This window comes from the organism of the source record quoted next, unplaced genomic scaffold, assembly GCF_019419815.1.
Source record: "Pyrus x bretschneideri cultivar Hongxiangsu unplaced genomic scaffold, Pyrus_bretschneideri_v1 Contig59, whole genome shotgun sequence".
Classification (NCBI taxonomy): Eukaryota; Viridiplantae; Streptophyta; class Magnoliopsida; order Rosales; family Rosaceae; genus Pyrus; species Pyrus x bretschneideri.
This window is the reverse complement of record NW_025999797.1, coordinates 2,192,068-2,264,156: the sequence shown is the minus strand read 5'-3', so window position 1 is coordinate 2,264,156 and position 72,089 is coordinate 2,192,068. Positions and strand designations below refer to the sequence as shown.

Below are 72,089 nucleotides of genomic sequence, written 5' to 3'. Positions count from 1 at the left end.
GCGATGGCCTGCTTTGGCACATGGACCTCAAGCAACACTCTTCTGGGGACTATTCGATTGCAGTGGTTCAAGCAAATTCGGCGCTGGAAGATCAGGGACAGGTGTTCTCATCTCCTTTCGCAACGTACGTTGGAGTCTATGACGGCCATGGCGGCCCTGAAGCTTCCCGCTTCATTACCAACCGACTCTTCCCCTTCCTTCACAGTGAGTAGTACGCCCATCTGCAGAAATGCACACGTTCTTGTTTTTCTTTCATTTCAATTAGGAGATATATGTATTGAGACCAGGAAGATTCCCAGTTGACTTATTGATCTCACAGATTTTTTTAGTTTTATTGGCTAAGCAATTTGAAAGAAAAATAGATGCTACTTTTATTTCTTTTCCTTTTAACATTTATTTCAACAAAAAAGAACAAAGGAATTGTGTTTTTCTTCGAAATTAAGGTTGTTTGTTGTTCCCTCAGAGTTTGCAACCGAACAAGGTGGACTGTCGGAGAATGTGATAAGGCAGGCATTTGATGCAACAGAGGAGGAGTTCTTGGAGTTGGTTAAGCGATCATGGATGGTGCGGCCGCAGATTGCTTCAGTAGGATCGTGTTGCCTGGTTGGTGCAATTGCGGATGGTCTTTTATATGTGGCTAATCTCGGAGATTCGAGGGCAGTTCTTGGCAGGAGATCATCGGATGGGCAGGCGGTGGTGGCAGAGCGGTTGTCTACGGATCACAATGTTGCAGTGGAGGAAGTGAGGAAGGAGGTTAAGGATCTTCACCCTGATGATGCGCACATTGTGGTGTTTACGCGTGGAGTTTGGCGAATTAAGGGCATTATTCAGGTACTAAATGTGGGTTTTTTTTTTCTTTCAGTTCGTGAATCATCTTGCTGATCATTATTTCAGATACTAGTGGAATACTAGAGTTTCATTCAAGTTACCTTCATTGTAGTGTAGTGTAGTGTTAATTTATGATGGTTCTATTGGTTAACGTATTTAGGGGTTGTTCGAAAAACTTAGTTCAAATGGTAAAGTTATTTGGAATCTGAACCCGAGGTTTGATTTCAGTGATGCATAAGAATCTGGGGAAACTTGTCCCCTACTGCAACTAAAAGAATCTTATGAAACTTTGTGGTACGAGCGTAATGAAATTGTGTGCTTGTACTTTAGGATGTCCGAGATTATTAGCTCTAGTCCTATGAAGAGGAGATTCCCTGTAATATGTTGTTTTGTCCTGCGGTAATACAAACGGCTAATCGTCTCATGCCTTTCATTATTGCCATCTTACAGCATATTGTTCGAGGGCATGAACCTCGTCCTAGAAAGTCCTGCTCTGATTAGGTGCATTGCATGAACCGTATCTTACAGCTTTTCTTTCTTGATGAGTACGAAGGAAAAGTCCACTTTTTTGTGGATATGGTATTCTCTCATTGTTTTTCCAGATCCATCTACTTTCACAGGTTTTCCTCTTTACTCTTTAGCCGCTTTCTAGGCAGCTAAGAATTTAAGTATCTGAAGCAAATGGGATGGTGGTTCATGAAATGCTCATTAAAGCCTAAAATGTATTGTATTGTGTGACTAGCAAATCATGGTCGAGTGGATTCTTTGTATCTCATTTGTTGAAGTCCGCTCTCATATGCAATTAAGAGATATTACAAGTTTCAGGCTCATTACGGAAACACACATATAGCAAACATGCTCCAGCGGCCTTATGACGAAAGTTCAGTTTGGTGGTAGTCAACTTTATAAATCCTAAATACCTTGTGAAAGTGAATGTAATATTCTTGTGAGTTGTTGCTTTAGCTCGTTGGTACTTTCCTGTGCTTATTGTCTGATGAAACCTCCCCTTGGTAGGTCTCAAGGTCAATTGGTGATGTCTACTTGAAGAAACCTGAGTTTAACAGGGATCCTCTCTTTCACCACTTTGGCATGCCCGTTCCTTTAAAGAAGCCTGTAATGACAGCAGAACCCTCTATAGTAGTTCGAAAGTTACAGCCACAGGACATGTTTTTGATATTTGCAACAGACGGTCTCTGGGAGCATTTGAATGATGAAACAGCCGTGAAAATCGTCTCCAAAAATCCAAGAGCTGTAAGGCCCCGACAAAGTTCAGTTCTGTGTTAGTTTTCTGTTTTGTAAAAGTTTAAGATGTTGAGAACTTAAGAGTTGCTCATAATTTAATTACAGGGAATAGCAAAGCGATTGGTAAGAGCTGCCATCGGTGAGGCTGCAAGGAAAAGACAATTGAGATATGACGATATAAGAAGAATTGAAAGGGGGGTAAGGCGCCATTTCCACGACGATATCACTGTAATAGTGATATTCCTAGATCATTCACAAGTTTCCTCAAATGCTAGTCTCAAGGATGAGAGCCTCTTTAACTGCACTAACGTCCCTGTCGATATATTTTCAATGAACGAAGAAGCAGCAGACGGATCACTCCACACCTTCCCATGAAAGAAATCGGTGGCATAAAATTTGCATCTGTTGTGTAAATAGAATGAGAAAATTTAAACGTAGGTGCAGCAGACTGCGAGATTTTACAGGAAAGGTGGTGGCTTGTACATAGTTGATGGCAAGATTGAAGGTGCTGTTGAATTCTCGGCGTTGAGCTTCGACTTCATTTGCAGCTCTCTCTCTCTCTCGTCAGTGTATAATTTGTTGTGATTTCCCACATTGTGTATATTACTGGGATTTATTTATAGAAGCTTAAATTTATCTTGAACTGCAATTCACAGTCATGATAGTTTGATAAACTGGACGAGAGTGATGCCGCTGTGATGGTATTCGGAAAATGATTTTTGCACTCATGTTTACTTTTGTATATTGATTCTCTTTTGATTTGTTGAATCTAATATATGAATTTTTATGCACTCTTTTAAAATCCTAATTGAATATTCATGGATTTTCACTCTTCTAAAATTCCTCCAAATTCCGATTGAATACCACGTCTAAATTTAGGAATAAACATTTTGGTGTGCATGCAAGGCTAATTCCGCACGGTCTTGTGTTCTAACTTTTCACGTTGCAATGAGCAATCGGTTTTCCAAGCTAAACACAAAATGTGTCGTGTTTGAATATTTTCTATAATGATCAATACGACTAAATGATCACAAAAGAAATCTTGACTGTCAGTGTAATCAAACACTCATAAACTTATCGTGTCCCGTTTATAGTGTTTCCCTTTTTTCGGCGGCCTAAGCACATAGACTCATCATTTCACTCTTATAAAATTCATCAATTTTTCGAGATGAATTAATTCGACACTTGAATGTTGTAGTTCGTTAAAAAGAACCAACGTAAGATTAAGTGCATGGACATGGAAGTTGTTTTGTTTCAAGATTGACATACCAAACTGATACTAATAGTCACGTGGTTTCTTCAACTTTTGTATGTGGTGCCAATGTGGTAGGTATTCCATGTGAACCACCGGCCCACCGCCTTCAAAGTTTTCAGGAAAATACAAGACACTGTCACACCACCAACCCCAACAAAACAAACAAGTAGTTGATACTAATTTGACGGGTATTAATTCCACTGATTTATTTCTCGACACATGTTACAAGTGGCACCATGCCCACTGTTTATTTCTTTTCCTCTAAAAACATAGAATGAGGATCCTTTGCAGATCTTCTTTGTGAAGATATTGGGATCTTGGGGATTTTCAAATTGTATCCGTTTATCGTATATCGTGCGGTTATAAATTATTTTAAATTAAATATGAATCCTATATGACAAAAATTGGCCGCACGATATACGATGAGTGGAGATGATTTGAGAATCTCCAAGATCCTCATGAAAAGGGTCCGGAGAGGATCCTCCTGGAAAAACATAAACCTTCTCACAAATTAAAGAATTAGATTGTTTTATATTATCAATTGATCTTCTGGTGGAATTTTTATTTTTTTTATTGTATCAAAATATATTGTCTTGCGTGTAAAGTTCAATGACTATACGTGTTACACATCACTTAGTATGTGTTGTTCACATATTAGGCTTAAAAATTTGTCATACGTGAGGAGACGTATGAACAGTATCATTCTCACACATCACACCAGGAAAATAAAGAACCTTGCAAGTTACATGGGCTTATAAGAGTTAGATTACTACCTATGTTGCTAGACTATTTCTCATATTATTAATTAATTTTATATTAGAACCTCAACTTTTTAAAATTAATTAATGGATCGAATGATTGTTATTGGAATGTATAACTTAAGTTATACCGTTATAGTCTAACAACGCAAGTCTCACATGGCAATTATTTAAAAAATACAAGCATATAACATTTAGGAAGGACTAAAACGAAAATGATGTTAAGTTTTATGTACTAAACATGTTAGTAAAGAAAAATGTATTTGACTTGGGCCTTATAGTGGTGCGGTGAAGGTGTGGGTGGTGGCACTGGCAATGGTGGTAGAGAGCGGTGGTATGGAAATGGTGGTGCCCGTGGAGGTGATGGTGGCTCAGACGGTGAAGTTGGTTGTGTCTAAGGTGGTAGTAGGCTAAGCAAGTCATCACATATGATACAATGAGCGGGGTTTGGTGGTGCGAGTCTAAATGCTACAATGTTGGTGGGGGTGGCGTTGGTGGTGGTGGTGGTGAGGGTAGTGATTAATATGAATGAATTTGATTATAAGCACAAAGTTTTGTGAATCTGTCATAAACTATTTTGAGGAGTACCAAGTATTATTATTTCTTAATGTGGTTTGATTTAAATTAGGTTATCTATTTTCATTTATGACAAAAAACTCCAACTTTGCTCAACATTAATGCTAATCCAAATACTTGTTTGGATGTAAGTGGTAAATTGCTCAGATAGTTAGAGCGTTCCTTTTCAACCCATGGCGTCTCAGGTTCAGACTATTCCCTTAATATAAGTTAAAGTAGTTATATCATTTGTATTAAAAAAAATTATTTGAATTATCCGAAGTATTTTGAGAGAGGAGATACTGGAAACTTAGGGAAACCAACAACTTGAGAAACGGAGAAAACTCGAAGACGACAAGGGAGAAAGTAGATGCGTGTTTATGTTTTCAGCAAGTTTTAGAGCTCCGGTCTAAAAAATATCGGCCTTTTGGAGTGGATAGACTAGCGGTGTTGATTGTGTAAAATAGACTGGACTATTTAATTAATTTGGCGACCTATTTTTTATATAAGTACCAAACACTCATGTTTGTATTAATTAATCATATCCCATCCTTTATATGAGTATATCTTTGCACGGGAACTTATAACTCAAGTGATAAGGATGTTTTTTTTTTTCTTAGTACAACGATATATTTTACATTAAGGGGAAATAGTTCGGCTAAGCCACACAATTGACAACATAATTTGATGTTGAATTTTTCATCAACGAGATTTGAACCTAATGTCTCTCACTTACAAGTGAAGAGGAATACCACTAGACTGTAGTAGTGACTGACAAGTGATAAAGATGCCGCTTGCAACGTGTTCCTAAATGGGCCTGAATAGCACATTCCAAAGAACAAACGAACCCAATTCAAAGTCCGGCCCAGCCGACATGGAGAGGTTTGGTTTTGGATTGTTGCCGTACAAAATGTCAAACAAAGTGCTAAAGCTCAACCAATCACGTCAAATTTCGAAACACGTGCGAATCGGACGTGTAGGCACGCAAGCCCATCTAGTTATGATTCGCCCCATTCTCAGTTTTCGACTCTCAGCTTTTTCCTATTACCAACTTTACCCCTATCCCTCTTTAACCCCCACCTCACCACTTTCCTCTTGCTTGAGCCGTTGAAGCGAAGAAAGGAACACACATCAAACACACACAGAAAACGCGAGACTTCCCGCGACATCCCGATCCCTCACTCCGGCGACTCAGAATGGCTGCCGCCGTCGCCGAGAGGGCGGAGCTCGCCAAGCTCTGCACCTCACGTGACTGGTCCAAGGCCATCCGAGTCATCGACTCCCTCCTCTCCCAGTCTTCTTCCATCCAAGACATCTGGTCCGCCGCGCTCTCCATCTCTCTCACTTGCTTGTTCGATTCTTGCTGATCTTCCATTTGTTAAATGAATTGTGTTCTGATCGATTTTGCGTGGCTCTGAATGTTGGTGTATTGCAGCAACAGAGCATTCTGTTACAGCCAATTGGAGCTCCACAAGCACGTGGTTAAGGACTGTGATAGGGCGCTTCAGCTGGACCCTGCGCTTCTTCAAGCTTACATCCTCAAAGGTTTTTCTCCGATCATTTTCGTCGAATTCCTGCTCTTATTTGACTTGGAATGTTAATTTCGTTTTCTTTAAATTTGATATAATTGGAGTAATTAGCTGATAATTATAGCTTCCATTATGAAACTGTTAAGCTACTCGTAATTAGAGGTCTTGGATTAGATTTTAGGTCATCTTAATTTGAATTTTAGGTGTTACCAGAATATGTGATTGAGTGGTTAGTTGATGCCGAGTTAAAAGTGCCAAAAATTTGTGAGCATGATATTAAGGAATCACAAGTGCATTATTTAGATGACTTGCGGTGGTGTTGATTGTATCGGTCCTTGTTTTACCAGATTTTTTTTGGTATGATCTAGAAGTTCCTTAACGATGATTTAATGAAGGTTCTGTGTGAGAATTATAAATTAAATTTTATGTATTTTTAATAGTTGGTTATTCCAATAAGTAGGAGCTTACTCCCCGACATTATATACGAAAGTACATTTAAGAGAATGTACACTTTTTCGCATAATTAATATACACGCATACACACTGAAACAGGACAGTTAATTTTGTTACAATTATGTTGCTCTTTGTGATGCATGCATAATGGTGCACTCTTGGTGTGCACTTAGTCGATTGTTTTATGATTCGACATGAAGTACTCTTGGGGCTCAGGCATCTTTGCGATCTTAGAATTGGTTTTTGTCCTATAGGCCGTGCATTTTCTGCTTTGGGAAGGAAAGAGGATGCTTTTTTGGTTTGGGAGCAAGGCTATGAACATGCCTTGCGTCAGTGTGCAGATCTGAAGCAGTTGCTAGAACTGGGAGAGCTTTTAACAATTGCAAAGACGGACAAAAGTAATGGAGATGATAACCAAGCAAAAGAGTCAGCATCATCTAAACTTGTGTCCGAAGCAAGCCCGCATATTAATGGTAAATCTGGTGATACTTATAAGAATCACAATAAATTGAGTGGTGAATCAAAATTATGCTGTGAATCAACAGTTACCTCCGCGGTCCATAGCAAGGTTAATGGAAATGGAAATTTTGTCGCATCCAATGGAATTGGTGATAAAGCCCGAGGGAGTAAGAAGTTTGATAGCCAAATGAATGGGAATCATGATATTAATGATAAATTACATTCTGAATCATGCAATGATTTAAGTGATACATACAGTAAGTTACCTATGATTTGTAGCAAATCAAGTGATTTAACAGAAACTCCTCCCACACCCCCTAAACTAAGTACTAAATCTGATATACGCCATGAAATTGGTGAGGAGTCCAAGAGAAGTAAAAAGTTCTCTGTTGCTAGACTTTCAAAGACCAAGTCAATAAGTGTGGATTTTCGACTATCAAGAGGTATAGCAGAGGTATGTTATAATCCTTTATTTGGTAACAGTTTGTCTGTTTGAGCACAGTTATTGTTTGTGTTGAACTTCCAGCGTTTTAAACCTTATATTCTGTTTAACATATAATGCAACTTTTTAAAGGTTAATGAAGGGAAGTATGCTCATGCCATATCTATGTTTGACAAGGTAAAGCTTCACTCCATGCCAGTCATCCTGAACAGTTTCTGGCAATTTCAGTTTGTCTTCCCATCTATACTTTTCCTTGATTGTCTTCCGCTTCCATTTGTGTTCTTTTCCCTTCTTTGTTTCTTGTTTGTGGATAGGGAACAAGTCTAGAGGGTCATTGTTCTATGGGGCCATTAGCAAGTTTTATGAGCAGTTGCATTTTTGTATAATTATATGCACAGATATTGAAAGAGGATCCTAACTATCCAGAGGCACTAATAGGGAGAGGGACAGCCTATGCATTCCAACGAGAGCTTGATGCTGCAATAGCTGATTTTACAAAGGTATTTGACTAAATAATATCTGACAAAAGAATAAAAATATTTTGGCTTCACCTTCACCTGCAAGTAGTCGATCTGATTATGTTGTTCAGGCCATGGAATCAAATCCATCAGCTTGTGAGGCATGGAAACGGAGAGGACAAGCACGAGCTGCCATGGGAGAATTTGTTGAGGTGTTTATGCTATCTCAGTCTTTCCATGTAGCTGTATCATCTCTGAATTTAACTAATGAATATTTTTTATTGTGGTTGTACACTGTTCCTCCGACTTAATTATTGGTAAAATAATAAGAAAAATTCTTTTGTTATGACACAAGGACTGCCTTGCATATTTGTTTCCTCATGATTCCAGGCTATTGAAGATTTGTCCAAGGCATTAGAGTTTGAACCAAATTCAGCCGACATTTTGCACGAAAGGGGTAACTAGCTCAAACCCCATATCTTTTCATTAATCATCATATCTCAGGACTCAGTTTCAAAGGCTATAACATAATGCTTTCATCTTTTATATGAACAAAATGAAATTGTATTACAGGAATTTCAGTATTTCGTTTTGTCTTTCCTGATGCAATAAGTGCTGTTAGGATGTTAAGAATGACGCAGGCAAACAATTTTCTAGAGAGATTGATAGTCTAATAGCTGTACAAGCTTGATATTGAAGTTTGTGAGGTCTTTAATTATATTAAATGAAAATTTATATGCAAGTGACAGAGACTATTGCATGATAACCTCAGTACTATGAGTAACAAATGAAACTTATATGATAACCTAAACTTATATGATAATTTCAATACTATAACACAATAGCTGATAGAACTACACATATTGGGAAATCTATTCACTGTATTTTTATTAGTAGCCAAAAGAACGAGTTTTTTTTTTTTTTTTAATTTTTTTTATAGACAGATAATGACAGTAGCATTTTACTTTTTGTAGGAATTGCCAACTTCAAGTTCAAGGAATTCTACACTGCCGTTGAAGACCTAACTGCATGCGTGAAACTTGACAAGGATAATGCATCTGCGTACACATATTTGGTGAGTCTTCAAGATTCGGTTTCCTGTTGATTCTTTAGTCTAGTGATTGGTCACACTGGTTTCCCTGTATTATATCTTGTCCTATTGAGTCTTGACTGAACTGAAATTGACTTCCCTAGGGTTTAGCATTGTCCTCTATCGGTGAATATAAAAAAGCTGAGGAGGCACATTTGAAAGCAATTCAACTGGATCCGAAATTTCTTGAAGCATGGTTGCAGCTAACCCAGGTATCCATGGCAAATTATTTTGTTTACCAAGGCTAAATGCATTTCCATTAATGTTTGAGAAAGCTTTGTGTGCGTCTGGTTCATTTCATTGCATATCCTCATTCCAATGGCATCATTCATAGTGAAAGGCAGGGTCCCATGGAATCAATATGGGACAATGTCTCTGTTAGTCAACATGGTACTCATATAATACACTAGAATCTAAGGATAGGCTCATAAGTCATAACTGATGCTTGGTAGCAGTTTATTAGTTCACTCCTATAGAGCCAATAGGACTTGCCATTTCGGATGATACAAATCAAGCAGTTAGAACTTATTACAAATACTGTTCTTCTGGGCATGTTGGTTATTTCAGTTCTATCAAGATACGGCAAACCCAACCAAGGCTTTGGAATGTCTGCAGAAAGCTCTACAAATTGATGGGAGGTGAGCATTTTCTGTCTGAACTAAGCCATTTGTGTTTGTAATGTTCATGTTGACCTTCAGGTGCCTGGTGTTAACACTGGAGATTTTTTCTTTGTCTAAATCTGAAAGGTTTGCCAAAGCATATCATTTGCGTGGACTACTGCTCCATGGGATGGGAGAACACAGGTGCGTTCTACCAAATCATATATTTGGTTTCAATGATTGACATGTAGTCCATTAACCATATTACTACTAATATGTTTGCATGACCTTCTGAAGCATAAATGATTTATGGATATGGATATTACCGTTGTCTTTGATCATATGTAGATGATTTAATAAATTGTGATCATCACTTGCAAGGACGATATGTTTTTTGTGATACAACAATCCACTTAGGCACTACAATAGTCCACAGGCACAATAGCTTTTTCTTGTATAATTATTTATTTGTTTTATTTTATTATTATTTCTTTTTTGTGGTGGGGCACTATACTTTTGGTCTTCTAGTTTCCATACATATTGGGTGTATTAAGTATTATGTTAAGGATGATGACATTTGACCATATTGATAGATGACAAAGTTGCCAGTGTTGCTTGGAGACGCCTGACTAAATTTGTGGTATCTTGTTAGTGAAATCATACCCCTTGAAATAGTCTGTAATTTATTGCTGGATTCTATTGTGCAGCAAGGCTATTAAGGATTTGTCAACTGGTTTGAGCATTGAGAGTGCCAATATTGAGTGCTTGTATTTGCGGGCATCCTGCTACCATGCCCTTGGAGAATATGGACATGCGGTATTAGAAGTTATTTCTTTGATTGGTTAGGAATATCAGCTGCATATTTATTCATGTTTCAGTTATGTACTGGTCACAGGTCAAGGACTACGACGCTGTGCTCGATTTGGAGCTAGACTCAATGGAGAAGTTTGTGTTGCAATGCCTTGCTTTTTATCAGGTTTAATTGATCTGGAATAATATGGCTTATTTGATGTTGATGTTCTTGCACTTGCATTGATATTTTTCTGCTTGTAAGAACTATGCAAGTGCTGATGTGAAAGGAGCCAGACTCATAGCGTGCACTCTGTAACTTTTGGCGTGCGGTTCCATGTTCTAGCATATACCTTGGATGAACCTTTGACACTTTGCTCCATTGCATTTTATTTAGTTATTTCAAATACATTGAATGAAAGTAGTATGAAACAGTAGTATCCCTTTCATGAGTGAAAACGTATACATGATAAATTGCAATACCACACAAGGGGAACTGATGATTGACGATGGCCTTACTTGAACTCAAACTATTCATTGCTTACATGTTAAAACTATAACTTTGTTATTTTGTTTTGTTTCCAGAAAGAGATTGCTCTATACACAGCATCAAGAATCAACAGTGAATTTTGCTGGTTTGATATTGATGGAGATATTGATTCACTTTTCAAGGTATTATCTCTTGAGAATTATATTTGGTCTTGATTCTCAGTTCATTGTGTTAATTTTGCATCTACTTTTTGTCATACCATTTCAGCAGGTGAATGCGTCAATTCTCAAATCAGAAACTTTACAATGTGTGGCACAGTTATACTTCAAATAACATGCATTATTGGCATACTGTAAACAATAACACAAAAGGCATCAAGTATACAATGTCATCGGAGATATATAAAATATACAAAGGAGCTATTCCCTTATCCTAGTCCTTTAAACAACTAATTGTGAAATTGAAGCTGAAATATGAAACTCTCAAGATCGTCTATTTTCCACTGCAAAGAGGCTATAAAGCCAACCATGTTAAAAGTTATTAATTCAAAAAGAACTCAAACTATAACTTTAATGGCATGTTTGGATTAGGGTCTTTAAAGTAACATGGAACTTGGGCTATATTTGGTAGGATGACCTGCAGCAATTAGATAGAGGAAGAAAATAACTAGATCCAGTACATTTGAGAAAACTTCGAGTTTTGAAATGACAACTTTCTAGGTGTCATTTGTAAGTCCTTTTTTTGGTCTCTTTGTGGTGTGCTAGAAGAAGCTTTGTAATGTGCTTGAGTAGGTCATTGGTAGTCTTCTTTTCTTGCATTTTTAACATTTGAGTCTTATGTTGCTTGGAACTTTAAAGTCCTTAATCCAAATGCACTTTAATAGTCATGGTTTTCAAAGAGGACACTAAAAACTTCTTTTTCTTTTGGCTATAAAGTTCAACCATCTTTTCCCAAATAGAGGGTAAAACACAGCCTCTTATAAATCAATATGCAAAAGGAACATTAACCAATTGCTCCAAATTCTCCTACATTATGTTTATTGTTTGTTCAATATCAAATATTCAGGAGTACTGGTGCAAGAGATTGCACCCCAAGAATGTATGCGAAAAGGTCTTTCGACAACCTCCCCTGCGTGAATCTTTGAAGAAGGGAAAGGTTAGAAAGCAAGATTTTCCAGTTACAAAGCAGAAGGCTGCTCTTCTGCAAGCTGCTGATTCAATTGGAAGGAAAATCCAATATGACTGTCCTGGTTTCTTACCAAATCGACGTCAGGTGATTTGATTAACTTTGAAGTTTGTCTACAATTATTGATGAGGCTTCTTAATTGTATTTTTTTTTTCTTTCCATTTTTTCGAGTTTCAACTTTTTATCATTTTAAGTAAACATATTACCTGAGGAATAGTTGCACCTCTAGTTTTTCCCCTAAAATTGAACAACCTGGATCAATTAGATTCATTTGAAGCTGCAGATGTTGCAATGCATTCAAGCCCCATGATATTTCTCCTCTCTCATACCTAGATGCTAAATGGTATATCATCTGTTAAATGTTCAGCTGAAATATTTGCCAAACATTTCACCAGAGGTGCACATCAAGAATTGTTTCACTATTACCTGAAACATCTTGTACGTGACCCATTTTATCCGCCTCATTGTCCCAAACACAAATTGATGAATAGAAGTGACCATGCTTGTGTTGGGTAATTTGAGAATTAACTTTTATATTTGAGCCAGTTTAAAGACAAGAATTAACTTTTCATGTTCCAAATAAGTTTTGAAAAGGGAGCTAAAATCTGTACTTGACTGTGAGAACTGTTAATTTTGACCTATTGTGTTGGTGTAGCCAAGTTAAACTTAACTTGTGCACTTTCCATATTTTTGTAAAGAAGAAAACAAGTAAACTTTTTCTGCATTTTTTTTTATACTTTTTTCAAATGGGTTGTTATTTTACGTTGGGGCTTTTGGCATTCTTCTTTTGACTCATTTTGCGCTTTCAACTCTACATGCATAGGATATAATATATTTCATTGTTTCTTCTAGTTTTCCTTGCCATGAAGTGCTTTGAATTAATCAACCAAAAATTTTATTAAGTTTCTCATATCCTATGTCTACCAGCATCGTATGGCAGGATTGGCTGTTATTGAGGTTGCACAAAAGGTTTCAAAAGCATGGCGTTCCTTCCAAGCGGAGTGGAAATATTCCAATAATAAAAGCACCTTGAAGTTTGGTAAGAGAGGCCGGAGAAGGGAAAGAGTTAATTTGCCCAGCCAGAATAGAGGCGGTGCTGGTTGCAGTACAAGTAGCTCTTCAGAGACATCAACTTCATATGGAATTACAGAAGCTAATTCATCTGCACGGTCTATGATGTCATGGCATGAGGTTTATTCGATAGCTGTCAAATGGCGGCAGATTTCTGAACCGTGTGACCCTGTTGTGTGGATTAACAAGCTAAGGTATTCCATGTGATTGTTATATGTGAATCATTTCCATGCTCAATAGCCACTGGAGATCATTTGTGGATTGAATTTCATTCTGATTTCCATTTGAATGGTTAAATAAGATAGTAAAATATTCTTCTATGTTGTCATCTAATGTGAACCTGGATTTCTTCTACCCAACTCAGTGAAGAGTTTAATGCTGGATTTGGGTCTCATACACCATTGATCCTTGGACAAGCAAAAGTTGTTCGCTACTTCCCAAATTTTGAAAGGTGAAGGTCTATAATGGTTCCATTTTGTATTGAACTGTTCAAACAATTGCCCTCCTCGAATGCTCATCACTTGTCAATGTGGCAGAACATTAGAAGTCGCCAAGGCTATAATGAAGGAAAGGTCATTTGTGTATAATAAGGTCGATAACCTTATTGATTTATCCAGGGATGGGAAATTGCAAGATGTGAGTTCACCAATGCGTTTTTTATACTCTTGTAAATCTTATATTTTGATATGAAGGCTACTCTATCCTTTTCCTAAATGATATTATCACTTTTAATTCATATTTTGTTTGCTTTCTTCTCCATGTATAACCCTCATTGAACAGTCTTTTCTTTCATATGTAAATAGTTGTTCACTAGTATATTTATATTTGTGCAGATTATGCAAGCAAAATCTTGCACTGATTTATACAGAGTGGTTGGTGAGGACTTCTGGTTGTCTACTTGGTGCGATAGTACTGCCTTTGAGGGGTAAGATTGCATATTGTTAAAATTGACGTCCTTACATTTTAATTCCATTTCACACCTAATTTCTGACTGGTTGCTTGTTTCAGGAGGCATCTTGAAGGGACAAGGATTACCCTAGTAAAAATGTAGCTCCTTGTCTTACAACTTTCTGTTTTTCCTTTCTATTTTATTTTTTTTCCATCTTATTTATTTCTTTCCGTTTTTCAATTTCTGGATGCATCAACTGACTATTCCAGGGGGGAGAACAAATATGACTTTGCAATCAGAACACCTTGTACGCCTTCAAGGTGGGATGAATTTGATGCAGAAATGGCGAAGGCATGGGAAGTAAGTTACCCTACACCCTTCTATGCGAGCCAATAAATTTTATTGTATTTCTATCCATACATTTATATATTTGTTTCTGGGGATCCTTGATATGAGCAATACATTTGTATATTTGTATGGAAGAACAGATGCGCAATATGAGACATGAGAAGTATGTCTTACCATCCCCTAGTTTGTATGTATAGCATCTCCGAAGCATTGTGTTGGCCAGTGAAATGCTTGTACCAGATCTTGCATAGAGTATATCTGAATTTGATTTTGCTAATCCTACATCCAATGGATTCCAACCTGAAACCTAGCCTGAGCCATGAAACAAAACATGCTCTGAAGTGTTATTCCTCTCTTACATGTCTGCAAACCTTGTGAACTCTCATTTTTCATATTGTTCAAAACTGATGCCTTCTCAGAATTACCGCAAATCCTTCTTGGATTATGCAGGACTCTAAATCCGAGTAATCCCACATTCCTGATATACTTTTTTCTCATTTCAGACTGCTAACGCTAGGTTAATTAAATATGTAAGCAGAAATATGTGCTCGAGATATACCTTACATTTAGCCACCATATATCATGCTTAAGCAGAACCTTAAGATGCAGTCCCACATTTTACTATTTCTTTCATGGTGAGTCCTGTGGATAGAATGGACTTTATGCTGGTTCCATTGGGCAGATTCTTTTAGCTGGAGGTGCTAAAAAAACGATTTGTTTATACTAATGTTTGTCCTTCACTTGGAGTATCAACAATCCCTGTTGGCATATTTTATTTTTATTTCAAATCGTTTGATTGAACAAATTACTAATGTTTACTCAAAAAAACGATTTGTTTATACTAATGTTTGTCAATCACTTGGAGTATCAACAATCCCTGTTGGCATATTTTATTTTTATTTCAAATCGTTTGATTGAACAAATTACTAATGTTTGCAAGTATTGACTATGTATTGGCAGGCTATATGCAATGCTTATTGCGGTGAAAATTATGGATCTAATGAATTCACCGTGCTTGAAAATGTGAGAGATGCGATTTTAAGGATGACATATTATTGGTATATCATTTAACCTTGTTGCATATATATGGCATGTTTGTCTTTCCAAAAATATATAGATCTAAATAAAGACTACATCCATACGTAATTGTCTTTCAGGTACAATTTTATGCCTCTTTCAAGAGGCTCTGCAGCTGTTGGGTTTGTTGTTATGCTCGGATTATTTCTTGCTGCTAATATGGAGTTCATAGGAAATATCCCACAAGGTTTACAGGTAGATTGGGAAGCCATTCTGAACTCTGATCCGGACTCGTTTGTTAATTCGATGAAGACTTGGTTGTATCCGTGTCTGAAGTCAACGACATCCTGGAAAGATCATCCTGATGTGCAATCAACTCTGGCTACAACCGGTTCAGTTGTTGCTGCTCTGAGCACTTACAATGACTGAGCTTCTAAAAGTCCTGAAGAGGTGAGTTCACTGCATCAGTAGGTCTAATGAGAATATAGTATAGCTCTCTGATTGCTCAAAACTAGGGCTCATTTGGTTTCTAGGATTGAACTGGATTGGACAACCGTTGCAACGTCCACTAGATTTCAAGATAAGCTGAAGGAAGAAATGAAACAAATTGTGGCCAATTTGAAGGTTGGAAATTGATTGCATATTACGGAAATTCATCCCTTCCAATCCCTCCGAAAATGGCGGGATTGTAATATCATTCACTTATAACCTTCAATAATCAATACACCTTAAGAGTTTATGAGTTACCCAATCTAATTCAGTCCAAGGAACCAAACGAGGCCTAATTTATTGTACAGTCTTTAGATATTGGATATCCAAGTATTCAAATGAAGCTCCGACATATAAAATACGCATCATGTGATACGATGTTGTGACTTCCTGAATCTGACTTGGTTGCAGCCGAATATTGTAAGCGGGAAGATTGTTTGTGGTATTCGTCGGAGGGAAACTGAGTCAATTTGAGGCAAGATTTCTGCAAATCTTACACCTGCTTGTATCATTGTAAACATGTGTTGCATGCTGTATGTTTATTTGTTGTACTTGTACAGGCTCCCTTGGATAATAAATTTGTGATTGTTATTCTGTGCTTCTGCATTTGTTATTGTTCATCACAATAAATTTGACCTGCAATTTTAATTCACAATACATACTTGTTATATTATACATTTTCAATATTTCACTATCTTTTCCCCTTTTGGGACATTATTGTTTGCCACCGTAGTTTTTCCCTTGTTTCCTTTGAGCTAACAACATCTCACACCATCGAGGTTTGGAGTCGGTGTCAAGACGGGTCTGAGGTTCCAATTCTTTTTAACTGTAACGGCAGATGATTTTGTTGTTTGTTAAAAATGGAGGTCTCATGAAAATGTGAGACCGAATGTGAATGAACGAAACACACACATATACATATATCAAATTGATTTGGGAAATACTCTCAAATACCACTATTACTGTAGCAATGTTCTCAAAGAGTGCTGTACTATATCAGTTAGCAATTAGTCCTATTATAACTCTATTGTATTGGTATATCATCTATCATAGTCATAGATAGTCTTTAATATCAATCGATTTAGTACTGCAAAAAATTGGGCAAATTTAAAGTTGTTAAAAACAGTTATTTGTAGTGAATAAAGTTGATGAGTATAGTTTTGCATGTAAACATTAAAGTAACTATCTTTAATTCAATTGTCATATGATTTCCGATTTAGGTAATTTTTATGGACATAATTTTTAGAGCAGTTCTAAAAGATGAATGGTTCGGATCTTTGAAAAAAGTTATGGGGTGGGATATACAAAATGTGTCAAAAAATGGGTGTTATCATAAGCCATTAAAAATTCACTAATCTAATGTGGAGCAACGGAGGACATGGAGCAACATTTGTTTTTTGAATGCGAGTTCAGCCGTGTGTTGTGGTACTGATGCTCTTTGTAGCTAGACATGAAGTCTATCATGGGGAAGGATTTTCGTGAGTCTTGGCAAGGGTTATGTGCTCGATTTCGTGATGAAGATAGACAAGTGGAGCTTTTGCAAGAGTGTGTTTATGTTTGCATGAGTGTGTTTTTGTTATGTGGAGAATTTGGAAGAGTCGAAATGAGATGGTGTTTAAAGGAGTGTTGACTAATCCCATGGAGGGGATTAATTTGGTGAGGCAGCAAATTATTGAATTCAGAGCATGCCATAATTCTAAGAAGTAAGTTGCTGTCCTTTGTGAGGATGAGGATGGAGCTATCTTTGCTGGACAATCAGTTCGATGGAGGCGGCCAAATTATGGTGTGCTTAAGATTAACTGTGACCGTGCATGGTGTGGGAAGACACTCAAAGGAGGATATGGGTGGGTAATGACGGACTTTGGTGGATTGCTACAAGCGATAGGTGGGAAAGGAGGCCTATTTTTCAATTATGCGGAGATGGCAGAAGCTGCTGTGATTTGTGCGGCGTTAATGGTATGCATTGAGATGGGTTGTGATGAAGTGGAGATTGAGTCTGACTCTTAGGTGATAATTAGTATGCTTAATGGGGAGTATGTGGTAGATGCTACTTTGGAGTGTTTTATCCATGATATTGGTCATTTGGCGTCTCAGTTAGGAGGGGTGAGGTTTGTGTTTGTCAAGCGAAATGGAAATGCCACTGCTCATGCTGTAGCCTTATATGTTGCCTCGCATAGAAGTGCTTTCCGTTGGAATGCTCTTGGTTCAGAATTTTTATTTAATATTCTTGCTGAAGATGTAAATGTTTCTATTAAAATTTAATAAAAGTTATTATTTGACCAAAAAACAAAAAAAAAAAAAAAACAAATAATTGTCATCCATAAAATTATTTATCTTTTGCTAACGTAAGAGTGCAATTAGTTTTAGGTGTGATACTTTAAAAGAAAAACTAATGAAAAGTGCTTGAAAACTTTGAATTTTAATGATAAGAACAAAATAAAGGGTAAAGTGAATAGTACCAGGATTGACTTTTTAGTGTAAAAATGTGGTTTTTCGTTAAAGTGAACAGTACCTCGGATTTTTCGTTAAAATTCCCTACTTTAAAACGACATCTGATTGGGTTTTGAAGGACTTTATGTTACTAGAAGGTTTTATAATGGTTAATTACAATATCAAGTGTAAGAAAGTACACCTTATTAAAAAAAGCTGGCAGATCTGTAAGAGCAACTCTAGCGTTGGAGCCCTTCCCCCAGGCTATGCATTATTCAATCCACCTTATGAACAGTAATTGCCTTAATGAACAGTAATAGCCCTGGCAATAGCATTTGCATCTCCACCGTTACACTTCAATAGTCCTGGCAAAAGGCAATAAAATATTATTATTTTTTTATTTATAAAATAATACAAAATAATTTTAATTGTAATATCGGATAAGATTTTTAATCGTTCTTGTTGCGCCACGTGTCATTATCCGAAGTATTATTAAATAATACAAAATAATTTTATTTGTAATTTTGGATAAGATTTTTAATCGTTGTCGTTGCGCCACTTGTCATAAAATCCGAAAAGACAATTATTGGGGATGGATTTCCGATAAATTTTTTAATCGTACTCGTTATGCCACGTGTCATTATCCGAAAATACAATTATTGGTGATGGATTTCTGATAAGATTATTAACCAATCACGTCGCACCATGTGTCATAATCTGTTTACAATCTTTGAGGATAGATTTCCATCAGATTGTTAACGAATGACGGCATGCCACGTGGCATTATGTACAACCTAATCCTTTCTGAATCCTCCATATAATCCACCATCCATCCTCACAAATCTCACACCAATTTTCTTAAGATCTCTATCATTATTCATAGTTTCTGCTTCCTTCTTCACAAAAATCTGTATCATTATTCATAATTTCTCTATCATTATTCATGGATTGAAACTTTGAGACAAAGAAAGGAATGTGATTGAAAGTAGTTGAGAAAATATGAAATTGTTGTGTAAGGTATATGATAATGAGAAGGTATTTATAGAAAAGTAAGAACCAATTTTTTTTAAAAAAATTTCAGATTTTTTTTTGAATATTTTACAATTTTTATTCAATTAATTAATCTCTGCCGTTGGATATAAAAAAATTTGAATTCCAACACTCCAGATTGTGCCACGTGTCACAACGGTAACTTTTCTTAATTTTAAAACTATTTTTTCTTTTATTTTTTTTATTTATAAAGCATATTAATATCCACCGTTGATCTCAGATCGAACGGTGAATATTAAATAAGACTTTTTTTTTTTACCGTTGAGATCGAACGGTCCAAATTAAATATCCGTTGAGATCGAACGGACCGTGGGAAGCCACATGGCTTCCCAACGGTAACTGAAAAAGCAAATTTTTTTTCTGATTTTGTGTCGGCGACGCGCCCCCACGCGCGAGTGGGGTGCACGCGCCTGACAGAAAAAAAATTAAATAAGGCCTGACGCCAGGCTGACGTCAGCGCTGGCGTCACAGGGCCTCAGGCTCTCGGGCTGGCAATTCTCCACCGGCCTGGAGCTTGGGCCTCCACCTTCACTCGGGCTCTCCAACGCTGGAGCCGATCCATAGGGCCTCGGGCCCCTTTTCTCTCCCCCGTCCCCCGAGCAACCAGCAACGCTGGGCTTGCTCTAAGAAAGTGGAGGATAAAAAGAAAAGTTGGTATTTTCTTACGAATGGACTGATGTGAAAATTCATAACCATGAAAATTTAATAAGTGTGATTGTAACATTACGCGTGGCATGAGGAGATGATTGTAATTGCACAAATTGATACAAATTACAACATTTATAATTGATGAGCAGATTATGCAACTCAAATCCCCGTGGAAACTCTAAATATTTATCAAAATAATATGCCAAAGAAATTAATTCATATGATTAGTACCATGCCAATGAAACATCTGTATTTGTAACGAAGTCAAGGAAACCAAGATCTATGATATGCATATCAAAATGCAAAATTTTATATAATGCTCTAGAGTATCGATAATTGGGTCTCTTTAATTGTTGAATTTTTTGATAAAAAAATAAAAAAGAAATAAAAAATATATCGGTTAAAAAATTTAAACCATCCTTCACTCCGAAACACCACAAAACTTTTTATGAGAATGATTGAAATTGAAAGTTTGTAATTGTCAGTCTTTGAAGCACGAAAATGTTGCTAAAAAAAAAAGCAAAAAAAAAAAAAAAAAAAAAAAAAAAGAGGGAAAAAGAATAGCACAAAATGATTCATGGTTTCTCTGAAAAACCAAATTGTCATACCGACAATCCCCATCCCAAAATTTGAAATAATAAGGGCATTATGGTCAATACGCATAACACACTACCGGTGGACTGTAGACATAAAGACAAAACTGTCCTTAAATCCTGATGGAGAGGAAGCCAGAGAATGTCTGTTCTTTTTTCGAGTTGCAGAAGTTTATTGATTTTGTCTTCTTCCCCTTACCCTATTTTCAATCTTCCCACTCTATCACTAAGATTTATATCCTTTTTTCTTCTTTCCCTTTCTACCTTTCTCCATCTTTGTTCATCAAATGTTTCTTCTACAATGGTAGGTCTGCCTGTAAGACAAATGAATGTGATTAAGCACAAGGGGGAGCACAATGTGATGGAAAGTGAAACATTACCAGTGGGTTTATGAAAAGAGTAGTATTGCATTTACAATGTATTAGGTATTGTAAAGTGATATAGTGTCGGTATTATCGAATATCAAAATCAAGCAATTACTATAAATTGTTACATGGCTTTCCCAAACAAGAAAAGAGTAATTGTGCATTGACCATGTATTAGATAATGTAAATTAATAAAATGTTATTACTAGATCTCAACAACCTATAGATTGGTATCGACTTTCTCATATAAGCAAACGGTAATGTTGCATCAACAATGTGCTATATTGTAAAGTGATACAATGTCGTATTACTACATATCGACAACCTAGCTAATATTGTAGATTGGTGTCAGGATTTTCCTAGTAAGAATAAGAGTAATGTTATAAAGACAATGTACTAGATACTGTAAAGTAATACATTGTTGGTATTACCACATATCAACAACCTTGTCGTTACTGTAGATTGGTGTCAAGATTTTCTTAGTAAGAATCAGAGTAATGTTGCAACGGCAACGTACTAGATACTGAAAATTGATGCAAGTGTCAAAATTACTAGATATTGACAACCTAGCAGTTAATGTTAATTGGTACTTGACTATCCCAAATAAGAAAATAATAATGCTTTCTTTGATAATGTAATAGATATTGTAAAGTAAATAATATTACCCACCACTCTAGCAATACTTTACCAAATAAGAAGAGAAGAATGCTTAATCGACAATGTGTTAGATACTACTCTAAACTCTAAAGTGATACATTATTGGTATTACACTATTACTTAATATAAAAATGTAGCAATTACCAAAATAAGAAAAGAGCAACGTTGCAAATCGAGATTAATAGACTGTGCTTAGTTAAGAGGACTCACAGCGCTCATGGAGTTCTAATAAATCTTCATGCATGTTAAACGTCCTGGACGTGGCAGGAGCAAACAACCAGGTTCTTTTCATCTGCTTGATATACATATGTGCCGCGTAGCTCGAGATTTTTTCAGTTTTGGGTTCCTCAGACTTCAATCGGTCATTAACAAACGCTAAGCAGTCTATCAAGCTCTCTTTGGCCAACCCTTTCATGTCATAAGCCTGTGATCTTCTCCACAGGCTCTTACCATGAGGACTCATTGAGCTAGATAAGCACAGAGCTCGGGTTGTGTCGCTAATGACAGCATCAGGCTTCTTCAACAGCAAGAAACACTGAGCTCTATTGCTATGCAGCACAATCCTCTCGTTTCGTATCTTCAGCGGGCACAAATCCATGGCCTCTGAGTACTCCAGCACAGCTTTTTCAAGGTTCCCAGACCGAAAGCTTTCATTCCCTCGTTGCTTCAGCTCCTTCACCATTGATTTTTTCTTTCTAACTTCTTGTTCAAACATTAGTCTCTCTCTCCTCTTTCTGTCAACCTTCAAATCCCATATCTCTTCCAATGCTATCTCAGCGTTTTTGCTCTCCACTTTTAAATTTCCATACTTTATTTTATGATAATCTATTAAGAGCGTCTGCGCAATTGTGTCTCCTACTTTCGGTCTTCCTCCACAGCTTCTAAGCTCAACCAGATCAACAAGAAACACAACTGATTTCTCCATGACTTTGTATCTTGTTTCGGGGTCTTTGAGAAGAAGCAAGAGGGAATCAATGGCCATGATCTGCCAATCATCTGATGACCTCGACAGATTGCAGAGTGCCTCCACAACTTCTTCCGAATTTGCTACACTTTGTCTACCAAATTTGGTTTGACAAAGTGTTCTCAACAACCCAATTCCAGCAGGTGAGGTTTGATTTTCCAAACTACCCCACATTACACACAATTTAATCAAGAATTCCTTCTTGCAGATTAAATTTAGAGACTTTTCTCTGCATGCAAAGGAGTGGAGAAGGCTGAGAGACCAGCACTGAAGCTGGCTCGCCCACTCTTCCGCCTTTCGGTTCTCAGTCTCCAACCCTCCATCAACCCCACTTGTAACCAAATTGCAATGGTACTTCAATCTTTCTGTACGTTCCAACCCAGCAAACTTATCGTAAACCTCTTTTGGGCCAGTCGAGGCTATCTCCATGGCTAATTCTACAATCTCAAACTCATTTGCAGAAAAGGCTTCTTCAAACACCTTGTCATGTCCAGCTATATGAACAAGAGCATGAACCGCTACCCGCTGCTCCACCCATGTGATCTCACCTCTCATCAGCTCTAATAAAGGCAAAACCACCCCGTATTTTACAGCCTCCTCAGCAAATTCAACTATGTTCATGGCGTATGACCCGATGATATGAGCAGCATAGTAAGGAATATAAATGTTCTGATCAGTCAGCAGCCACTCCTTGTCATTGACTCCTTTGTGAATAAGCTTTGCCATGCATTCAAATATTCCAAGAGATGGAAATTCAGGGTCATTAGGGTTTTCCATGGCTATGTTCCACAGGCTGCTTAGTACAAGGACATGTTCTTGGTCATGGCTGAAAGGCAAATCTAACAAGGCTCTGATGATTTTCACGTTTCGGATAGACGGGTCTGGCTCATTCATGCTGCAGAAGAAACAAGAGGGTTTTGTGCACTCTGGATCACAGGTTTTGGTGGTGGTGTTTTGAGATTGTGAGTTCATGGTTTTGTGAAGAGAAGTTGGAGTTTTATTGGGGTTTTGGGGCTTATAAAAAATTAATAATTTATGCTTAGTTTGGTAGAGAGTTTTGGTTGCAAAAGAATGAACTTAGATGAATATGACACCACCAAGAGCAAAAAGTGCAAAAATAGTCATGTAAATGAAGAAGCTCAACTTACTCTATAAGAATTGGTTCACATGATTGCCTCTAACATCAAATCCAAGCACCATGAGTTTGAGAAACATATGAGATTTCATCCTATACTCTTTTTCTGAGCGTTTTAAATATTGATTTTTGAGTGTCTTTATGACAAACTGAGAGTGAACAACGGTTGCCTAGATTCTTAATCTGTATTGTCTCATTAGAAGGAAAGACGATTACAATTATTTTGTCCTTTGCATCAGGTCACGTTTTTCTTCATGAGAGGTGTGTTTGTATGGTATTTGCGTTCTTCTCTTTCAATTTTTGAATTTGTTGGTGGAGGGGGTGCCTCTCCATGTGAGAAACTTGCTAAGGCAAGAGAGACTACTTAATGGATTAGCAACTCACTTTGTCATGTTTCTACAGGCAAATGGCCAAACAATTCTTAGCATTTTATGGGAAGTTGTAAGTAATTAATAGGATAGCTGCAAAGCATTTCTCGGGTTGGATTTAACTAAACCAAGTGTCTTTTGCTAAATGGAGACAGAGTACTACGATCTCACTTGGGATTATCTAAATAATTAATGATAAGATTTTTACCACCTGCAAAAGTAGGGATAAAAATACTTAAAATACTTGCAAGAGTACAAGGTAATTGTAGTATAGCAGCTAAAACAATGTCGCTTTTCACATGGATTGAATTAATAATTTATGTTAAAACCAAATCTTAATTAATTATTTGAAAACAAAGTTTGGAAGAGGTTGATTTTATGACCTAAAATATTAAAAGCGAATTTAATTAAAAACAATTAAATAAATTGGCAAAGTAAAGAGAACAAAAGAAAATAGTTTTGAAAATCTATTTAAGCACTAGGGTTCCGCCGTCACCTTAACAATCATATGTAGTTCTTCCAATTACTTATGAATTACCCATGCATATTTTGAAGATTAGGTTTTCCTAAAGTATGCCCTACTTGGAACCTCCAACATAGAACGTATATCTAATATGCAACTCGTATGTGGCGTCCAGATCGAATGTGAACACGCAAAACTCATTAAGTTTTGTGAAATCCTTTTGAAAAACCATATAACCCTTAAGATGTGTCGTCCATCCTAAGAAGTTACACATATTAACCACAAGAAGCCTTTGTCAATTCCAGGGACAACTCTCTGCCAAAATTGCATCAAATTACTTTTCTAAATATCCTAACGATGGCTAATCATCAAGACAATTAGATAGTTTAAACCGGTGATTAATAATCCAAAACTTGCATGCATAATATCATAAGTAAATTGAAAAGAAACTACTTATTCTCGCTAAGACTCGTGGCCTTGCCCTAGCAAACGAAACTAGTTACTAACAATCATAAAATAAAGGGAGTTTTAACGAAAAGCCCGCAATACTGTTTACTTTAACGAAAAACCACATTTTTACACTAAAAAGTCAAACCTAGTATTATTCACTTTACCATTTATTTTGTCCTTATCGTTAAAACTCAAAGTTTTCAAGCCATTCTCATTAGTTTTCCTTTAAATAAAATATTATTAAGAACATAGATAGAAAACACCTTGAAAATAAACTTGAATCGTCAAAATCTCTCCAAGCCTAGCAAAGTATTGATGCGTTGTCCTTTCTAATGGCTAAATAACCTTTTTAATACTACTACAAAATAAAATCCTACCTAAAAAATGTCTTCTAAAAACTAGGAAACATAGTAGAATAAGATAACTAGGAAATAAAAGGTTTCCTATTTAAATTGAAATTCGAACTTATCAGAAAATCAGACTTTTGACCAACCAAATCAACTCTGATTTGGTCCCAGAAAGTTTCTTTTGAAAGTTGAAGACGTCCCCTACAAATCCTCAGAAGGAATCTTCCTCAAAATATGCCATCTTGGCCTCTAAAATACCCAAAACGTCCAAAAATGTCAATTTGGGAAAGCTGCGCGCTGAGTCTTTATTTTATTTCCACGGTCAAACGGCTTGGTAGAAAACTCTGGAATTTTGACACAATCATCTTGAAACACTCATGAGCATCCTCAAATTGAAATCACTCCAAAATTCATCTGTATGATCACTTTTTGCTCCAAATGAAGTCAAATGTCCTACATTGAAAATACATAACAAAGTATCAAAGTTCCGTCAAAATAACCAATAAACTATAACTAAGAATAAGGCAAAATATATGGTATAGTATGGATTCATCAAATACCTCCAAACTTAGCTTTTTTCTTGTCCTCAAGCAAAACAAAACTAAAAAACAAATATAAAAACTAGCAAACTAGAAACTTAAACAAAAATTAATTAAGACAAAATTTTCACCGGCAAGTTGTCATCATAGAAAACATTAAAAATCAGAACATCTTTTCAAAAGTTCCAACTAATCCCACTATAGAGTCTAAGCCATTTATAATCAATTAGAAAAGAATTCATGAACTTCTTTTGGTGTAAAGTGAACCAACATGGCTAAGAAGACTTGATTAAAATCCCTACCTTTTGTCCTTTTTATTCCACACTTCAGACATAATAACTTGATATAAATTTTTTTTTTCACTTTTTTTTCTCCTTTTTTTTTTTTTTTTCCTAGTAACAATGGTGGTTGTGCAATGCCAGTTCCCTTAAGCTTTCAATCTAACCCATGTAACAAGCTTTAGGTCAATGACTTCCAAACCACTAAGGCTTTAGGGCACTAGTTGTAGAACACCTCGTAATGACTTACTAACTCGAGCTGAAAAGACTACGAAACCAACTAACCACCCTGCCCTATGCCAAACTCTATCGTTTGACGCGATAATCATTATTGATCAGGCAAGACTGGCCCAGTGACTAAGTAAAACCTCGGGTGGAACAATTATTATTTTATTCATAACAAGAGCTAACCTTTACTTTATTTAAAACAAAAAAAAATTAAAAATAAACTTAGACTAAAAGTAAGTGTTTCAATCTCACTCCCCACAAACCATGTTGATGTGAATGTGCAAAATTTCAAAGTATAACTCATGAATTAGTGTCTAAGCAATGATAAATAGAAAAGACTCTATTATGGGATTAACCTTCACCATGTCCATTTGTTCTAACGTTTAAAATATTCTATGGATATTAACTTAAAAAGAATGAAATTTTTTGTAATTGACTCAAAAATTAAAAACCTAAAAAACTTATTTCCCACCCCCAAACTTAAATCACACATTATCTTCAAGGTGTGAAAAATAAACATGACAAAAATAAAATAAAACTATAAAAATAACTCAAATGAAAAAGACTACCAAAGAAAACTAATAAAAAAATAAAACTAAATAAACAACAAAAATTAAAAAAAAAATAAATAAATAACAAATTATAAAACAGAAAAATAAAGGAAGAAAAGAAAACAGAGGCACCTGGATTCGAAGTGGTAACCTGGTGCAGGGAGAATTTGCCCGCTCAGTGGATGTCTAGGGCTAAATTGCCTCCAAATGCAACCTGCAAAGATCACATATTAAAAATCTAACTAGAATAAACCCAAAATAAAATACTAATTAACTAAAAAAAATGACTACTTTTATGTTTTTCAATTTTCTTGATTTTTTATTTTGGTGATAAAGAATAAAAGCAAGAAAATAAAATGAATGGAAATAAAAAGAAAAGAGTTTCGAAAAATTGGGTTGCCTCCTAATTAGTGCTTTAGTTAACGTCTATAGCTAGACGTAGAGGAACTGATGATCACGTTACTTGTCCTTTTAAAATCAACCACTCTTTTGCTGCATCATAGGATAATGGTAGGTAAGGATTGACTTGAATTGTGCATTTAAATTCATTGGTTGAATCTTTGATATCCACCCTTCCGTGTGAATGAATTTTTGTAAGCAAATAGGGGTTTTTACAAATAGGTTGATGTCTCTGCCAAACTGACTTAAACCTTGTATTTAACACCCATAATTTTTTTATTGGTCGAATTTCTTGACGAAGAATTGGGCTGCCATTAAGCTTCTTCTTTTTCTTGTAGATTTTAACATTCTTGCAGGACTCCACATGAATTTCCTCAAGTGTAAAGGGTTGTGCAGTTACACTGTCAGTTTTGAAGCTTTCCTGCAGCTCTGGGTGGCTTTGCAGCCTCTTGAAAGAGAATGTTTGGCATATAGACTTGGGGTAGCAATGGGATTTGTGGAAAGTTCAGGATCAGCATATGATGTTTCCTTCCTTGGGCATGAACAACAGGCAGATGGCTCATCAGTTCCTACATCAACCTCTCAATCAACATAGCTTGTCCCACAGTTTACTTCTTGAATTGTGGAGCATTCGTCCGAATCTTGTGGGCTAGCTACGATTTGATTAGAAAAATTGGCTTCCTCCTTTTGTTGTTCAAAGTGCCCATCTTGCTCCTTAGGCTCTTCAGTCAAAGTGTTAATGATCTGAAATTCTCCATTGCTTCTTTTAATGTACAACTTAGTTGATTCTGCCAATTTGGAGAGTTAATCCTACACTGAAACCTTTTGTAGGACATTAGGCTGCTCAAAAAGCTAATGATTACTTGCTCGCATAAAACTAAGATACTCATTCAACCTTAGGGTGTAGAAATCATAACTGGGATCATTCCAACGCTTTTGTGATTTGTTCCTCATATTAACATGCTCGTGCATATATGCTAGAAAATATTCTCTCTTAGGACACAGCAAAATATCATGCGTATTTAAACAGCCAAGAGCACAAAATGTAGGTTGAAATCCATAAAACCCCTGTTCTGCTAATGAAACCCATAATGGTGGTCCTGGTTGTACTGCTCTTAAAATGAAGTTGTAACCTGAAAAAAATAAAATAAAATCAAGTAAATAAAAAGTTATGTACAAAAATAATTAACCAAGAATATGATAAACGCAAATTATTTAAAACAATTCCTGGCAACGGCGCTAATTTCTTGATAGGATTTTTACCATCTGCAAAAGTAAGGATAAAGGTACTTAAAATACTTGCAAGAGTACAAAGTAACTGTAGTTTAGTAGATCAAGCAAGGTCGTTTTTGCACATGGATTGAATGAATAATTTATGTTAAAACCAAATCTAAATTAATTGTTTGAAAATAAAGTTTGGAAGAGGTTGATTTGATGACCTAAAATATTAAAAACGAATTTAATTAAAAACAATTAAACAAATTGGCAAAGTAAAGAGAACAAAAGAAAATAGTTTTGAAAATCTATTTAAGCATAGAGTTCCGCCGTCACCTTAACAATCCTACATAGTTCTTCCAATTACTTATGAATTACCCATGCATATTTTGAAGGTTAGGTTTTCCTAAAGTATGCCCTACTTGGAACCTCCAACATAGAACGTATATCTAACATGCAACCGGTTTGTGGCGTCCAAATCGAATGTGAACATGCAAGACTCATTAAGTTTTTGTGAAATCCTTTTGAAAAACCATATAACCCTTAAGACGTGTCGTGCATCCTAAGAAGTTACACATATTAACCACAAGAAGCCTTAGTCAATTCCAGGGACAGCCCTTTGCCAAAATTGCATCGAATTACTTTTCTAAATATCCTAATGGTGGCCAATCATCAAGACAATTAGATAGTTTAAACCAGTGATTGATAATTCAAAACTTGCATGCATAATATCGTAAGTAAATTGAAAAGAAACTACATATTCTTGCTAAGGCCCATGGTTGAGCCCTAGCAAACGAAACTAGTTACTAACAATCATAAAATAAAATATTATTAAGAGCGTGGATAGAAAACATCTTGAAAATAAATTTGAATCGTCAAAAGCTCTCCAAGCCTAGCAAAGTATTGATGCGTTCTCCTTTCTAATGGCTAAATAACCTTATTTATACTATTACAAAGTAAAATCCTACCTAGAAATGGTCTTCCAAAAATTAGGAAACATAATAGAATAAGATAACTATGAAATAAAAGGTTTCCTATTTAAATTAAAATTCGAACTTCTCATAAAATCAAACTTTTGACCAACCAAATCAACTTTGATTTGGTCCCAGAAGGTCTCTTTTGAAAGTTGAAGACGTCCCCTACAAATCTCAGAAGGAATCTTCCTCAAAGTATGTCATCTTGACCTCTAAACTACCCAAAACGTCCATAAATGTCAATCTGGGAAAGCTGCGCGCTGAGTCTTTATTTCATTGCCATGATCAAACGACTTGGTAGAAAACTCTGGAATTTTGATTCAATCATCTTGAAACACTCACTAACATCCTCCAATTTGAATCACTCCAAAATTCATCCGTTTGATCACTTTTTGCTCCAAAGGAAATCGAATGTCCTATATTAAAAATACATAACAAAGTATCAAAGTTCTACCAAAATAACCAATAAATGATAACTAAGAATAGGGTAAAATATATGGTATAATATGGATTCATCAATTAATAAAAAAAAACTTAAATTTCATAAAAAATAGGCACAGAAGTGGGACTTTTCAACGCAAAAAAGGTTTTTGTCCCATCAATCATACGCCCCATCAAAGTTAAGTAAACAACTTTGGTACCCCCTCCATAAACAAACCAATAAAAATAACTATTTAAATTATTTTGTACTAGCCTTCATGCACACGCTTATGCGTGTATAAAAGGTACGTTTGAATCATGGCGTGCTACACTCGACTTGCACATTTTAAATGTATTTATATACATGAATTGAAAAAGGAAAATCAAATATTTGAAGTAAATGTGTAACATCGCCCAGGGGAGTGGATCCTATAAGCCTTATATGTATATTCCCATCTCTACTTAGGACGAGGCCTTTTGGGAGCTCACTGGCTCCAGAGTTCCTGGAACTTCGAAGTTAAGCGAGTTTGCACGAGAGCAATCCCAGGATGGGTGACTCATTGGGAAGTTCTCGTGTGAGTTCCCAAAAACAAAACCATAAGGGCGTGGTCGGGGCCCAAAATGGATAATATCGTGCTACGGTGGAGTTGAGCCCGGGATGCGGTGGGGGCCCAGGCCGGGATGTGACAAAATGAATAATCTTAGATCATGCTACAAAAAAACCATTCACAAACCAATCAAAGCAGCTGAATTCACATAATAAAATCGGTCTTCAATTTCCATCTACATTCTATTGAATTTACATTAAGAATAATATTTAATAAATAATTGACTGAATCACATTATTGTTAGCCCATTGTGAGGCTAAGCCCACCACCTTCCCCCTTAGTGTACATAATATCGTTTGTAAAAAAAAAAAAAAAATCAATCATTTGACAACTAATTTAATCACATTATTATGCACGTGGGACAGACGTTTTTTATAATCAGCATTACACGTATCTTAAGATTTTTTGAACGTGTTTAAAAATAGAGAAAATAATATTTAATGAACAACTGATTGAATCACATTATTGCTAGCCTATTATGAGGTATTAAATTAAAAAAAATTGTACAAAAAGAATTAATTATTAAAAAAATACTGTTAAAATGACATAAATACTCTTGCATTATTTTGGGCTGCTTTTGAATTTTTTTGTTTTGGAGGCATTTTTGTTCAAAACTTGTTGGTGAAGCTTGTGATCGATCCAAAGGGGTTGTTTGTGACATTCCACATCGCCCAGGGAAGTGATCCTTATATGTATGTTCCTATCCCTACCTAGCATGAGGCCTTTTGGGAGCTCACAGGCTTCGGGTTCCGTAGGGCGTGAGAGCATTCCCAGGATGGGTGACCCATCGGGAAGTTCTCGTGTGAGTTCCCAAAAACAAAACCGTGAGGGTGTGGTTGGGGCCCAAAGTGGACAATATCATGCTACGGTGGAGTCGGGCCCGGGAAGTGGTCCCGCTCGGGCCAAGATGTGACAATTTGGTATCAGAGCCTAACCTTGGCTGTGGTGTGCCGACGAGGACATCGGGCCCCTAAGGGGGTGGATTGTGACATTCCACATCGCCCAGGGGAGTGATCCTTATATGTATATTCCCATCCCTATCTAGCACGAGGCCTTTTGGGAGCTCATTGGCTTCGGGTTCCGTAGGAACTCCGAAGTTAAGCGAGTAGCGCGCGAGAGCATTCCCAGGATGGGTGACCCATCAGGAAGTTCTCGTGTGAGTTCCCAAAAACAAAGCCGTGAGGGCGTGGTTGAGGCCCAAAGCAAACAATATCGTGCTACGATGGAGTCGGGCCCAGGAAGTGGTCCTGCCTGGGCCGGGATGTGACATTGTTAATAAATGCATATTTTATCTTAATATTACATAATTACTATTTTTTTTCTTCCTTATGTAAATATTGTGTATTAAAAGTGAGAGTAAAATAGGAAAAATAGGGATATGACTGTCATTTTGCCAAAAAAAAGGGGTAAAATAGGAAAAATAAGGATATGATTGTCATTTTGTCAAAAGGTACAAAATTACTATTTTGCCCTCCTCATGTCAATATTGTGTATTCAAAAGTTAGGGCAAAATTGGAAAAAGTGGGGAAAACAGTGAATATAAGTATATGTATATAGTTGCAAGTACAATTGTGGGTTGGTCTTAAGAAAATGGGGCTACATCTGCAAAATCTAACAGTAAGCATTAGGCCTAGATACCATGGGTTTAATATTGGTTTCTGCCAATCACAAAGTGCATAATCACATTGATCACGACTTTTCTTTTTTACTTGAGAAAATTTAAATATAGCAACATTACAAGTAAAATTCACAACTAACCAAATGTGATTACGCTCATGACTGCAGTTACATCGACATATACAATATTCAGCAATAAGCTATAGGCAAAATTTTTGCCATTTATGCCAGAAAACATCTCTATGGGATGCCGCTCGGTTAAGATCAGCCGAGTCCTAGTATGCAACGGATTGATGGGAAAGTCGAATCCTAGCATAACAAGGAGTCTCAATGGTATGAGGATGTTGAGATTTGAGAAGTGAATGTGGCCGGATAAAGAGTTTGGTTCAAAGTCCTAATGGAGGTAGGATTGGCCAAGACTTGGTTAGATTAGGACAAATAATCCTAATCCGAGTATAGTTCTGGTTCGACCATGAAGAGATTGGCTGCTGTAAATAAGAAGGAGGTGCATCATTTTAAGCCTCTCCAATTTCAACACACAAACTGCCTTGCGCAAACCTTTCTCCACGCGAAACCTCTCAAACACCTTGAGATTTTTATTTTCTTTTTCGCCAACACATCTTCAGTTTGGATAAACAGCACTGTGAAGGCAACCGATGACACCTTCAGTTTGGATAAACAACAATGTTGCCGTAGAATCAGCCGATCGTGGAAGACCTTCAGTTTGGATAAATAGCACTGCGTCGAGGTCGACTGGTTACCTATCCAAGTCTTTGTCGAGAAGGATTTTTGAATCCTTATTGGAAGAAGTCATCTCATTAGTCTTTTTGGCAAGGTAAGGTGTTACATATTACTGGGCTCGGCATATTGAACGCCGAGTTATTTTATGATTGGATACTTATAAGTAAGTTTTAGAGTTTGGCATTCTAACGGCCAAACCACATTCACTATCAAGACATACATCTCTTTTGAGTACTTGTGTCTGTATAGCTTGATACCGATTCGGCGTGCTTATACTCTTACGAATATAATCATCGTGACCGAACCCAACGCCGACGATCTGTGAACTTCACAGAACTAGCAGCCTTGTCTTCAGGCTCCAGAACCCGAAGGCTAAGACGTGTTCCTTCTTCGGCCGCAGTTGCAAGATCAAGAAGTCAGTAGCGCACTCAACGCAACATCAACACATTTTACTCCTCAGCCGAGCTTGGCCAACGAGTTGGCACACCCGCATCAACCGAAGGATGTAGTTAGCTCATTCGTTACTCAGCTAGCGCGCCACGTAGGCTTAGTAGTTTTTAGGGTCAATATTTTGGCACGCCTAATGGGACCCATTGCTGAAGCTATGAAGTTTATGACCATTGAGACACAGTCAGTGAAAAAGAAAATAGAGATGGGTAAATCAACGACTAACCTTCCACTTATGGTCCAAAACCCAAATCATGATGGCATGTCACAAGCACAAAATCCTTTTGCGGCCATCACACCCGAAACAACGAGTATGACACACCAAGAAAAAGAAGTTAGTCTCGACGGACATGCTCGTGATGCAGAGAGCACCACCAGAGCGACAAAAGCAATTTTTGTCAAAGGAATAATCGAAGACTGCGATAAAGATGGTGGTGAAGGTTCTGATCCACTGACTAGATGTTTTCTTCGGAGAAGACTCGAAAAGAAATCTTAGATTTTCAGTCGAGAAATAAGGAGCATACTTGAAGTAATATGCAGTAATGGTGAGGCACATAACAAAATGCTCGAACTATTGGTTAGTAAAGTTTACGACGGTGGACCTACCGTTCGTTCCTGATAGCTTCCACCTAAGGGTAATCCGGTATGAACACTACAGGCCGAAACAGGATCTGCTCGTAATCGATTTGGAAAAAAGAGGAGGATCAAGCAGCAGATCAGACGGGTTTGATCAGAGAGAGGAAACGGCATCTGTCGATGTGATCGATGTCTAAAGAATGATCGATTCATCCTTAGAAAAAGGGCCTAAGTTCCCAAAGTTCATCTATCCATACCCAACTTATATAGAGAAGTTCGAATATCCTAAAGGTTTCAAAATCCCAAACTTCAGCATTTTTGCTGGCGAATCGTCCCTGTCTTCGTTAGAACATATGGCTCAGTTCACTGCACAAAGTTGAGATGTTAATAACGACTTCCATACATTACGATTATTCAACTTCTCGCTAACAGGTTCGGCATTCGCTTGGTACATCAACCTCTTGCCTAATTCCATCCAAAGTTGGGAGGAACTGGTTGAGAAATTCCATGAACAATTCTATCGACTGGGGATGGAAATGTCAGTATCATCACTGGCTAAGATGGCTCAAACATCGGACAATGGAATACTTAACAAGGTTCAAGTCGGCCAGAAATTGGTGCCGAGTACCTCTCCCTAAAGTTGAATTCGTCATAATCGCTTTGAACGACCTAGATGTGGAATATAAAAAGAAATTCTTGGGGGCAAACTTCTGAGATATGTATGAACTGGCCCAGCATGTCAAGAAATATGATTATTTCCTCCAAGAAGAAAATATCTCGAAATCCCCATCCCGGGGAATGATTTACAAAAATCCCATGGTTATCTATGCATCGGCCGAAGGCGAAGAGTCCCGATACGCCAGTGTGGACGTGGGCGAGATAATGATAGATAAATCGTATGTATGCAAGGCTTTGGCTCAAATTAATTCCAAGGAGGCTAAAACCCGCTCGGCCTTTGAAGAGGCAATGAAAACATCAAAAGTTTACACCTTTGATGTCACCAAGGCCGATGCAATTTTCGACCAGTTGTTACTGGCAACAATCATCAAACTTTGGCCAGGACATAACATTCCAAAGGTCGAAGAGCCGAAAGGCTAAACGTATTGTAAATACCACAACTCAAATAAGCATACCACAAACAACTGCATTATGTTCCGTGATGCTATTCAAAGCTGGATTGATAAAGGCAAGCTAAAATTTCCTGAAAAACAAATGACTGTCGACGTTAGTCCTTTCCCTTCAGCGACAGTTGGCATGGTAGATGCTCATTTGCCCAAGAACAAAGAGAAGGGGAAGGCCGAGTTCATTCCAATACAACATGTCCCAAAGCAGAATTCTCGACCGTGACTCAAGTTTGATCTATTTTCAAACGAACCACCTATAGAGTTGTCAGGACTGAGCATAATCGAATCTTTGTCAGACTCCAGTGCAGAAGAAACTGATGGACTGATGGTTTTGTGCAGCCATTGCAAAATGTGCGTTATCCTAACTGAACCAAAGGAAAAACCAACTCAGGTCCCAACACCACGATAACCATCCACGACGCGGCAACACCTTTAAAGGTACTCGATGCAGGCCAGCGCCAGAAGGTGTTCGATAGGCTCAGCCCTCAAATATGAACGGACGGTCCAACTTCAGCTAAACGATGTCTTGATTTCGATGTGTCGTTTTATAACAAGGATTATTACTCGCATAACTCCAGCAGCTCAAGTTCATCGACAAACAAAAAAACCTTCAAGCCACCTGAGCCACGAGACCAACGTGGTATAGTTACAATTCTCCTACCGGTATGTATACTGCATTATCCAAATCTTAGAAATGTTGACGCCAACAGATAAACTGCATGGCTCAACGACAAGCAACACAGGCTACTTCGGCTGCCAAATGGCAGCCGAAAGAAGCTGCAGGAAGTGGAGACGACCGACAACCCCCATCAATCATGGCCACATTACTTCAAGGGAAAAAGGTAATTGATCGCAACTTTGAAACCACCATTGAAGAATCTGAGAAGCGCATCAAACTCCTCCTTCAGCCCGGGAAGATGAAAGCCCAGTTCGAGCATTTAAAAAAAGAAGCCGAAAGTAAGCTTCCTTCACTACCCCCGTAAGAGCTGTCATTGAGAGTTCGATGGAATCTACACTCTCCATTTCTCGGAGAGTCTCTAGAGTACATGCGAGAATTTCACAAGAAACATTTTTCCAATGACCTGTATGAACTACCCAAAGCGTATCAAGAAGCCCTCGACCTGGCCCTAACTTGCCTTGACGCTAAACAGATTATCCAGAAAACCACTAATCCAGCAATGAAGGCCAGGTTCCAGCATATACGAGAAGCTCGGCTTCGAGGTTGACCCGTACACAGACATAGACACTGCTGAGCTTCATTTTTCTCTTGAAGACCTTCAATATTTACGACATCATTTCGAATTCTTTTTAGCCGTATCTCTCTTTGGCCTTACGGCCAATGAGAATGAGCATGTGAAGCGTTTGGATGCCTACTTAGACACAAGGGACGCCCGAATCGCCTATGAAGAACGGGCTCGTAAAGCATTATATGGACAAAATCAAACCTCAGCAACGAACAAGCTCGAGGATGATAGTCGGCATTAAATAGGTTCAGTCAATATACTACGAGAGCAGGTACCCGATGAGGTGAAAAATGATCAGGTTGAGAATACTTCAAAGCATGATAACACACTCGATAACCTGGAGAACGATGACCAAGACCCGATGGGCCCTTCAGTCCTCGAAAATATGGAAATCAGCATGGTCTATGTCTTACCTGCTGAATTTCAACTAACCACACACCAACCAAATTTCTTGGATGGGGACATGGTTGTCGAGGAAGCAACACAAGTCGATTTCATCGCCACCGAGGAAAATGGGCAAGCCAGTAAAGATGACAAACTTAAAGCAGCTCTAGCTATACTATTTCCTTGTTCTTCTTTGGTTAATCTTCAACATTTGAAGCCGTTGTATGTTACAGCTCATTTGAAGGTTATCCAATCTCCAAAATCTTTGTCGATTGTGGGGCTACGGTCAATATTATGCCTGTATCTGTCATGAAGGCACTACAACGATCTAACGATGAACTCATTCAATCAGGAATAACCATGAACAGCTTCGTCGGCGACAAGTCCCAGACTAAAGGAGTGCTTCATTTGGAGGTAAGCGTTGCATGTCGCAATCACATAACTGCATTCTTTATCATCGACTCTAAGACCGAGTATAATGCATTGCTCAGTCGGGATTGGATCCATTAAACAAATTGCATTCCCTATTCATTATATCAGGTTCTTATCTTTTGGGACAGTAAATCAGTTGTGGTTCATCCAGCCGACAATCAGCCGTTTGAAGCTAATATGAATCAGGCACGGTATTACGATGATCACATCAGCTATATTACTTTCCAGGGTTTGAACGAAAAAGGACAACCGACTAGAATTTCGGTACAGAAAGCAATCGAGGTAGGCGCCGAGACTATCCATCAGGATTTGACGAGACTTGGGTTGGCCGAAAGACACTGATGTCTGAACACAGCCAGGACAGGCACTGGGCCGCGGTTTCATCTACCATGGAACGACTGCTGGCCCCTTGGTATGATATTTCCAAGCAACCAAATTCAAGCATAAATCTAGTCGAATTTTTAGCCGAATGAGACAACGGCCTAGTACTTTCACTGGACAAAGTTCAGGCTGCACCAGCCGAGCTCGAGGATAGTCAACCTCAAGTCAAAGATCCTTTAGAGGAAATAAATGTTGGAACGGCCGAAGACCCACGCCTTTGTTCGTTAGTGCTTTGTTACCCCTAATATGTAAAAACCGAGCTTTGTAATTTTCTCAGAGAATTTAAGGATTGTTTTGCTTGGAGTTACCATGAGATGCCTGGTTTAGATCGAACACTAGTCGAACATCAATTTCGTATTAAACCTGGTTGTAAACCATTCCGCCAACCACCTCGATGTTTCTCAACCGAAGTACAACTCGGCATAAAAGACGAACTTGTTCAACTTTTAAAGGCTGGGTTTATTCAAACAGCTCGATACATCGAATGGTTTGCAAACATCGTCCCAGTTTTAAAGAAAAATGGTGCCTTGCGTATCTGCATTGATTTTAGAAATTTGAACCTGGCAACTCCTAAAGATGAATATCCAATGCCAATTTCATATTTGTTAATCGACGCAACAGCAAACCACGAGATCTTATCCTTTATGGATGGACATGCTAGTTATAACCAGATTTTCATCACCGAGGCTGATGTTCATAAGACCGCTTTCTGTTGCCCGAAGGCACTCGACACATATGAATGGGTCGTCATGCCATTCGGCCTTAAGAATGCTGGTGCCACATACCAACGAGCCATGAATACTATTTTTCATGATTTGATTGGTACTACTGTCGAAGTCTACCTTGACGATGTGGTAATCAAATCACGATGGCAGACACATTTGGATGATCTCCGTCAAGCTTTCATATGAATACGCCAGCACAACTTTAAAATGAATCTAGCCAAATGTGCTTTCGGCGTATTAGCTGGCAATTTTTTAGGATTCCTGGTACATCATCGTGGTATTGAGGTAGAAAATAAGGCTCAAGCAATCATCAATGCTCCACCCCCGACGACTAAGAAACAACTACAGTCGTTGCTCGACAAGATTAACTTTCTCTGTCGATTTATTGCCAATTCAGCGGGAAAAATGAAAGCCTTCTCCACGCTCTTGAAACTTAAGGATTCTGACATCTTCGAATGGCGTACAGAACACTAAGAGGCGTTTACCCAGATCAAGGTCTCCTTCATGACTCCACTCGTCCTGGTCCCACCACGACGTGCCAAACCTCTCAAGCTATACATCTCAACGGCCGAAGAATCCATCGGATGCCTTCTTGAGCAAGACAACTATGCAGGGCGAGAACAAGCCATTTTTTATCTTAGTCGAAATCTCAACCCACCGAAGATTAATTATCTTGCCGTCGAGAAACTCTGCCTAGCCTTATTTTTCGTTGCATCAAAACTCCAGCATTACATGGTCACGTCAGTCACTCAGATCATTGCCCAGACCGATGTCATTCGTTACATGCTCACTCGGTCAAATCGAAAAGTGAACAATGGCATTGTCTGGATTCAGTTTACAATATGTGCCTCAGAAAGCTATCAAAGACCAAGCGTTGGCCGATTTTTGGGCCCAACATCCCTCACCATACGGATTTGGGGCAATGATGTTGAAATTGGCATGGTGGAAACACGTGATAATTACTAGACGATATACTTTGATGGCTCTAGTACTTCAGTCTCGACTGGCGCTGGGATCGTTATTCAATCCCCAAATCACAACCGTTGGTATCTTTCTCTCAAGCTCAATTTCGATTATACGAATAATCAGGCCGAATATGAAGCCCTTATCATCAGCCTTAGTGTCCTACACGATTTGCGGGCAACTCGTGTCATTATTCTCGGTGATTCCGAACTTGTGATTAACCAACTTAATGGGACTTTTCGTTGCATGAGTTGCACTCTAGTGCCCTATCACATGGTGGGGGCCGAGTTAGGAGTTGTTCTCGGCCCGGCAATATGATTCTAGAATCATCGTGAATTCTAGTTATTATGGGCTACTCGGCTAAGATCAGTCGAGTCCTAGTATGAGACGGATTGATGGGAAAGTTGAATCCTAGCATAACAAAAAGTTTCAATGGGATGAGGATGCTGAGATTTGAGAAGTGAATGTGGCCGAATAAAGAGTTTGGTTCAAAGTCCTAATGGAGGTAGGATTGGCCAAGACTTGGTTAGATTAAGATAAAGAATCCTAATCAGAGTATAGTTCTGGTTTAGCCAGGACGAGATTGGCTGCTATAAATAAGAAGGGGGTGCATCATTCTAAGCCTCTCCACTTTCAACACACAAATTGCCCTGCGCAAACCTTCGTTCCATGCGAAACCTCTCAAACACCTTAAGATTTTATTCTCTTTTTTGCCAACACATCTTCAGTTTGGATAAACAGCACTGTGAAAGCAACCGGTGACATCTTTAGTTTGGATAAGCAACACTGTTGTCGTAGAATCAGCCGACCGCGGAGCACCTTTAGTTTGGATAAACAACACTACGTCGAGATCGACTGGTTACCTATCCAAGTCTCAATCGAGAAGGATTTTTGAATCCTTATTGACAAAGGTCATCTCATTAGCCTTCTCGGCGAAGTGAGGTGTTACAGATTACTAGGCTCGGCACATTGAACGCCGAGTTGTTTTATGATTGGATACTCACAAGTAAGTTTTAGAGTTCGGCATTCTGACAGCCGAACCACATTCACTATCAAGACATACATCTCTTTTGAGTACTTGTGTTCATATAGCTTAGTACTGATTCGGCGTGCTTATACTCTTACGAATATAATCACCGTGATTAAACCCGGCGTCGACGATCCATGAACTTCGCAGAACTAGCAGCCTTGTCTTCAGGCTCCAGAACCCGAATGCCGAGACGTGTTCCTTCCTCGGCCGCAGTTGCAAGATCAAGAAGTCAGTAGCGCGCTCAACACAATATCAACACATTTTACTCCTTAGCCGAGCTCGGCCGATGAGTTGGCACGCCCGCATCAACCGAAGGACGTAGTTAGCTCATTAGTTACTCGGCCTACGCGCCACGTAGGCTTAGTAGTTTTTAGGGTCAACAGTTTCATAAACAGTGTAGTACCGTTAAGTTTCATAAACAATATAATAAGTTTCATAAACAGTCTAGTAAGTTTCATAAATAGTATGTATGACGATGCACAGGTCCCGTGCGTTAGTTTTTTTAAATTTTTGTAATATTAAAATTATGTCTTTTTTTCATTAAAATTTAAGTTCTTTTGTCATTTTTATAAAGTTTAAGGGTTTTCCATTAAAATTTATGTCTTTTTCATTAAATAAAGCTATATGATGGTTTTTGGTTAAAATAAACTTTGCACATTTCATGAAAATTCCCTAAAATTAAATCATATAAAAACCAATGTGTAGTGTCCAAACTATTTCTGTTTGGGGGTGGTTTACAAGAGCTCAAAGTCGCAACCAAACCAATTTATTACGGTTCAGTTTAGTGCTTTAGACCATTTGACTTTTTCTTTGCTCAAAACCAAACTAAATCAGCTATTACGATACCGAACGGCCGGTTGGTTGGTTTACTCGGGTTGATGTTCATGTTCGATTCTTTATTCAACCATTATTATTTTTTGGTTTTAAAACTATATCATTTTCCTATGAGCATTGTCATGCTTACCCGCTTGTCTTATTTTCCACTACTTATAACTAAAATATAAAAGGAAAATTGCCATCGCTTTGACTTAAAAAAATATATAATGAAAAATCATTACAAGGTAGGTAGAAAAATATAACTGAAATATAGACAAAAAACTATTTTACAAAACGTTACATGCAGACTCTAAATTAAGTCTGACCAAAATAAAAAGACTAAATTATCTTCATACATTTCCTTATGAGGCCCAGATGGTCCGGTGATGTCTTGAAGGTCCAACAGATTGTGGATTTCGAACAAAAAAACAAGGCACGTTGTGGATTGAAGTTTCGCTACATGTTTTTGTCTCGCCCTATAACTGAGGTTGGGCTAACCATCCCTGTCCTATTTGGCTAATGAAGTCCAAAGCCCATCAAATATAATCTTCTTCTTCTTTTTTGTTCAAAGCGTCAGATACAATCCACAACCCCGTTTCTTGTCATTACAGGGAAAACTTATATTTTCTTACAGTATGCTAATGTTTGAGGAGGAAGGTCACTCAGTTTACGGTTTGATAATATTCTTTTTCAATTGTATTTGATAAGTCTTACGGTCGAATTTTACGAACGTCGAGTTTGATATCAATTTATTTCCCCACCTTTTTAGTTGAAAATACATTATTACACAGAAAACAAAATGTAAAATAAAGAATGCGCACAAGGCACAATGCCTTAAAACTTTTGTCAACTGGCATAGCTGGTATATCTACTTGTTCGGATCGCGAAAAATGGGCTCTTATTATACTTTATACAAATAAACTTGAACCTCTTGAAAATATTTTAGGCCGAAAAACAAACAAGGAAACTGTTGGAACAAAAATAAGGAATACTTTGATTGCAAACGATTAATCGTATGTAGTCCTTGGGAGCCTCATATAACATTGTATGATTGTATCTAATTATTCCAAAGACATTGTACTTAGAGAGATTAAGACTAGAACTTTCTTCTCAATTTTGAAACAGGTATTAAGTTAAAATCTCATCTCTCTCGTTCAAAAACAATGGAAAAAAAAAATATCCAACATTTAGGGGTGGTTCCAAATTGGCCCTAACCTTTTAAAACATTCTATATAACTAACTAACTGTTTTGAAAAGTGTACATTTATTAGGTTCACTAGCGTTAAGTGATGATGTAGACAATTATTAAAGCGGATTTTTACTCTCAAATCATCCACGAAGCTTTAAATTTCTAAATTGAAGCAGTTTAGCTAAGCATGTTCACCACTTAACTTGATTTGGAAAATAAAGCTCCAAAGATGACTATAAGTAGAGACCAACTTTAGTTTTTGTCCACATCATCATCTAATGCTTGAAACATCATCACTTAATGTTGGTATATTCATCAATTAACATCGTTGACTTAACAAATGCTTGGTTTTTAAAGAGTTGCTAAAAATACTATCTATTTGAATCATATTTGGTACACCTTATGATATGACAATTGATCGTTGGATGCCTTCTTAAAATCATTAAAAAACATAATTCAATCATCAACCGTCACATCATGTGGTTAATAAAAATATGGTATTCCTAACATTTTTTCTTTAAGATGTTAGATAATTATTTAAAATGTTGAGACTTATTTGGATTCACCACAAAAAGATTAGGTGGTTATCCATACTTTATTTTTTTTAGATAAATCTAATTTAATTATTAAACTCCAATTAAAAAAATTAATTCCCTTGGTTTAAATAATAATCATTTTAAAAAATTTGCCAGAAGTATATATTTTTCCGTTTTGGCTTGTACCATATCTCGTAGGATTTTCTATAGTGCTTTTGAGTATTGGACACTTCCATCTCTAAGTGTTAAATCTTTGATTAAAAATTAAAACACAACGGTTCAAACATCTGGAATATCCTATACTTCTGAATGCCAAATAATTTTTGTTATCTTGCCACCATATGAATCTTATTTACGCGCTACAAAGGAGTGGAATGTGTTCAAACTTCACGTCCCTAGCTCAATCCTCATTGTCTTCCATGTCATGACAGACAGACCATCCCATTATTATTTTTCTTAGTCAACAAATAGAAGGAAAAAAAAAGGGAAAAATCTCATAATTTTCTATTAAAAAAAGGAAAGAATCCAGGTACAGCCCAACAGCCAAAATGCGTATCACAATCACGGTTTCCGTGACAACATAGCCCGGGCCCCACATTTTTACCGGTGCCGAAGAGTTCCAGCTAAAGAGAGGTTTTTATTTTATTTTCTTTTATACGTATGAAAAATACAATTCAGTATATTAAATATTATAATACAAATATTTAGACACTTGAAGAAAGTATTTTTAATTACCTGTATTATGGTAACTGGTGTACTGATTAGTATTTCTGACACACTAAATTTTTTTTTTCTAATTAAAGTGGTTTGTATCACTTAGTATTGCGGTTTAATAGTGTTCATCTTCACTAGTAAATGAGAGATCTTAGATTCGATTATATTGTTAACTCATTGTGAGACTTCGTTTGCTTCCACACTTTTTAAGTGTAGATATAAAGTTTAGGGTATTTAACAAACATAAAAAAAAAAATAATAAATAAATAAAATTCATTTTTCTGATTGCATCGAGAGGATTTTACTTTTAGTATTAATAAATAACATTTTTTTACCTACTCCTTCGGTGCTCCCAGTAATGGATTGGAATGCACTTCCTTGGTTTGTATTTTTTGCGGGGCATTTAGATTTGAGTCTAAGAGCTTGTTTGAATGTAATTTTAAAATGATTGAAAAAGTTTTTAGAGAAAATAATTTTAGGTTCCAAAATTACTTGAAGTGTTTTTTAAAAATTCTAGTTAATTCTAGTACTTTAAGTGTTTTTTTAGGATTTACTAGAATTTTTACTAAGGATTACTTCCAAAAATAATTTCACCAAAAACGCTTTTAATCATTTTAAAAACACATCCAATGAGTTCTAAAAAATCAACATGTTATAGTATTTTTTTTTACTTTTATTTTTATGGTCATAATACATTTTTTTAATAGAAGAGATACTTAAAAAAAATTCTAAATTCTTGCATTTTTTTGTTTATATTTTTGAATTTTACATATTTGAAAATTGGTTTATTTTTAATCTACCTAATATTATCTAACAAAAAACTAATATAGTTGCACAAAACCACCTGCAGAACATACAACTTAACTCAAAGAACAAATACATGAGTGAATAATATACCTACAAGGGAGGTTTCACTAAGGGTACAAAAAAAAAATATTATTCCTACAATCAAGACACATTAATCTGTGATACAAGTTGATTATAAAGCAAAATCTGAAATATAGTTAGATAAATATAATTCAGTCATGGTATAGGTAGATAATAAACATTAAAAAAAATATATATATATATATATATATATAATGGGATTGGAGGACGTAGAAGAAGAAAGACTAACGTATATGAATAGGGTTTAGAGGAGTAAGAAGAAGAACAAGAACAAGAAATAACAAAAAGAAAAAGAAATAAGGAGAAATAATTAAATAGATAATTAGGAAGAGGTTTAATTTCTTATACTAAATTTTACCATTAAACAGAATTCTTTATAGTAAAACAATTCAAAACTCAAAGGATCGGGACCTATTTTAATAAAATGGACTATTCCTAAAATTGGCTCAAATTAGTCTTATATTAAGTTTTTTTTTTTTTTTTTACTATTTAGTTAAAGTGTAAAATAATATTTTTGGAATCTTAATAGCAACTCTTTTTAAATTTTGATTTTTTTACAAATTGTTATGACTTAAAGCTGAATAATGCTGGAGGATACAACATTTATATAGCACCAGTCTAATAGAGGTACCGCCCTTATGTGTTCTTGATTAGTATTCAGTGGGGCAATCTATCTCAACAATTTTATATACATGGCCAGACCTCTCGCTTTCAAAGCGATATGTGTCACTGCAACATCATTCTATGATCTTATAGTTGAGAAATAAGAATGGGATAAGCATGCCCTAGTATTGGATTCATCCCCATATGGAACTGGGTGAAGGATTCCCAAAATGTGTTGAGGCGCATCAATTGACTAGACATCTAAGGGTAAAGTAATGTTTGGATGAGGGCCACGAAAGCGGTATCAAATTGAGGTAAAAAACTCTAAATACTAGATATGGCCTTGAAATGACAAGGGTCAAGGCTAGCCAATGAGACAATGAGGGATATGCTTCATCATCGAGAGGGGAAACAATCCTAATCACCAGTTAATGCCTCTAAATGACTGCTTAGTGATAAAAAGGAGGTAGATGTGTAGAGACAACTAGGAGGTTTTCCTAGAGATAAGAGTTCGAACCTGAGGGCAATGGGTTGAAGAGAAATATTCTATCCACCAAGCAATCCACCAAAACAAATTGTTAATTTGAACAAATATTTGAGAAACTTGCTAATAAAATTGATATTTTCTATTAGAAAACCACACACATGACATGCCCGTCAATTCTTAAATTCATTAAAAAATGGGTAATGAGGGAGACTAAATTTGTAGAGAAAACTTTGTAAACTAAATGACATGAAAGTTAATGATTGAGTTATACTTAAGTGTTAGTAAACATGCTCATTCTTAATGATGACAATTTATTTAGTTTACGAATGATTATGCAAAATTTTTGTAGTTAAAATGATTCAACGTCCTCAAGTTTAACTCAGCCAACTCATTATTAGTTCCCTCATTATTGTTTGTATTAAAAAAAAAAAATCCACTACAGGTACCTCATTATTGTTTGTATAGATTAGAATTGTTAGAAATAACTAAGATCATTTTCAAAGGGGATATCAATATGTCTATTAAGACTAAAAGATATTAAGGTGTTCTCCAATGGATATGCTAAATATGATGTGGCAGTTGAGTCATTTGACTCCTTACTTTATAACTGTCTTTTTTGACAGCAAACAAAGAAAGAGTCAAATATTTTTAATTTAATTTTTTAACTTATGGGTCTTATTAACAATAAATAGAATAAAAACTGAAATTAATTTTGGTTATTTTTAATAGTTTATGTAACTTTGGGCCTAATAAAACAATAAAATACATATTTGACACATCTATTGGATAAGAAAATGATTTAACACTTGTATTCAATTGGCCACATCAGCCATCAAATATAATTTTGACATGTTATTTTTAACATATTCTTTGAAGATACTCTAAATGGTTGCTAAATCGTGACAATTAAAGTTACACATCAGCCAAATGTAAAGAACCAAAAACCAAAATCATCCATGGATGGTTATCAAACAAAAACGCGCATTTAAGTTAGAAGTTTTAACGAAAAATTCACGGTACTGTTCATTTTAACGAAAAATCACATTATTACACTAAAAAGTCAATCATGGTACTGTTCATTTTACTCTTTATTTTGTTCTTATCATTAAAACTCAAAACTTTCAAACCTTCTTCATTAGTTTTCTTTTTAACTTATAGGCCATGCCTAAAATGATATTACCACGTCATTAAAATAAGTAAGAAGTCAAGAATATTGTCGGTGAACGAAACCCGCGTCTCAGAACACCATTAGTCTATGCTGAACAGTGAACGTCTCACATGCGTCTAATGAAGCTGGTGGGTCCCAGCCAGACTGTGTCCACTCCAAACACCGACTCTACAGCGCCACGTCCGCATACATGCTCTCTGTTGTGGCCCCCGGAAAAGGCCGAACCTTCTCTTCGTCTTTCTGCATCCATCCAACGGCTAATCCGGCCCCATCTTCAAACCGGTCCACCTTGATGTACGCTCCAGATTAAACACCCTTTTCTTCCCGTTGAGATCGGGCCTATATAAACTATCTTCAAGACTCTGACACTCTCACTCTCGCTCTATCTCTCTCTCTCTCTAAACATTTCTCTCTCTAGAACCTGCGACTGCTAAGTCTGAGAGAGATGGAGCGGAACAACATCTTCACCATCGCACTCATCTGCCTTCTCGTCGCCGGCGTCGGAGGACAGGCTCCGTCATCCGCGCCCACTAACTCTCCGGCCACTCCAGTCGCCACCCCTCCAGCTACTACACCAGCTGCAGCTCCCAAGCCCAAGTCACCATCTCCAGTTGCCACCCCCAAATCTTCTCCCACTCCGGCATCGGCTCCACCCAAGCCGGCCGCTGCTCCCACTCCGGTGGCCACTCCCCCTACCTCTACCGTCTCACCCCCATTGCCGACTCCTGAGAGCTCCCCACCGGCTAAGGCTCCGGTCAGCTCTCCACCGGCCAAATCTCCTCCGGCAGCCGCCCCTGCTCCCGCAGCTGAGCCACCCAGTACTCCTGAGGTCCCCGCTCCGGCTCCCAGCAAGAAGCCGAAGCACAAGTCTCCGGCCGCTGCTCCAACTCCAGCAAGAGCAAGAGCAAGAAGCCGAAGCACAAGTCTCCGGCGGCTGCTCCGACTCCGGATGTAGCCAGCCCACCGGCGCCAGAGGGACCTGATGCTTCGTCTCCCGATGCTTCGTCTCCGGGTCCTTCTACAGCAGCTGACGATCAGGTATGCTTTCTGTTTCCAATGTTTTGTTTTCTGTTTAGACCTATTATGCACTGTGGGTGCAATGCGCACTTAGATCTGGAAATTTCAATTCAAAATTTACTTGGGTTCATAACTTCACTGTAGTAGACGCTCTTCCTTGATGGTTTACTCATCAGATCTGTTTGTCTGGGCGGTGGATTATCCCGCCACCCACAGCACACCGCCTTTACAATATTCTCACGCGCCACCATTGGTGGTGGTGGGGTTAGGTTAGGGGAAATATTGTGATTAAATTACCTAATTGGCCCTACGTTAAATTTTTTTAGCAATGAATCCTTCTGGGGTTCGGTCCGAAGTCGAGGGGTAGTGTCAGAGTGTCATTATGGAAAATATCCGCTGCTGGATAGTAGTAAATAATTAATTAAATTAGATAATTAGAATTGTGGAATTGAAAATGATTATTTATTGGATTCTGTTGTGTTCATAATTTTGAATGTGTGGATTTTTGGAAATGCAGAGTGGTGCCATGACGATCAGGTCCCTGCACAAGGTGGTCGGATCCATCGCATTGGGATGGGCAGTATTGGCATTATACTAAAAGAGGAAGAGGAAGAGAGAGTGAGACAGAGAGGACGCGGTGTTTGTTGTAATGCTGTCAGCTGTCATTATTTTAATCTTTTGTCGGGCGTAGTGTTGTTGGGTTAGAGTTGATATTTAATTTACCATTTAAAACGGGTTGCATGTGCATGTGATTATTATTTTACTGCCTGCCCGGCAGATCTGGTTCCCCTTGTATTCTTTGACACATGATCTCAATTATTACCGTTGGACTGTTCCTTTTACTTTCAGTTTTCTTTATTTGTTGCAAATTCTTATCATGTACATTTACTTACCACTGATCCACAGCAGCTGCTTCTTCAACAAACACATAATAAACGAGGATTCTAAACAAAATGACAAAATTGATGGACAGCGGCTAATTTTAAAGACGATATTGATTGATTTTGAAATTGAAAGTCAAAACAAGGACTCTGGTCAATTTGAAGAATCATTGGTGATAAAATTAGGAATGCATCACTGCACCCGGTTTTTGGTAAATGAGAAATAGCAAAATGACAGCAATACTGTGTTTTTGTTGGCACAAAAGATATCCTTGAAAATTGGAAGGAAAAAAAGAAAGAAAACTAATGAAAAATGTTTGAAAACTTTGAATTTTAATGATAAGGACAAAATAAAGGGTAAAGTTAATAATACCAGGATTGACTTTTTAATGTAAAAATATGATTTTTCATTAAAATAAACAGTAACGTAGGCTTTTCGTTAAAATTCTCAAAAAAGAAAAGAACTATGGGCTCCATCGGCTGCTTTAGGAAACATTTCTTGTCACACACGTCAGATTATATTTTCACGCTGTAACTAAAGTAATATAGATACATTTTATAAAACTAAAAAGCAATTAGTGAGAGACGAAAGAAAGAAAGAAGCAATAACCAAGTCAAGTGTACAAGTAATTAAAGGCATTAAGAATCTTTTATCCTTCCAGCTGCGAGTCATCAAGTCGTTTCTACTTTCTTGTATCAACTAAAATATGCTGGAAACTTCCATTTGAAGCAATGAAAAGTGAAAACCGTTCTTTTTTAATTAAGTAATTGATTGGGGACAACCAAAGCCCAATCAGCAAAAGTGCAGAAAATAAAAAAAACCCTGATCACCTTACCAGCGACCACGTAACTAGTCATCCAAAGAAAACCAAGTCCTCATTGATTCTCATCTTCCACAAGGTAAACGTAGTTGGATTTGGGAGCACTTTAAACCTTATCAAGTTAGGATCCTAGTAAGCGACAAGGATGAAGAAAGGAAAGTCGTAAAAGATGAAAATGGAAAAGTAAATATGGTTCAAGAAGACAGACTTGGGGCTAAATATATCTATTGCCCCAACGATGGAAGAAACTTGGGTGACCATGCCATCGATTCAAGCACTAATGGATAAAAATCAAAAAAATTCTTTGTGGGATAAGAAAGTACGTAAAAATTTGGTTGCTAGGGCGTTTAACCAATCCGAATGTTTGGAAGCATGTGTAGGACAAATATAGGGACCGATGTGAATACTTGTGTGCTTGTCTGGTTTCTTTTCTGCAACATGTGGTTCTGATTACTCAAACCAACATACTTTTGTACTCTTGTAGAAGATTCCCCTTTAATTTCACCACTCACACTTCACTTCTCAATATTGCATTTCACTCAGGAAAACCAGAAGAAGAAGAAGAAAAGGTGCATATATGTCTCCAGCTTAGAAGCTTGGTATCTCTCATCTTCTGCTACTACTTTTCTGCAAATTTTTTTTTTTTTATTTTTTTTTTTTTTTTCTTTTGCTGTTAGCAATGGGAAATACCAACTGCATGCTCCCCTCGTTGATGTAGCATTTTCTTACCTTTTCTTTCCCAATTGTTGTTGAACAAGTAACATGTTACTGGTTCAGATAACGGTTCCTTGTTCGACATCAATTACATGTCACGGGAAGTTTGAGGCTCCTTTTGCAGCTCCAGTGTTGAGCAGTTGACAAATTTTCATGTAAATTCAACTGATAATCAGCTTCTTGTTAGTAGTTACTGTAACGGTGTCGCCAGTAGTTACTATGAAGGTGTTGCTCTATATGACATAGCAATTGGAAAGTGTTTACAGTTGTTCACTAATATTCACCAAGAACCAATCAGTTTTGCCAAACTTGCCCACCATTCCCCTTGTATGTTTGCTACTTCATCATTTTGGGATTTGAGACAGAAGCCAATGCGCCCTTGCTATACAGCTTTGAGCTCAAGAGGAAACGTGATGGTTTGCATTTCTCCCGACAACCTTTATTTTCACATTTCCTCTTGAACACAAGCAAGAACCAACAGTATTGTGCCCAAGTTTCCTTGTCTTGTAAATTGTAATATTGAAAGAGATCACAAGTTCGAATCTCAGCACTTGCATTGATGAAATATATAAATAAATAAATAAAACCGCTGCACAAAATACTCTGCAAAGCACCCAGAAACTATCACTAAAAGAGTAAAACCTAACATGGAAATATATAAATGTCTATACTACCAAGAATGGGGGCATAACATCAACAATTCCAAATACAAATTTGTCATCGTCATCTTGCCTAGCCGGACTTACAGGTATGCTATGAACTTTTTCCTCCCACATTCACGTAAGTATTTTACAAATCAGACGTACAAATCTTCTATCAATCGTTTGTTTTTACGTCTTCTCTACAAATCACATTAAAATCCACACAATAAAATCTTCAACCGCATTATTTGCACCAACCAATTTACACATTATCTATAGAAGCTGACTCAAAACCTCGGCCGACAGCAAACAATTTTGATTATCCTCTACCAGCATTACCTTGTCTATGGTTTCTGAAGTAGCTAAGGAGTGTCTGTGCCTGCAAGAAAACCAATTATGCTACGTTCAATACATCATTCATGATAATAATAAAACCATCGGAGACAGAATCAAACATCACAAAAAGCACAAGTACCTTTTCTTTTGCCCTAGGGGTGCCGGATTGTGACAATACCACTAATGGTGGGACAGCTCCTTCTTGGAGGACCTGACTGCAAAATCTATTACTGTTTGTGCAGAGCTGTAAAAGAGCAGCAGCTGCGTTCTCCTTCCCTCTTGCAGAACCCAACTCAACAACCTCGACAAGAACAGGGATCCCACCCTCCTGACCAATTGCTGTCCTTCCCTCGGGAATTGTCGAAAGATTAGCCAAAACAGCAACTGCCTTGTCAACCATTCCAGCCGCAGGGTCCATCAACTCCACTAGGTACTTTACAGCACCAGCTTGAACAATTCGATCCTTGTTCTCATGAAAAATTGACAAATTAAACAAAGCTGTGGCTGCATCTTTCCTCCCTCTGGGACTCCCATTCCCCAATAAATCAACCAGAGGCCCAATAGCCCCTGACCTTCCAATACGAACCTTGTTGTCCTCGATCACCGAAAGGCTAAATAGAGTGGCAGCTGAGTTCTCCTTGGCCTCAGCACTCCCTGTCTCAAGGACATGAATCAGAGGTTCAATTGCATTGGCAGTGGCAATTGCAGTTTTGTTGTTATCATTAATCGATAAGTTAAGAAGTGCTGTGACAGCATTCTCTTGAACTCTTGTATCTGTAGAGCGGAGCAAATCCACCAACAAGCCAATGGCCCCACAATTTGCAATAACAATCCGATTATCCATATTATGTTTGGCAAGTAGCCGGAGTTGAAATGTTGCCTCTCTTTGTGTATCAAGTGAAGTGCTTTTCAAATCATCAACTAGGTTACGAACTTGTGCTTCAAGTTCAGAAAGATCAGGCCTTGTTTCAATAGGTGGAGAAGAAACTATCCTCGGGAAGCTAGATGGTCGGCGCCACATTTGGTTTCGAGGTCTTGACTCTACCATTCTGGTTGGTGACTCAGTTTCTCTCTGTTGGGGGGCCAAGGGAGCAACAGTTTGTGCTTGTGATTTCAACTCCCCAGAAGCGTCACTGCTGTAGCCTGACAGATTCGTCGATACCTGTAAGACCCCATTGGCATTGACAGAAGTTCCTAGAGTACCATTGGCATTAAAAAGTACGCTAGAAGCTGACGCAGTTCTATTATGGCTTTGAGATGGCTGCTCATCTTCAATAGAATTAGGAAGTTCATCTCGAGATGGCGACATAGAGTGCTGGCTATCTAGATCTGTACTCCTTTCTTCTAAGTTGGCAGACCTGTCTTCAGAATTTGCTAGTGATATTCTTTCAATATCCAAAGCCTGCCCATTTCCAACTATACCAGGCAAGGAACCTTCTGATGTTGAACGAGGATGCAAAGGAGAAATTCTCTCCCGATGCAGTGGACCAGATGAAAACATGTTCTTAGAGGGCAAACCAGTAGACCGAGTAGACTCAGGTGACATTGATTGATTGACACTGGAATGAGAAAAAATAGGAGAATCCTTTGGTGTATCAGGCTCTGCATGCCCAAGAAGGTGTGCTGACTTATTTAAGCCAACAGACTTTACCGGATCAGGCAGTTTCACATTGTTTGACTCACACCAATTTGCAATTAGTGCCTTTACAGTGTAATTAGGTATCAAATTGGTGTGAGCCAAAGTCTGCCGCGTCTTTGGACAAACAGTGAGGCCAAGACCGATCCAGTTCTTGATGAAAGTTCTCTCATAGGTTTGTCCTGATGCCACAATCACTGGATCCGTCATCAGCTCCAGAGAGAGGGGGCAACAGAAATCAGCAGGTATTGGAACTGGGCTGCAGCTCCTGGCTTGCTTTACGGTAATAAGGCGCTCGTGCATACGGGTAACAAGGGATATCATTTGCTCAATATACTCCGCTTCCTCAATCTTTTCAGATTGTTCAGCATTTTCCTTCAACTTTTCAAGGGCTACAGCCTCAATAAGAATCTCCTGGTTTGACTTCAAGCTAAGGCCCTCTGCAATTTTCACTAGGATCTCTGAGCTTGGTCCAACATCCTCCACTTGATCGCTTATAGCATCTTTAATGACAGTTGACATTTGTTCATAGCCCATGTGCTCAAGTTTTTGTATGCATTGCTGCCAAAACACCACGGTGAATATTAGACATCATAAAAGGACATAGCGAAAACTCTTCTAGAATTAGAAGTCCACCAGAAAGGCCAGAAATTAGTTCCTCATTCCAAAGTTTTTTCATTAAGTATTTAATCATCTCACTTTTCATTAACCAATGTACTTTAGTGAGTAATGAATAGGAAACCGAGTGTTATGCTCTACCAGAAACACAATGAAACAGGTAAAAAACTAACGAAAACTTTTGCACACATTTGCTACCTCAAGAGATGCTGAACCCATTTCATCAGGAAGATGCTGCGGGGAAGTTTTCAACAGTTGAAAGATATCCAGGCCAGAAGCCCAAATCTTTGATATCAACGATTCAACTTGAAGAACCTACACGTCATAGGATAAGATGATTAGATAAAATACTATTTCTTATGTCCATGCCACACTATGAAACTTGACAAAAGCCAAGTGGCATCAGGAAAAAAAAAAAAGAAGCAATGGAAGATTCATTAAATGTCACTATTTAAAAGAACCAGCAATGGAGCTGCATGTAACAATCGGGACTGCACTTGCTTCCAATTCTTACAGTTATAAAGCAACCTTAAGACTCTCTAAAGCAAAAGCATACATCCTTTCAAAAGAAAAGACTAATTAGCTATCTGATGACAAGGATTTAAATATGAGAGGATAAATAAGGTATAAAGAGGCCGCCATTACTACTGTAAATGTCACCATGACCTGTTCATCAGCCATTTTCTTTCATGCCTTCTCTCTAGAAATATAGACTAACAATCCTCCCAGCACATGCGGTTTCAAATTCATGTATTGAAAAACATAAAAAATAGTGCGTTATTAACTCAGAGAGAGAGAGAGAGAAGCGTATCATACTAACATTAGTTCTGACTAAGAGAATAACCAAATTTTTATTGATGAAAGAGAGAGAGAGAGAGAGAAGCGTATCATACTAACATTAGTTCTGACTAAGAGAATAACCAAATTTGTATTAATGAATGAGAGAGAGAGAGAGAGAGAGAGAGAGAGAAGCGTATCATACTAACATTAGTTCTGACTAAGAGAATAACCAAATTTGTATTGATCACTTTACCTCAAAAAAAGAGTATTGATCAAACTTATAGTGAGGATTATGAATATGACAAGTCAAATCTACCTTAAATTTTCATAAGAAACATCATCCATCCTATTAAAAAAGCACAACCGCATAGACTAGTAACTTACAAGATTGACTTTACTAGACAATGGCTGCCAGTCTTCAATTTGCCCACTCAACTCATCAACATACTGACCCAGTTCCTCAAATGGCTTATCAAGTATTTCATACGAAGCTATTTCAGAATCAGCAATGGCATCAAGTACAGTCTTCAACAGTTTTAATATCTCTTCGGCGCTTTTGTAGTACTTCAGAACCGGGTCAAAGTTTATGTTGTTATGAGATGATAAATGGAAAAAAGAGGAGATGTTATTAAGAAGTGCTTTGAACAATGATATCTCCATCACACCTGCATCAACATATAATAAGTATAATAGTCTCTCAGCAGAAGAAAGGAATACATATAATAAGTATAATGGTCTCTCTGCAGAAGAAAGGAATAGAAACCAAGTCTTGAAAAGTAATAGAAGAGCAAACATATAATACATTTCAAAAATAATAACGACCATGTCACTGGGGAATTACATTCAAAAGAGTCGCCTTTCTAAAATTGCAATCAATTAATATACTAGATTGAACACCAAAAAAGTCCTTAATGAAGAGTCTGATTCTCTTGATCACTGTATTTGTACATCGTTGATGTCAAACATATGCTTAATCTCAATCATTAATTCGTCAATTTAGGTAACCTAATCTGCTAAAGCATAATGAATATGAAATAACACAAGGGGTAGAGAAGATGAAGCGAGTATGGTCATCAAGACATCTAATGAAGCTGTCTTTCATTATTAAAATACTGAGGAAGATAAAGATGCATATATACAACAATATTTTTTTTTTTTTTTAAAAAAAAAAACTTTTTTTCTTTCTCTAACTGCTCTAAAGTCTTATCCTGAAGTCAGCGTTCTGCACCATTGCAGCATGTGCCCTCCATATAATGTTCATGTATGCATCCTTACCAACAAATCATTTTAATGTGTTTCTTGCAGCATGTTGACTTGATTTAGAAAATTTATACCCCTTCAAAATCACCTATCCATCTTGTTTTAAGATTTCTTATTCTAACACCCACCCATTGTTCTTTAATATTCATTTAAAATCACCAAAATTTTTATTTTTTGATTGGTTTATGATTTGACATGCAATACATGTGCCATCCATGAGATTAAACTAATGCATATAATGAAGAAGGACCATTATGAAACTGGTCATATTTGTAGTAAATCCCCAAGTTTTTGTTAAAGGCTATGAAACAAGTAGATTCTTAACAAGTGAAATCATCAAATTAGTGAAGAAAATGCTACTAAGTATACCTTCAATTGTATTCCTATGAACAGATTTCAAATAAAAAGGAAAGAATGGATGCACCTTTATTCACCACAAATATACAACTTTACACACCAAAGCAATCCTTCTCGTTTCTGATCCTTCAAAACCCAAACCAATCCACAAAAATGAAGAAAAGACTTCTCAAAACCCAATCAAAACTTAAGAACACTCACTATCAAGTGATAAAACTCAAATCTTGAAAATCAAACCCCAGCTATTGAACCCTGCAAAACAAGGAAAAACAAAACAAAACTTCCCAGTATGAGGCCCATATCTATTAAAAAAAGGGCAATTAAAAGCTATTGTTGAAATTTTAAATATTTATTAATTGCCTAGGGACTTAAACAAAAGGTGATTGACGATAAATAATTTCTCCCCAGAAGGTAATGCATGAGGTGGTTTTAGTGCTGGTAAAAGTAACGGTAAGGGTGGTGACAATGACAACTGTGGAGGAAGAGTGGTGGTGGTGGCGGCAAGCTGGTGGACGTCGTGATGGTGGCAGCTTTTTGTCTTTTTGGAAATGACACCCACTAAGTTGGAATTTGAAGTTGAGATATATGACCAAACACCCCACACCATCCACCAACCCCCCACCCTGCGGCTCTCTCTCTCCTTTTTTCCTTCTCAAAGCGCCAAGTTCTTTGTTTCCCACATAGAACTTTACAAATTTCATTGCCTATGAATCCGGAGAAGGAATTTAGGATATGCCAAGTTTTGTCAAATGACTCAAATTTCAGGATTTTTTTCTCAATCTAAACATGCTGTTAAGGAAATTGACTAGTTCTATAACGGCCTTTAGATTTCTCAGTGCCAATACATTTTGACAAATGTTCACCATTAGGGCGTAGAATCAAATTCTGATTCCAAACTTATTAGTTTGTTACAGTTTGCTTCCTGCCTTTGATAACGTCTTGCCCAAATTAATAACTATGATCCAGAAGTCAAAGACCTCAACAATCATAAACCCACCCTATCCAATTCAATTACACCACTTATCCACCTCAAATACACATCCCAAATACCCATTTCTTCTCTCTCTTTCTCATATGTTGCTCTTCATCATATTGAAAAACCGCAACCATTCGGATTATCAAACCAAACCACGCATACAATTAATCATTTACAAATTAGGGAAAAAAATCATTTCGTATGTGCAAAATTCAAAATTTGCACACAAGTATTAAACCCAGAAAGGGATTTGAACGCCTCAACTTCAGCACAGTTCAACTAAAACAGAATGATCAAAATTTGAACTTCAAATGCAAACACAACAACTCAATCAACGAAAATAGGGGCACAGAGTAAAATTTTAATTCAAAAACCCTAGCTGGATCAAGCTGAAGAGATGAACAGATAATATATACCTAGAGTCGGCCAAAACGCAGAAGCACACGACCAGGGAAACGTCGTTTTGGGCAATCCTTCTTCCTCCTTTTCCTTTCCAATACCCCAAATCTGCAGCGACCAGCTACTGGAATTTCCCCAAGTCTCCTGCCTGCTGGAGCTGCTGGGGTTCGTTTGCCGTAGTTGGAGAGTGGGACATTGTCGTCATTACATATATTATTTGTAATAAAATATAAATGAAATTTATGATTATTTTATGCAATTAGTCAATGACGATTTTTCTTTGACCGAAATTCGGTAGCCGCCAAAAGGGCCGGTTTACCTTTTACGCTGGCGGGCGGTCGTTACCGTTTACAATTTTTTTTTTTGTTTGGAAATTGTTTTTAGGATAAATTACATAAAATTATCTTAACTATTAATCGAATCATAATCCCCTACGTTATATTTTAAAAATTACAATGTTATACTTCATCTTACGAATTTGTTGCATTGTCAGACATTTGTCAGTTTGTCTGTTAATTTTTTTATTAAATGCTGACGTGACTTGGAGTGGGACCTACTGTATAGCCTAACTAGATAAAAATATCAATTAAATATTAATAAATTAAAGATAAATTATTTTAATATTTTTATTAAAAAATATGTGGGACCCACCACCTATAATTCTCTCTCTTTCTCCCCTTTCTCTTGATCTGTTCCAATGGGTCATTCTCCTCAGCCATCTCCACCTCCTTCCTATGGAGCTCCTCCCCCTCTTCTTCCTCCGCCACATCCCTGTCGCTGAATCCACCCTTATAAACCGATCACCCTCATCCATCTTTCCCAATCTAAAACCTCAAAACCTTAAATCCTTCCCCGCTAGCACAAGATCTCGACTTTACTTTCCAGACACTCCTTCTCTATCACCACGCTGCCCATCGGCGTCCCAATTTCGCTCAACAACCTCAAGATAACTTCTAGTCACCCATTTACGATGATGGTTTCCTCTTCATTTTTGAAATCAAGAACAACCTCAATTTTTATCCCCTCATCATTGTCAGCCTCGTCGCCTCGCCGACGACGTCTTCTACCTCTTCTCTTCTAGGTCCCCAAATTCAACATCGTCCCCAGGCCTGACAGACCAGCTTATAAAAAAAGAAAAAAAAATTATGGGTTTTTTTGGTCCTTCTTTTTTTTTTTTTTTTTTTTCTGGGGAGAAAGAATGAGTGGTGGAATTTGGAGAATGAAGGTGAATTTTTTTTTGGAGAAAAAGGAGGAGAGTGGTGATTTTTTTTCCTCTCTACCAATTTGAATTTCTAGGAAACAAATGAAATGGGTTATGAAATCTGGAGGATGAAGGTTAAGAATGGAGGAAGAAAGAATCTCATGAAATCAGATACGAGAGAGAGATAGGATGTGAGAGAGAGATAGGAGAGAGATTGGATGTGAGAGAGAGATAGAAGAGAGAGAGAGGAGAGAAAGAGGAGAGAGATTGGATGTGAGAGAGGGGAGAGAGAAGGGAAGGAGAGAAAATAGATGTGAAAGAGGGGAGAGAGAAGGGGTGAGTTCCATATGTTTTTTCAAAAATATTTAAATAATTTTATCTTCAATTTATCAATATTTAATTAATATTTTATCCACCTGGGTTAGGGAGTGGGTCCCACTCCAAACCACGTCAGCATTTATCATAAAAATTAACAGACAAACTGACGAAGGTATGATATTGCAACAAATTTGTAAGATTAGGTATGCCATTGTAATTTTTAAAACATAAGGTATGAAATTGTGATCCGACCCATAGTTGAGGTAGTTTTGTGTAATTTACCCTTATTTTTACAAACAGACCATTTTGTTGATCAAAAAAAGGAAATGGAATAGTGTTTTTTTTTTTTTTTCAAATTTTAATTTTCTTGAACATATGATATTATTTACAATAAAGGAAAGGGGATGGACTACGTCTCACAATGAGTTAATAATAATGTGCGATATAAAGCACGCCTTATGGCACATGATTTCTCTTAATGCCCTGGGATTGACTAGGAGGAGACATATTCACTCGTTATGGATGTAATAATGTTCTGCTACATTTTTAGTCTGGTAGTTTCCGAAAGACTTGACATGCATCTTATGTATATGGTAATTGTGTATCTATATGGGGATCTTGATACGGAAATCCTACTTGAAAGTTTCTAATGGACTTAAGTTGACTGGTTAAAATAGCTCTAGGCCATGGAACACCTTCTTTATTCGATTGAGGCGTTCTCTTTATGAATTGAAACAATCCGGGATGTGATATTACTATTTAAGCGTATATTTGACTAGTCAGGGATATGTGAATAATGAACTATGCCTTTGTGCAGGGCCGGTCATGAGATTTTTTAGGCTAGGGCTAAGGAAAAAAAAAGCTCTAATTTCATATAGGAAAAATTATTTATTTTCACACATAAGACTAAGATAAAATTATACTGAACAAAGCACCTCAAACTCATTAATTCAGAAACGTTAAAAAACCAATTTATTTTGTATTGAGAAAAAGGAACAAGAAAAAACCTCAGGTGTACAAGTAAGTAGATGATGGGTTTTGTCTCCCCTTCATTTGAACTTTTAAATAATTTTTGTATAAATCATGAAGTTTTTATTTTATTTTATTTACTAACCTTGTCAACATGGGATAAAAAAAATATTTTTCGAGTCTTTAATTGCTATGTATAAGCAATGAATAAACACCAAATTAAACCTAATAGGCTAGTATTGGTAAAGACGTACATATATTAATTTATTGAACGCTAATGCTAGGGAAACCAAAATTTTAAACCAAATTTTGTAAACCATATGATGTAGTTGTCGATGATTGAATTATTACTTAAGTGTTGATTAACGATGTCACGCCCCGATCTTGAGATACGCTCGAAATCGACACATGACGATAGACTGTAAGGGGATGCCAGGAAATACAAACTGAAATACTAAACCGAAAATAACAATAATCACATCTTTTAAGGAAAGTATAGGGGTAACCTAACACTCTAAGCTCTCTGAAACTCTATCTGCTATGCTACCCCAAAGCTCCTCGTATATACTAAAACCTGCACAATTGCCCCTACACCATGAGAATGGTGCACTGGGCAAAAAACAACCCGGATAAGCCACAAAACTTGTGTGAGTGACAATAATTCGACGTATGTGATAATATTAAAAACCAATCATCGATTCGATTTAAAAACCAATCATATTTTATGAAATTATAATCAAGTCATTGAAAATCCCAAAGGAGTCACCCAAACATCTAACGGCTCGTCTAAAGCAAGTCACAAAAGCTTACAACCACAAACTCATGCAACATAATGAAAGGTAGGGCTAGAGCGACATAGTTCAGTTGAAACCTACATCTCTGAAGCTATCTCAATCCAAACTCAATCCGAAGAATCAACAAAGCAATTAATCGGGTTTCAGACCTCTCAACGGAACCATAATACCAAAAGGGATTCTGGACCACTCAACGAAATCCAACCAAGATACGATTCTGGACCACTCAACGGAATCGCGGAGTAGAAGGGATTCCGGACCTCTCAACGGAATCTGAGTGGATGCGATTTTAGACCTCTTAATGGAATTGTGGAGTATAATGGATATCAGACCACTCAACGAAGCTGGATACAATTCCGGACCACACAACGGAATCGCGGAGCACGAGGGATTCTGGACCACTCAACGGAACCCTTGCAGAAACCCAATTTTGGATCACTCAACGAAACTGGGTGGAAGGTGAACAACCATAATGTAGAACGGCTCAAAGAAACAAGACAAGGTACAAGTTACTTAATTTACAAAAGCTCAACAAAGTGAAACAAGGCACAAATACTAAATTTAGAAGGAATCAACGAAGCAAGAAATGAAACAATATCGAAGCAACAAATCCCCATCACAATGGGTTAACGGTCTACTACTAGCCTTCACATTTCATCACAACATGCCAATCATACAAATCAACCCATATTTCAAATATATACGTCAAATCTCATTTCATAAACATAAAAATAACAATTCAATAGAAAACATATTTATAAAACCAAGTCATATCCACACAGGATAACAATTACAAAAACAGGGTAATCACCAATATCACATATATTAAAGTCACTCACCTGGAGTCTGTGCTAATACACCCTAGCATGAGAATCAAGGTGTCACACTTTATCACCGCCTAAAACAAAGTACAAGCCTGCCTTTAGAATTCCTTCAATAGTTCATATACTCAAAAACTCCCATATGTCCCCCACAACAACATTTAATGAGAATCAAACCGTTGTTCAAAAGACATCGTTGGCCCAATGGCTACGCATCGCCGCGGGTGGCGATCGGCGGCCCCGACTTGCCAGAAAATTCAATTATTTTCAAAAATTACCAAATTTTATAGAAATGTATATCTCAATGAGTAGAGAAAGTTTCATGCTTGTGGCCAAAGCCAATTTGGTCGGGAAAGGCCCCAATGTCACTCAAACCCGCCGGAAACCCTAGAATGGGTGAGCTTCGATCCGTCATCTCTGGTGTTCCACCGCTGGGCTTTGTTCCTGGGTTTAAGGAGAGTCTAATGGTGGTAAAGATCGAGGGGATTTCATTCAAAAATGACGGATCACCGTCAATGATGCCATTGGCATCGTGCTTCTTTTTTCATGAAATTGAACCCAAAAGCCCACAAATTTGAGCTAAGATGGTAGATAGGGGGTTGTGGAATAGGTTGTAGGTGATGGAAGGGTGAATTTAGATTGAAAAATGGTGGAAATTGGTTAGAATCAAACCGGGTCACCGGCGGGTACACGGGTCGGTGGGTGAGCCCGTTTCCCCTTTTCCTTTCCTCTCTCATTTCCCCTCCTTTCCCTATTTCTAATTGGTCCTCCTCTCCCATCCTTTCCTTCATTTCTCTCATTTCTCTTCTTTTCTTTCCATCACAACCATCCAGCTCTCTCATTTATTTCTTTCCTTTGATCCCAGCCATACACGTGGCACATTCCTTTGCTCCAGAAAATCTGGAACCTTCTAAATGAAGGCCAAATTACAAAAATGTCCCTAACTTTAAAAGTTAATAACTCTCTCGTTATAACTCTATTTCACAAACGACTTGTGCCTACACGTTCGTGAGATCGGGCTTTATTCAAAAATATAAATTGTGACTACAAAAGGTTTATAGATTTTAAATAATTAATTTCCAAACTTCACTCTTCGTAACTAGTTTAATTAAAATCTAAATTGAAATAAATTAATATAAATTCCCTAAAAATAATATAAAATCTTAATAATACAAACACGTAGATTATAACAGTGAAATCCAGGAACAAGATTTCACAAACGCACTTATTTTCTATTAAAAAGTCTTGTTCCAAATTTGTGATTGCTACAGTCTATGTTGATGACATAAACCTCATTGGGACTCTTATAGAGTTTGAAAAACTGCCAGCTCCTTAAGTCAGAATTTGAGATAAAGGATCTTGGAAAAACTTGTTATCGTCTTGGTCCTCAGATCAAGCATTGTTTTGACAGTATCCTGGTTCACTAGTCGAACTACACCAAGAAGGTATTGCACTGCTTTATTGAAGAAAAAATGTTACCTTCAAGTACTCTTATGACCGTCCTCACTCTTGATGCACAACAAGACCCATACCATCTAAAGATATATGATGAAGTGGTTTTGGAACCAGAAGTTTCATACTGTGGATTTGGGCTGTTTTATTGTTCAGCTACGAATATTGTTACCACCCCCTTGGTCCTCGAGTTAATTCTTGCGTAGTTGGTTATGTTGATGCTGGGTTTACTATGCAGACTTTAGTTGCTACATCTTCAAACCATGCTGAGATACTCACGCTGTATGAGTGCGTACATGGCTTAGAGATGTTATCGAGCATATTCGAAACACTTGTGGATTGTCGTATGTCGTTGATGTCCCAAAAATGATATTTGAGGATATCTGCATGTATAGACTAGATTCGTAAATGATACATCAAATGAGATTATACCAAGTACATTGCACCGAAATTCTTATTTTCTCATCAGTAGCAAGAGCATTACAAGATCTAAATTAAGCGAATTCGTTCCCCAGACAGTCTTGCCTATCACTTCAGTGACTTATTGCCTAAGTCTAGTGTTCAAAAGCTTGTTCAAGGAATTGGAATGAGTAAATTGTCTAATTTTCACTGCTAAAAGTCTAATTAAAGAGTTTTGTCGAACTCAGGGGGAGTAGTTGGGAGATACGAAGTTGACCTTAATGTACTCTTTTTCCTTAATTCAACAGCATTTGTCCCATTAGGTTTTACTAATTGAAAAGGTTTTAATGAGGCACCTATTTTGGGCTGGTAGAGCGTGCATCATTGCTTGTTTCTTTAAGCCTCAACTTTGCACTTCTCACATTTTTCTCTAAGACTTTGGGTTTGTCCAGCTTTGGATTTACTATTGTTAGATTTTTATGAGTTTATGTTTCCTTAATGCAACCTTAATTTAGATTTGCGTGTATAACTACCTATTCCGAAGACTTCAACAATCATGCATGAAGACCTGAAGTGCCTACTTCTTAAGCTTTGCACACTCAGGGGGAGTGTTGTAGTTATTATTAGGCTTTATGATTATTTAGAAGTGTGATTGTTTAAATCTAGAAGTATGATTCTAATAGGATTTTGGATATCTAATCCCTTTATGACTTGTATTACTTATAAGGTAAGTAGAGCCTACCCAATTAATATAAATAAAGGCATAAGGCCACAAAGGAGGAAGTGCAATTCACAACCAGTGAGCTTTCTCTCTCTCTTGTCGTCCCTTTCTACCCTCATCGCTAATTTTTTTCTTGAAAATTTACCAAATTATTGTATTTTGAATTCTTGTAATGATTTCTATAACTCCATTGATCTCATGTCCAAAAATTTTAAGTTGACATATTAGGTTTTATCTTTACTTTTGTTTTCAAAACCAACCTTTTACATTTCATTCAATTCTCTTCTTATTTTATCGACTCTATTATAATTTCAAGCAAAATATGTTACACAACACTGTAAAGAATATAATGACATTAAAAATTGGATAAATTACACTTTACCACATCAGGTTTGAGGTCTATTGCAACCTCATACAACATCTTCAAAAAATTTCACTTTCATACCTCATGTACTATTTTATTTCAATATAATACATCCGTTACATTTTCCATCAATTGGTCAGTTAAGAGCTGACGTGGCTGCCACATTTGTGCTGATCTAGCTGCCAAATTTGTGCCACGTGACAAAAAAATAATTTTTTTTTATGCATTTAAAATATTATAATAATTTATCCTATTAAAAAAAAAAAAAAAAAACTAAAACCTAGAAACCCATTCCCCCCGCCCCTTCTCTTTCCTTCATTCTCTTCACCTCCCTTCTCATCCAAAAACCCACCCCATCCCACCCCACCCCCATCTCCCCCGCAACCTCCCCCACCCTCCCCCACAGCTTAATTGGTCAGTAAATCCATTCAAACTAAGAAATTGCAAACCTTGGCTTTGGGGATGACTTTGATGGCAGCTTGAAGAACCGCTTCGGCATCGAGTTCAAGCTCACATTTGCCGAAGATCTTGCCGGAGACTTCTTGGAGAAGTAGTGCGCCGGATTGGGGCTATAGAACGGGAAAAACAAAGACTTCTTGACGTTCTCCTCCTCAGCCTTTTGACCTCTATGGTTTTCCCTAGTTTCGGCGACGTTAGGCAGCGGAACAGAGCTCTTCTTGGTTATTGGGGAACCAGATTGCGGCGACTAAGTACGAGAGTTTGGGGAGGGTTTGGAGGTGCTAAGACCCATTTGGTAATTGGCGATTCCTCCCCAAACAAATCGAGTCTAGGGATTTCAACTCTCGATTCCGGAGGAGTTTGGGGGGGGGGGGAGGATTGCAGGGGAGGTGGGGGCGGGGTGGATTTTTGGATGGGAGGGGAGGTGAAGAGAGTGGAGGAGAGAGATGTGGGTCGGGACTCGGGGGAATGGGTTTCTACGTTTCAGTTCTTTTTTATTTGTTTTTATTTTTTTTAAATAGGATAAATTATTATAATATTTTAAATGCATAAAAATTTATTTTTTTCCACGTGGCACAAATTTGATAGCCACGTCAGCACAAATGTGGTAGTTACGTCAACTCTTAACGGACCAATCGATGAAAAATGTAATGGATGTATTGTATTGAAATAAAATAGTACATGAGATATTGAAATGATTTTTTTCAAAATGTTGTATGAAGTTGCAATAGATCTCAAATCTGAAGTGATAAAATGTAATTTATCCTTAAAAATTCCTGCCTAAAAAGTAGTAGTAATGATCTCCAACATTTTTGAATTGGCACCGAAGGATTCATATTTTTAACGGCCATTTGGACTCTATGCCTTTGAAAAGTTAATTTGACCGGAAGAAGAAGAAGACAGAAGAATCTTCATTCCATGCAACACAATATACAGAAACGTTGACTAGACACCTCCCTATGAAATGTCAAATTTGTATTGAGGTTTCTTCCTATTTTATTTCTCCGAAGATGCTTCCAAAAACTTTTCTGTTGACTCTTTCCAACTACTGTTTAGAGATCATTAACTAGACTTACCTAATACACTAAACGGAATTTCTATTGTATTTCACAATATATAATATTTCAGATTCTTAATTACAAACAAAATGATTTTTTTTTTTAATATAACAAAAAGATTTTTTTTTTTTGGAAACACAACAAAAAAATTCTTAATTGTTAGATTTTTTAGCTAAAACACGAAAATCAAGATTTAACAGTTAAAAGGTCAAAAGTATCCTATACTTTAGCACACAAAAGAATTTGAATACATTGGACATACATTATTATTGTTTCACTCATTTTCTTTTATTGAATTTAACCGGAAGACTAAAAATAAACAAAAGTGTTAATCGATTTTTTATTGTGATTGCTATGGGCTTCTCATGGAGAGAGTATTGAGTCAGGCTTAGGGGTGAAAAAAATACTAGAAATCCCGAATCGTATCGATTTCGTACCGAAACCGACACGAAAAAAGTCCGAACCAAAGATCCCGAAACTATTGGTTCTTGAGACCGAACCGATCCCCAACAATTAGGTATGCAATCTACATTTGGAAAGGTTCGGCAATCTCGAATTTAATCGAAATATATTTCATATATATTTAATTTAAAATTAGGATTTAATAATTATTTGGACTGTTGGATTGGTTGAGATTCATCTAATCTAACATAGGGCTCTTCCTCAGTCTCTCATTTTGTTTTGAAGCTTCTTAGCTCTCTTTGTCTCTCTCTCAACCTCACCTTCACACCACATCCAGTCATCCATACACCTATCTCTGATTGCCCCACCTGAAATCGAAACTTCTCTTAGTATAAAGGTCTTGGTCCGTCTTGGTCTTGGTCCGTTTCTCTGTCACTCAAAATTCCTCGAACGTTAAACCTGGCAATTTCTTACACGATTTGTTAACCCAATCCAAAACTATATGAAAATAACAAGTTTTGGGTCAACACGTTAACTAATTAGGTCATTATCGGGTAACACGTTAAGGACCCATCAATAATGGGTTCTTAACAGATTTAACCACGGGTTGTCACATCCCGGCCCGGGGGGGGGACCACTTCCCGGCTCGCTCCACCACTGTAGCACGATATTGTCCGCTTTGGGCCTTGACCACGCCATCACCGTTTTGTTTCTGGGAACTCACACAAGAACTTCCCAATGGGTCACCCATCCTGGGAATGATCTCACCCGTTTCTGGGAATCCGAAGCCAGTGAGTAGGCCTGGCAAACGGGTCGTGTCTATCGTGTTCGTGTCGTTTTCGTGTAACACCTGTTATCTTAACGGGTGGTGTCGTGTCACACCCGTTATCTTAACGGGTCCTTAACAGGTCGTGTCACTTTACCCAACGGGTAAAGTGACCCGACCCGTTATGACCCATTATGACCCGTTAAGAAAAAAATATATTTTTTTTAAATTTGCACATACCACACATTGCCACATAAATATTACTTCAAAACATTAAAACATTTCTCGTTCAAGTACTATATCTACACTCGAAAATAAAAGCCTAATAAAAAAAAAAAATACATACACTACTAATATGTTACAAATATTAAATGTGCAAGGATAAAGAGTTTTTGTTTTTAAGATTGTAAGTCTTTCTCAAAAGTTTACACCTCCATTTACAAAATCTTCAATTTACATCGATCATCATGAAATTGTATTCAATTTACACCTACATCTATATAATTATTATAGTTTTTACTTTTTAGGGATATAAAAGTTATTAAATTAATGTATATAATTATTAATATTATAGTTGATTCATACTTTTATTAAGTATATAAATTATAACATAAGATTTTGTGATATCCACATCCACTAGTGTAAATATTTTAAATTGAAGATCAAATTCATTCTTTGTATTCATATAGGGTCAAGGAGTGTAGCTGTAAAAATTCATCAAAATCAGAGTTAAAATAACCGTTAAATCTTGATTTTTCGTTTATAACCGTCGAAAAGCTTTGTCCCGTTACTTGATCTCTGAATGTTTTTTTTTTTGTGATTTTTTGCTGATGTGATCTCCAAGCATATACAAACAATTTTGATGATTTGGATCGTTAAAATTAGTTTTGGAGAATTCGTAAAACGATAGATTGACTAACACTTAGAGTTTATTTTTACTTTTATTAAGTATAACATAAGATTTGTGGTATCCACTTGTGTAAATATTTTAAATTGAAGATCGAATTCATTCATTGTATTCATATAGGGTCAAGGAGTGTAGTTATAAAAAATCATCAAAATCGGAGTTAAAATAACCGTTAAATCGTGATTTTTGTTTATAACCGTTGAAAAGCTTTGTACCGTTACTTGATCTCTAAATGTTTTTTTTTTTGTGATTTTTTGCTGATGTGATCTCCAAGCATATACAAACAATTTTGACGGTTTGGATCGTTGAAATTAGTTTTGGAGAATTCGTAAAACGATAGATTGACTAACACTTAGAGTTTATTTATACTTTCATTAAGTATAACATAAGATTTTGTGGTATCCACTTGTGTAAATATTTTAAATTGAAGATCGAATTCATTTATTGTATTCATATAGGGTCAAGGAGTGTAGTTATAAAAAATCATCAAAATCGGAGTTAAAATAACCGTTAAATCGTGATTTTTCGTTTATAACCGTTGAAAAGCTTTGTCCTGTTTCTTGATCTCTGAATGTTTTTTTTTTGTGATTTTTTGCTTATGTGATCTCCAAGCATATACAAACAATTTTGACGGTTTGGATCGTTGAAATTAGTTTTGGAGAATTCGTAAAATGATAGATTGACTAATACTTAGAGTTTATTTATACTTTCATTAAGTATAACATAAGATTTTGTGGTATCCACTTGTATAAATATTTTAAATTAAAGATTGAATTCATTCATTGTATTCATATAGGGTCAAGGAGTGTAGTTATAAAAAATCATCAAAATCGGAGTTAAAATAACCGTTAAATCGTGATTTTTCGTTTATAACCGTTGAAAAGCTTTGTCCCGTAACTTGATCTCTGAATGTTTTTTTTTTGTGATTTTTTGCTGATGTGATCTCCAAGCATATACAAACAATTTTGACGGTTTGGATCGTTGAAATTAGTTTTGGAGAATTCGTATGCCATCAATCAAGTTCCGTGTGTGTGTGTGTGTATATATATATTTATTAAGTAGATTTAAATCTATTTATTTTGTACGTATAAATTATAATTGACTGGTACATGGAATAGTACATACATCACGTGTCACGTGTGTCATTATAAAAATAGTGAGATATGTCATGACAGTCATGTGTGTGATAAAAAGTTAATAACTTAAAAAAAAAAAAAAATTTCTCACCACTTCTATTAATTTTCATTTTTCCCTCTCATTTTTGTTTCCTTTTCAACTTTTTCTTATCATTTTCACTTTTCCCTCCAACATCTTTCCCTAATTCCCTCACTTTTTTGTTTCATTTTCAACTTTTCTTAACATTTTCATTTTCCCTCCATTTCTTTTTCAAAAAGGGCGGCAAGTTGGCAACGGCAAAAAATTGATTATTGAAATTTGAATGGAAAGAAATCACATCAAATTTCAATGGATGCAAAATCATGCAATGCATCATGCATATTAAATTATTAATTAATAAATATTATAGTTTTTATAAAATTTAATATATATATATATAATTATTATAGATAGACTTAATATTTTGGGGGTATAATTATTATAGTATATATAATTATTATAATTATTATAAATTTTATAGTTAATTTAATATATATATATATATATTTATTATAATTTTTAGGGGTATAAAATTGTAAAATTAATGTATATAATTATTATAGTATTTTTTTAGGGTTATAAAATTATAAAAATAATATTCTGCTTATTGTGTATTGTGCTACCCACGTGTATACCCGAACCAACCCGTTATCTTAACAGGTGCTTATTGGGTTACCCGATAACGACCCGATTCGTTATCGTGTCGACCCAAACACCTGTTAATTTCGTGTCGTGTCGTGTCGGGTTATCGGGTCGTGTCAGAAATTGCCAGGCCTACCAGTGAGCTCCCAAAAGGCCTCGTGCTAGGTAGAGATGGAAATATACATATAAGGATCACTCCCTTGGGCGATGTGGGATGTCACAATCCACCCCCCTTAGGGGCTCGACGTCCATGTCGGCATACATGCGACCAGGGTTAGGCTCTAATACCAAATTGTCACATCCCTGCCCGGGGTGAGACCACTTCCCGGCCCGCTTCACCACCGTAGCACGATATTGTCTGCTTTGGGCCCCGATCACGCCTTCACGGTTTTGTTTCTAGGAACTCACACAAGAACTTCCCAATGGGTCACCCATCATAGGAATGATCTCGCCCATTTCTCACTTAACTTCGGAGTTCCTACGAAATCCAAAGCCAGTGAGCTCCCAAAAGGTCTCGTGCTAGGTAGAGATGAGAATATACATATAAGGATCACTCCCCTGGGCGATGTGGGATGTCACACAGGTAACCAATTTCAAACTGCTAAGAAAAAAAAAATTAGTATAATAAATTTAAACTAAAAAAAAAAACCTTGTTGTGGCATAGTATTTAATCTCACATAAGTGAAATTAAAAAACTCTACAACACATTAAAAATACTAAGCAATTTAAGAATACCAAATCACAATAAAAAAAAATATATCATAATAATTAATTTACAAGTGTTAAAAAAAAAAAATGCAAACACTCGTGATCTACACTTTGATGATGGTTATATCTTTGTTTGGATTTTTAAAACCCTACAAACCCTGGTGAACAATATTTTTAACAGGAGTTCAAAATTAATAAAAAGTCATAATAATTAATCTATAAATGTGAAAAGAATGTACAAATGCTTGTGATTTAATCCTCTAGTCTTAGGTGATGGTTACACTGTTATTTAGATTTTTAAAACTCTTTGAACCCTTACGAATAGTTTATTTATTTATTTTTAATTGAGTGCAAAATTAATAAAAATTCTTAATAATTAATGTAGAAGTGTGAAAAATGGCTTTACAACTTTCGTGAAGCGGCCAACTCCTAAATTCAACACCATAATCTATAAACCCTAAATTTATATTTAATTGTTGATAGTCGTTTACGCTCTATCCTTCTCATTGGATTTCATTTTTTAGATTTTCTTTTTTTAAAACATAATCTTTTAGCGGATGCAAAAAAATGAACGGCTTGGATTGTTGATATCACATTCCGATGTTTACAGTTAACTGAAATATGAGTTGATGTTATATAGTTTCTAGAGATTTTATGTACTCTGAGCAATATTTGCACTAACTGTAAAAATTTGAACGTGATATCAAAAGATCAAAGCCGTTCATCTTTTTGCACCCGCCAAAGGATCATGTTTTAAAAAAAAGAAATCTAAAAACACGGAATTCGGTGGGGAGATAGAGCGTAAACATAAACAAAAATCAACGGTTAAATTAAATCTTTGGTTTATTGGATTATGGTGGCGAATTCGAAGTTGACCTATTCACAAAAAGTTTTAGAACTTGCCATTACGAGTGTTTTTATTTTTTTATTTTTATAAATATTTTCACACTTGTACATTAATTAAAAAAACTATTAAAAACTCTACTACAACAATAATCATAAGATTTGAACTAATTTATGTGAGATTAAATCCTTACCGTTGGATTCTTTGATCTCACTGATGTGGTATGTAGATACTAATTTAGTATTACATTTTTCATTTGATTATTTATTGATTTAAAATATATTTTCTTTAACAAGCAACAAGTTGGATCATTTTACCAGTTAATATTAACGAGTCGAGTTCGAGTCGATTTATATTACTCGTTCATTTTAACGGGTGTTATATGACACAACACATTAAGATATTGGGTATGTCATAAAAACGACACGAATATCAGGTCTACTGCACAAGGTAAGGAACATGGTTTGCAAATTAGGGATTCTAAATCTGTTTGATTTTGATCTTGGACTTTTTATCTAGGTTCTGATTAAATTGGCCAATTACGGGCATATTGGGTTTTGAGATTGCAGGTTAAGATTTATATGTAAAATATGTTTAATAAATTGATTCCAGATTGCAGGTTGAAAACTTGAGACTGATATATGTCCAATGATGCAGGTTTGAATCGTTTGATCAGAGGCTTTCGTTCCAAATTGTCAATCCTGAACTATATCAAAACACCAAAATTTCAATTCGGTTTCGGTGTTCGGAATCCCATCTCGTAAAAATTGGTTCGAGATTCGATTAATGCTTTTCGGTCCAGAATCCCAATCTAAACCACCCCTAGTAAGGCTGCACCTCGATAACTCTCTCAAAAACAGGTCGGATCGAGTGAGATCTACATTCATGAGGTTTTGCCTCGTAAATAAGTTGATGTATGGAGCCAACTAGCTAAAACTTTTTCATTAATTCTCACGAGAATACCAGTATGATTAATTAGC

General features: G+C 36.8%; 5 protein-coding genes across 9 annotated transcripts in view; 3 read left to right on the top strand and 2 right to left on the bottom strand.

Moving 5' to 3' along the window:
• Window positions 1-2,713, top strand: part of LOC103928715 (probable protein phosphatase 2C 78) — a 2,908-nt gene extending 195 nt beyond the window's left edge. The window contains exons 1-4 of the mRNA XM_009337792.3: window positions 1-204; window positions 464-831; window positions 1,843-2,079; window positions 2,176-2,713. The exon at window positions 1-204 is cut by the window's left edge and continues 195 nt beyond it. Of these exons, the coding sequence (XP_009336067.2) occupies window positions 1-204; window positions 464-831; window positions 1,843-2,079; window positions 2,176-2,445 (1,079 nt within the window). The 3' untranslated portion in view covers window positions 2,446-2,713. The remainder of the gene's footprint in view (window positions 205-463; window positions 832-1,842; window positions 2,080-2,175) is intronic.
• A 2,988-nt stretch (window positions 2,714-5,701) lies between these two features.
• On the top strand, window positions 5,702-16,632 carry LOC103928716 (suppressor of RPS4-RLD 1). 2 transcript variants are annotated; one of them, XM_048571338.1, is made up of 25 exons: window positions 5,703-5,956; window positions 6,074-6,183; window positions 6,875-7,093; window positions 7,166-7,533; window positions 7,654-7,698; window positions 7,920-8,021; window positions 8,111-8,191; window positions 8,370-8,436; window positions 8,954-9,054; window positions 9,174-9,281; window positions 9,637-9,707; window positions 9,816-9,872; window positions 10,376-10,484; window positions 10,564-10,644; window positions 11,043-11,129; window positions 12,013-12,219; window positions 13,060-13,397; window positions 13,568-13,654; window positions 13,740-13,839; window positions 14,037-14,128; window positions 14,212-14,250; window positions 14,362-14,452; window positions 15,401-15,498; window positions 15,598-15,907; window positions 16,358-16,632. In XM_048571338.1, the coding sequence occupies exons 1-24, from the start codon at window positions 5,835-5,837 to the stop codon at window positions 15,884-15,886; spliced, it is 3,069 nt and encodes a 1,022-aa protein (XP_048427295.1). In that variant the 5' UTR covers window positions 5,703-5,834; the 3' UTR covers window positions 15,887-15,907; window positions 16,358-16,632. The 2 variants fall into 2 exon arrangements, with proteins under 2 accessions (XP_009336068.2, XP_048427295.1); XM_009337793.3 differs by having other exon boundaries at window positions 5,702-5,956; window positions 6,875-7,533.
• Window positions 16,633-21,885: 5,253 nt separating this feature from the next.
• On the bottom strand, window positions 21,886-23,661 carry LOC103928732. Its single transcript, XM_009337813.2, has one exon. The coding sequence runs from the start codon at window positions 23,623-23,625 to the stop codon at window positions 21,886-21,888; it is 1,740 nt and encodes a 579-aa protein (XP_009336088.2). The 5' UTR covers window positions 23,626-23,661.
• Window positions 23,662-47,055: 23,394 nt separating this feature from the next.
• Window positions 47,056-48,552, top strand: LOC103928733 (lysine-rich arabinogalactan protein 18). The gene is given in 3 exon segments (XM_018642891.2): window positions 47,056-47,583; window positions 47,586-47,731; window positions 48,228-48,552. Coding segments are annotated over 3 exon segments (672 nt in total). The 5' UTR covers window positions 47,056-47,138; the 3' UTR covers window positions 48,309-48,552.
• A 2,202-nt stretch (window positions 48,553-50,754) lies between these two features.
• LOC103928719 (U-box domain-containing protein 4) lies at window positions 50,755-57,333 on the bottom strand. Of its 4 annotated transcripts, XM_048571329.1 has the most exons (7): window positions 57,147-57,333; window positions 55,956-56,006; window positions 55,822-55,880; window positions 54,522-54,802; window positions 53,556-53,672; window positions 51,243-53,300; window positions 50,755-51,146 (listed from the first exon to the last, which is right to left on the bottom strand). In XM_048571329.1, the coding sequence occupies exons 4-7, from the start codon at window positions 54,795-54,797 to the stop codon at window positions 51,087-51,089; spliced, it is 2,511 nt and encodes an 836-aa protein (XP_048427286.1). In that variant the 5' UTR covers window positions 54,798-54,802; window positions 55,822-55,880; window positions 55,956-56,006; window positions 57,147-57,333; the 3' UTR covers window positions 50,755-51,086. The 4 variants fall into 4 exon arrangements, with proteins under 4 accessions (XP_048427286.1, XP_009336069.2, XP_009336071.2 ...); XM_009337794.3 differs by having other exon boundaries at window positions 55,822-56,006; XM_009337796.3 differs by lacking the exon at window positions 55,822-55,880.
• Between the last annotated feature and the right edge of the window lie 14,756 nt (window positions 57,334-72,089).

Excerpts from the sequence above, each read along its gene's own strand:
- LOC103928716 (XM_009337793.3), top strand. The coding sequence starts at position 5,835 with ATGGCTGCCGCCGTCGCCGAGAGGGCGGAGCTCGCCAAGCTCTGCACC. Across the intron at positions 10,645-11,042 it reads AATGCCTTGCTTTTTATCAG|AAAGAGATTGCTCTATACAC; the intron begins GTTTAATTGATC and ends TTTTGTTTCCAG. Across the intron at positions 13,655-13,739 it reads TACTTCCCAAATTTTGAAAG|AACATTAGAAGTCGCCAAGG; the intron begins GTGAAGGTCTAT and ends TCAATGTGGCAG.
- LOC103928732 (XM_009337813.2), bottom strand. The coding sequence starts at position 23,625 with ATGAACTCACAATCTCAAAACACCACCACCAAAACCTGTGATCCAGAG.
- LOC103928719 (XM_009337794.3), bottom strand. The coding sequence starts at position 54,797 with ATGGAGATATCATTGTTCAAAGCACTTCTTAATAACATCTCCTCTTTT. Across the intron at positions 53,673-54,521 it reads TGTCTAGTAAAGTCAATCTT|GTTCTTCAAGTTGAATCGTT; the intron begins GTAAGTTACTAG and ends TATGACGTGTAG. Across the intron at positions 51,147-51,242 it reads CCCCTAGGGCAAAAGAAAAG|GCACAGACACTCCTTAGCTA; the intron begins GTACTTGTGCTT and ends GTTTTCTTGCAG.